Here is a 72,089-nt window from a genome sequence, read left to right on the forward strand (position 1 = left end):
TAGAAACAACAAATGCTGGAGAGGGTGTGGAGAAAAGGGAACCCTCTTGCACTGTTGGTGGGAATGTAAATTGATACAGCCACTATGGAGAACAGTATGGAGGTTCCTTAAAAAACTAAAAATAGAATTACCATATGAGCCAGCAATCCCACTACTGGGCATATACCCAGAGAAAACCATAATTCAAAAAGACACGTGCACCCCAATATTCATTGTGGCACTATTTACAATAGCCAGGTCATGGAAGCAACCTAAATGCCCATCGACAGATGAATGGATAAAGAGGATGTGGTATATATATACAATGGAATATTACTCAGCCATAAAAAGGAACGAAATTGGGTCATTTGTAGAGATGTGGATGGATCTAGAGACTGTCATACAGAGTGAAGTAAGTCAGAAGGATAAAAACAAATATTGTGTATTAATGCATATATGTGCAACCTAGAAAAATGGTACAGATGAACCGGTTTGCAGGGCAGAAATTGAGACACAGATGTAGAGAAGAAACGTATAGGCACCAAGCAGGAGAAAGTGGTGGTGGTGGTGGTGGTGGTGGTGGTGTGATGAATTGGGCTATTCGGATTGACATGTATACCCTGATGTGTATAAAATTGGTGACTAATAAGGACCTGCTGTATAAAAAATAAATAAAATTAAGAAAAAAGAGAACTGGCTCAATCAACATACAAGAAACACAAATGATAAATAGAAAACATAAGATAAATGTAAAATAAGGTGGCAAAAGTACATTAAACATATCAATAATCACATTAAATGTAAGTGGATTAAGTTCCCCTGTTAGAAGAGAGTTACTTTCAGACTTCCTTAAAAAACAAAATCCAGCTACGTACTATTTCTTTTTTCTTTTGTTTCTTCAGCTATGTACTATTTATTAAAAAAACATCAATTAAGAGAAAATGACAAAGAGGTTGAAAACAAGAGACATATCAGACAAATACTAACAACAAGAGCAAGAAGATGTTATGGTAATGTTAGACTAAAATTAAAGGCCAATTTTAAAAAGGGAAGAGGGGGAGATTTTATACTGATATGAGGTTATGTCATCAAAAACTATAATGATAGTAGCCAATATTTATTGAGCACTTATAACATGTCAGGTATTATGATAAGTGTTTTGCATATAGGCATTATATCATCCAATCCTCAGTGCTATCTCATTATTGCCCCCACTCAACAGTTTAGGAAACTTGAGGCACAGAGAAATTAGGTAGGTCACAGGCTGGCTAGTTAAGTATCAAAAACCAGTACTCTTAACCATTGGGCTATGCAACTGATACCATACCTTTGAAAAATATAAAGCAAAATCTGTTAGGAATACTATTCCTATACTTTCATCTAATATCTTAAAGTTCTTTTTTAAGTTTGAGTCAGTCTTCCTGGAATTTATTGTTGTGAATGATGTGAAATGGGGATCTAAGAACTTAATCCTTTAGCCAATTGTCCCACTGCCTCCTTCCCCCATTGATTTGAAATACTACCCCCTAACCCATACTAAAAGTCCATACATGCCTGAGTCTGCTTCTGAGCTATTGTTTCTTTGATCTATTTGTGTATTCCTGTGACAGTAACACACACAAAGAGCTTTAATCTCTAGCCATAACTCATTATTCAGTGTTCCCAGAACATGTATTCCCCCCTTGCCTCTGTGTTTTTGCTCACAATATATCCCCAAGTTGCAACATTTCTCACCCACTGCACTAACCATTCTCCATGACTTGATATTCATCCTTTAAGATCTACTTTCAACCAACTATGCCAGATTTCTTTATTTCTCTTCCACATATCCTTATCAGTTAAAAAAATTATGCTAATACACCACATATGACAATGTGTTGAGTTAGTTTTATTGGAATGGATCAATCTCATCTCTCTCTCCACATCTTCCCTCCAATCCTCCACTTGTAGCACCCTTGCAGGAAAGGGCTTTGTAACCTTAGCATGTAGCAATCAACTGATACTCTGTAGGTTACTTATTGAGAAAAATAATACACGCAGTGCTTGAAATATAAACGATATCAGGGAACTGGTCACAGTGGTTGTTTCTGGGGAGGAAAACTTAGGGATGGAAGGAGATCCCCCATTTGAACTTTTCCTATATGTATGTATTATCTGTACGACATAACAAATACATAATTTTAAAAAGAACAGTCAGATCTATCTATTGTCTTGAATAGAGTTTCACATTTTATTTTTAGTAAGAAAGGCAAATTGTAGAAGAAGTAGAATATATAATCTTATTTTTAGAAGAAATCAGAAATTCTGAACAAAACAATCTTACTTATGGGTATGTTTTTGCAGGGCATTGGGTTAAGGCAAAGGAGAAGGCAGGGCGGGGCAGGGTCGGGGGGAAGGAAGGGGGAGAGGAAAGTAGAACATCAAGCGTGCCAACGAGCCAGCGAGGTCCCGCCTCTATTCCGCCCACCAAGCCCTGGCCCTCTCCCAATCCCCACTCATCGGGCTTCAGCTCTGTCCTTAGCCCCGACCAGTCGGCGTACACTCCGCTCCAACCCCACTCTTTAGGCCCGGTCAGACCCCACCCCAGAGCTTAACCTCGCCCGCAGCCCTGGGGAAGGAAACTAGAATTTTTCCTCCAAGGTTGGATGAAGGAGTCAACCTTTCCGCCAGTGCCCTGAGGTCCTCTGGCCCTGAGGGCTGGTGCCCCGACCACTTCCGCTCCCGGCGGCCCTGACACCGGAAGCAGAAGTGCGCAGCGGCGGCGGATGGTGGCTGCAGTACGGGGCCGCACGGCGCGCTGCGGTGGGAGTGTCTCCGGCCGTTCTGCAGGTGCGGCCAGGCCCCTCGGGAGGGCGGGGAGGGCTCGGCGGGCGCGGGGAGAGGCCGGAGGGCCTAGGACGGCTGCCCGGGCCGAGGTGCTTCCTCCCCGCGGTAACGCCGGGGCCGGGATGGGAGCCCGCACAGCTCGGCTCTGCAGCCGGGCTCCCCCTTTTCGGTCTGTCGCTCTCAGGTACCCCTTGTTCGGGCCAACAGGACTGTCATCCGCCTGTTGAAGGGGAAGTCACGAAGTACAGCCCAGGTCCCGCAGCTAACAAGTGGTGACACCAGCCGGCCCCAGTACTCACCCGTCTTCCCCGATTTGTAGGCCTACCGTATCTCCCATATGCAGGATAACTGTTTATTAATAAATCACGTTTTATTTCATATTACGTTTCAGGTTATCTAGCTCTGCAAATGGAAATTTAGGTCTGAGTCTACATGTGCAAACTGGTTTGAGTGACTTGGCATGTGAATTTAAAAAATGGAATGTACCCTCTGTCGAGGGATGAATTAGTTGGTGACTGACAATTTGCACTTGCTTACCTTAGGACCTGTTAACTTAGCTTTCTTTTCCTTTTCCTTTCCTTTCCCCTCCCTCCCTCCCTCCCTTCTGACTTTTACTTTGTATCAGTTTTCTTAACTGTAAGGGGAGCATGTCCTAATAAAAACTATTTCTCACTTATGTCACAAGTCTTATTAACATCAAAGAAAAGTAAGACTATTCAGTTCTTTCCAAGTTGGCTCCAGCCTGTAAACCGCCGTAAGGCTTAAAAAGATGGGACTCCAGGAAAAAGAACATAAGCTTTGTTAGTACCGGGAATTGAAATTGAGTTGGCAGTAAATGGGATGTCTTTTTTTTTTTTTTTTTTTTCGGTACGCGGGCCTCTCACTGCTGTGGCCTCTCCCGCTGCAGGGCACAGGCTCCGGACGCGCAAGCTCAGCGGCCATGGCTCACGGGCCCAGCTGCTCTGCGGCATGTGGGATCTTCCCGGACCGGGGCACGAACCCGTGTCCCCTGCATCAGCAGGCGGACTCTCAACCACTGTGCCACCAGGGAAGCCCGGGATGTCTTTTTTAAATCATAGGGTTAAGACTCACTTCTAATGAGAAATGGAGAAAAAATTAATTCTGGAGGAAAATTAAGCATCAGATTTCAATTTGATGAGTGTGGTGTTTGTTTTTAGAGAGGATTCGTGTCCCACCTTGTCTTTTTAGAAAGAGTTAACGTTTCTTAAAGACAGCTGAAATCTAGTGTTGTGATTTTTGTTATATGAACAGGCATTTTAAGTCATTTTTATTTTTGACTTGTGGTGTTGTCTTATGTGTTTGTGTGTGTGTGTGTGCGTGTATGTGAGTGTGCATGTGGGCACATGGCCTCTTAGTCTAACTATATTGAATTATTCTTGAGGGGTGTTGATTGTTTGGCAATTTTCATCGGGGGTGCCCTCAATGAGCCAGGCCCTGTACAGGGGAAACAATGTGACTGAAATAGATTTAGTGCTTGCCCCTGTGGAGGTTTTGTTCTAGCTGGGAAGACAGATTTTAAATTAATAATGACAAGGGTGATGTAGAAACACAGAACAGGGGAACTTGAGGAGGAGATCAGCAAAAATATCTTAAATGGGACAAATGTTTGAAATTAAAAGATGAGTTTTATGTAACTAGACAGGGGTCAGGCTGTGGAGTCGGAGTGGGGAGGAGATTTGAAAGAACGGTGTATGCGTAATCCCTCAGGCAGTACAAAGCCTGGTGTATTCCAGGAGCTGAGAAAAGATAGGGAAAGCTAAAACACAGAAGACAAAGTACCGAATGGAAAAGCCGGGAGGAGAGGAGGGCAGGGCCCTGAAGGCCATGGTAAACTTTGGACCTTGTTCTAAGGCCAGTGGGAAGCCACTGAATCAGAGTTTTAAGTAGGGAGTAATATGATTTTGTTTGTGATTTAAACAAACCACCAACTCCTGGGTTGAGCATGGTGTTTAGGATGGACAAGAATGAATGCAAAGTCCACACATATAGCAGCTTGGGTTAGTTCAGGACTCAGACAATTGTGGAGTTGGAAAAGTTGGGGCTTGGTGGTGATCGTGGAATTGAAAAAGTTGGAATGTTTGCGATGCATAAGAGGTAGAACTGAGAGAATTTGGTGCTCGATGTATTCTCTCTACCACATGATATAGAGTAGGGCTTGGCAAACTGTGGCCTGTGGGCAAATCTGCCCCAGTGCTGGTTTCTATTAATAAGGTTTTATTGGAACACGTGTTTATGTGTTCCCTGTGGCTGTTTCTGTGCTATAACCACAGTTAAATAGTTGCCATACATGTGGCCCACAAATTTTAAGATATTTACTGTCTGGCCTTTTACAGAAAGTTTGCCAACCCCTAGTACGTAAAGTACTTAGTACTTATCAAGTGCGGTTCTGGTGGCAGGATTTGGAGTCCTGAAAAAAGTGGACACAGGTCTATACCTCGAGAGTTTACATCGTGGTTGGAGAGAGAGAGGCAAACTTACCTATACAAATACATATTAAAAAATCGCAACTTGATAAGGGCAGTGGAGGAAATGTAGAGGATGTTAGAGGTGTTTTGAGGGAGGATAAGAGGAGAAATGATCCTTGTATTAGGTGACTGGAGCCAGTAGAAATGGTCAGGGCCTGTGGTGTGAAAGGTGGCTCAGGGCCCAATATGTTCCTTATTGAGATAATTTCCGGGTAAGCATGTTTCGCTTGGCCACCCTGCTGGTCCACAGAAATGGAATTATCTGGGCCAAACCCCTGCTTGGTGTTCTGCTTCCACTCTCATTTCTTCTTTTACCTCTGTCTCTCTTATTGCAGGAAGGACACCTACTGAAACTTTAAACCCTGGCGCTGGTGTCATGGTGAGGGGGAAGGAGGTGGTTAGGATGGATGGGGGGGGAATAATTATGTACTCTGGGCCCTGTCTCCTCTCTGCCTGCCTCCCAACTGAGGAAGAAAGAAGAGGGAAGTGTGGAGCATCTTTAGCCCCGTCCCCAGGACCTGGCAACCTCTTTCAGTACATGACCTCCGGAGGGAACTGGTTTGGGTGGAGGGTTCCCAAAGCGACCCTGGGGTTCTGTGCCTAATTCCAGAGTCTGACTGCAGTGCGGGGCTCATTTAGAGCCGGCAGCAGCAGAGCTCCAGGGCCATCCCTGCCATCGCTCGTGAGACCTACCAAAAGCACATGGCTCTATACAGTAAAATTAAAATTGATTAAAATCCAACAAAATTAAAACCTCAGTTACTCAGTCACCCAAAGTACATTTCTCAAATGCTTAGTAGCCACACGTGCCAGTGGCTGCCTTTTTGGAAAGTGCAGACATAGAACATTCCCATTGAGCTTTACCAGTCAGTGCTGTTGTAGAGAATTCTGAGATTAAAAGGCCATCAAGTTTCTCAGATGCAATGAAAGTCCTATTTTAACAAGCATAAAAAATGACTAAATGCTTATCTATGTCTTGGGCGGCGGCCTAGGGACTTCATGAAAACTAAAAGATCAAACCCAAACTTTTGATGTCTTAAATAAGGAGTTTAGGAAAAGCTCTGTAAAGCTGAGAAGAACAGGCTCCGCCATCACTGGTTAGTGGAGTGACAGAGAGCCAAAGTTTATACTTTTGGATCTGTCCAAACGTTAAAAGAAAGTCAGTATTTTCTGCTGGGTCCCAGCAACTCCTCAGTTCTGCCCTTGTAGCACAAAAACTGCCATAGAGATAAACAAAGGGGTGTGGCTGTTTGCCAGTAAAACTTTATTCAGACAAACAGGAGGCAGGCCGGGTTTGCTAAGCCCTGCTTTGGAGAGAACACTCTCTGAATGTTCTTGCATTGGGTCTACCTTCCCCAGGGATAACCCCTCGTCCTGCAGAATGGTGAGGGTGGTCCTTGCTGAGCCGGAATATGTGTACTGTCTTAGGAATCAGTCACCTTGGAGGATGTGGCAGTGGGACTCATCCAGGAGTGGGCGTTGCTGGATGACGCTCGGAGGAATCTGTGCAGATACGCGCTGCTGGACAACTGCAGGACCCTGGCCCCCCAGGGTAAGGCTGGTGCTACTCCGGTCCTTCCTGTATGCAAATGCTTTTTAAGCGCCTGCCACGTGACCATAGTGATGTAGTGTGGGTTTCCAGTTCATGGGCTTCCACAGGATAACAGCTCCATGCATTGCTTTTACTTAATTCTCTCCATAGTCACTCGTGTGGGTCTCACTGACCTTGAGCTTGGGCTTTGGGACTTAGAGAACCTCAGTTCCATGGGGCAGAGAGGGAGCGTTTGTAGTTTGGGCCCTTGTGAAAGAACCTCACTGAGTTCATTAAAAACTGGATGTGATCACTTAGGTACCCCATGTATTTGCTCGGGGTCAGGAGCTGAGGTCCAGGTGGCGGGTGGGCAGGCAGGGGAAGCATTTATTTTCCTCTGCAAGCCCTCCCTTCTCTCAGCATGTATGTTTTTCTCCACCAGCAGGGACTCCATCCTGCAAAACCTGTCTGGTCTCCCAGGTGGGGCCAAGAGAAGAGCTGATGACAGCAGAACGAGGCATTCTCTGTGCCATGGGTGTGGGTGAGTACCAGGGGGCGTAGCACATTGTGACCCATCCAGACCGGGGTTTGAGGGTGGGTGCTGCCGGGAAGTGTCAGTCTGAGGGCATTTTGAAGGTTCTTTATTTTGAGGGGAAATAAGGTTGTTTGGGGTGAGTTCCTTTAGCTCTTCTTTTTTCACTTTTTAACTCTCTTACTTTTTGTTGGTTTCAGAAAAAGATCTGTTCCAATTTCTCTTTTTTTAAAAAAAAATTTGAGATACATACTGTAAAATTCACCCTTTTAAAGTGTACAATTCAGAGGTTTTTAGTATATTCACAGAGTTGTGCAACCATCACCATTATCTATTTCCAGAACATTTCTATCACCTCCAAAAGAAACCCTGTACTTATTAGCAGTCCCCCCCATCCCCCTTCCTGCAGCCCCCAGCAACCACTAACTCACTTTCTGTCTCTGTGGATTTGCCTGTTCTGGACATCTCATATAAATGGAATCATACGTCTGTGTCTGTCTTCTTTCACTCAGCATCATGTTTTTGAGGTTCTTCCATATAGTAGCATGAAATGCTTCATTCCTTTTTAAGGCTGAGGGATATTCCATTGTGTGGATGCACCACATTCTGTTCATCCATTCATCAGATAATGGCCATCTGTCTTGTTTCCACTTTTTGGTGATTGGGAGTAGTACTACTCTGAACATTCATGTATAAGAATTTATGTGGAGCAAACATCATTCTCAATGGTGAAAAACTGAAAGTATTTCCTCTAAGATCAGGAACAAGACAAGGATGTCCACTCTCACCACTATTATTCAACATGGTTTTGGAAGTCCTAGCCATGGCAATCAGAGAAGAAAAAGAAATAAAAGGAATACAAATTGGAAAAGAAGAAGTAAAACGGTCACTGTTTGCAGATGACATGATACTATACATAAAGAATCCTAAAGATGCCACCAGAAAACTACTAGAGCTAATCAATGAATGTGGTAAAGTTGCAGGATACAAAATTAATGCACAGAAATCTCTTGCATTCCTATACACTAATGATGAAAAATCTGAAAGAGAAATTAAGGAAACACTCCCATTTACCACTGCAACAAAAAGAATAAAATACCTAGGAATAAACCTACCTAGGGAGACAAAAGACCTGTATGTAGAAAACTATAAGACACTGATGAAAGAAATTAAAGATCATACCAACAGATGGAGAGATATACCATGTTCTTGGATTGGAAGAATCAATGTTGTGAAAATGACTATACTACCCAAAGCAATCTACAGACTCAATGCAATCCCTATCAAATTACCAATGACATTTTTTACAGAACTAGAACAAAAAATCTTAAAATTTATACGGAGACACAAAAGACCCCGAATAACCAAAGCAGTCATGAGGGAAAAAAATGGAGCTGGAGGAATCAAACTCCCTGACTTCAGACTATACTACAAAGCTATAGTAATCAGAACAATATGGTACTGGCACAAAACAGAAACATAGATCAATGGAACAATATAGAAAGCCCAGAGATAAACCCACAAACCTATGGTCAACTAATCTATGACAAAGGAGGCAAGGATATACAATGGAGAAAAGACAGTCTCTTCAATAAGTGGTGCTGGGAAAACTGGACAGCTACATGTAAAAGAATGAAATCAGAACACTCCCTAACACCATACACAAAAGTAAACTCAAAATGGATTCAAGACCTAAATGTAAGACCGGACACTATAAAACTCTTAGAGGAAAACAGGAAGAACACTCTTTGACATAAATCACAGCAAGATCTTTTTTGATCCACCTCCTAGAGTAATGGAAATAAAAACAAAAATAAACAAATGGGACCTAATGAAACTTCAAAGCTTTTACACAGCAAAGGAAACCATAAACAAGACAAAAAGACAACCCTCAGAATGGGAGAAAATATTTGCAAACAAATCAACAGACAAAGGATTAATCTCCAAAATATATAAACAGCTTATGCAGCTCAATGTTAAAGAAACAAAAAACCCAGTCCAAAAATGGGCAGAAGACCTAAATAGACATTTCTCCAAAGAAGACATACAGATGGTCAAGAAGCACATGAAAAGCTGTGCAACATCACTAATTATTAGAGAAATGAAAATCAAAACTACAATGAGGTATCACCTCACACCAGTTAGAATGGACATCATCAGAAAATCTACGAACAGCAAATGCTGGAGAGGGTGTGGAGAAAAGGGAACCCTCTTGCACTGTTGGTGGGAATGTAAATTGATACAGCCACTATGGAGAACAGTATGGAGGTTCCTTAAAGAACTAAAAATAGAATTACTGTATGATCCAGCAATCCCACTACTGGGCATATACCCAGAGAAAACCATAATTCAAAAAGGCACATGCACCCCAATGTTCATTGAAGCACTATTTACAATAGCCAGGTCATGGTAGCAACCTAAATGCCTGTCGACAGAAGAATGGATAAAGAAGATGTGGTACATATATACAATGGAATATTACTCAGCCATAAAAGGAATGAAATTCAGTCATTTGTTGAGATGTGGATGGATCTAGAGACTGTCATACAGAGTGAAGTAAGTCAGAAAGAGAAAAACAAATACCGTATATTAACTCATGTATGTGGAACCTCGAAAAATGGTACAGATGAACCGGTTTGCAGGGCAGAAGTTGAGACACAGATGTAGAGAGCAAACGTATGGACACCAAGGGGGGAAAGCCACGGAGGGGTGGTGGTGGTGGTGTACTGAATTGGGCGATTGGGATTGACATGTATACCCTGATGTGTATAAAATTGGTGACTAATAAGAACCTGCTGTATGAAAAAATAAAATAAAGTTCAAAAATTAAAAAAAAAACGAATTTATGTGGATATGTTTTCATTTCTCTTGAGTATATACTTAGGTGTGGAATTGCTGGGTCATTTTTTAAACTTTTTGAAGAACCGCCAAACTGCTTTCTAGAATAGTCACACTATTTTACCTTCCAACCAGCGGTGCATGAGGGTTCCAATTTCTCCATATCATACAAACAATTATTGTCCAATTCCTCTTTAAACCAAACATTTCTTTGTGTGTTCCTTTTCTAATTGCTTCTTACTTGTTTGCCTGATAACACTGTCTGATAACGTCACTTTCAATCTCCACGGATTCCTTTGCTGGGAAAAAAGTCTCTCATATCCACCTCATTCCCATCACTACCCAATTCCTACTCTTAGAGCCTCACTTTCTCACTGATAGCTTCTTCCATTTCAGTACTGACCCAAGTTTAGGGTCAATATTAAAAAAAAAAATACATGTTGTGTGTGTCAATATCATGCCACTACTTCTTTCTGAAAGAAGGTAATTTTTTTTTTCCAATTCATTTTAGACTGGGAATCTCAACTTAAACCCAAAGAGTCTACGCCTCTGCAGGATATTTTGGAGGAAAATTCATCCCATGATTTGCAAATGGTAAGATTCACGGGTGATGATTCTTTACTCCCTCTCATAGAAGAAGTTGAGGAATACGTGAGTTGGACACACACACCAGCGCCAGGCAGATATTTGAGCCAGGGCTTTTCCTCAAGGACATGAAGTGTCTGGAGGGAGCATCCATGACCCATGAATTTGGGCAAATCCCACCTATCACTTAAGATTCTTTCTTCTTAGAAAGTTCCCCTGAGTAAACATTTCCATCAGTGAGAGTCAGACATTGATTGTATGCAGTGTGATTTACTCTTCAACAGTGATCAGAAACACGCTGTCTGTTAGAGATGCCCCATGTAAGTTCAGGATGTGAGAAAGCCTAGTGGTGGAACCTGCCACATCCTGGAAGAACTCGACCTGTCTGAACAAGGCGCACCTTTGAAAATGCTGAAAACGTGCCCCTGACAAGGAGCATCCCTGGGTGACCTTTTTGTCATCATCCACCGCTCATCAGGAGCAAACTCCTCCTGGAGAGAAGCCACCTGCTGATTTAACCGTGGTGAGAAAGGCTCCTGGAGGAATTATAACTTGGATCTGAACAAGAGGACCTGCAGGAGAGGGCCACTCTGATTGTAAAGAATGTGGGAAAGTTGTCAGGGGTCCCACACCCCTAGGGAGACAAGTTGAGACCCCACACTGGAAGGAAGCCCTTGTCAAAGAGTGGAAAATCATTCAGAACCAGCTTGCACAGTATGGTGCGTGAGAAAATGCAGAGTCCTGCCATCCCCCCTTTGACCCTGAATTCCTGCCTTCCTAAACTACCGAGCCTCCAAGTTTGAGTTCCCATTCTTGGGGTTTTGAAGGTTAGGGTTAGGGCTAAGATTTGGATAGAGGGACATACAGAGCCCATCTTCACCCCCAGGCCCAGAGCCAATGAGGTATCTAGCTTCCCTTCCTCTCCACCTCTATCACGGATGGTGTCAGCCTCAGAGTGTCAGAGACACTGGCACAGTGCATGGGGTGGTGAGGCCGGGGTAGTAGAGACCCCTTTTCCATTCCTGTGCCCTGAGCACGCGGAGCCTCAACCCTGCACAGCCTCGTGAGGAGTGGGCTGCCAGGCAGCTGAAACTCTCGCCCCTGCATGGCTGGCATCAGACCCCAGGCCAGCCGAGCCCTCTCCTTAGTGCCCAGATCCTCCTTGTCCTTGGTTTACACTCTTGTTTTGGAAGAGAACGTCCTCCACTAGCTGCTTGGGAAAGGGCGCTGGCTTTTGAGACCTTAGGATCTGCAAATGTCTTACTGGAGCTGCTGGATCCCAGGGGCCTCATCTGCTGTTGTTGTTGCAGTAACCCCATTATAGAGTGTTCTGTGCGCCATTATAGAGCTCTCGATTGATGCCTGTTGAATGAAGGAGTGAACAGATGGGTGCTGGTAAAGACGGCTCCAGGCCCCTACCGGCACCATGCCTCAATCAGCAGATGGACTGTGTGAGGGCGGGAGTACGGGCCATGAGGGACGGGTGTCCTCTGTGGTTTCTGTGGGCTCTTTCCTCTCAGTATGGGGTTCCAGCACTTTCCACAGAACTTCACTGCCAGCTCAGTAGTGAGTACTGAGTGTGGGAGAGGAGGGGCTTCTGCTGTATCTGGAAACACAGGCAGTCACAGAATGTTGTGAGTGGGCATAAGTGATCCACTTCCTTCTATATAGAGGAATCGCCCTACAGTTCCTTCTGTGTAGAGGAATCAAGCAGCTCACCCCTGAATATGCCCCTGAGTGGTCCAGCATATGTGAGGTCGGGAGTCCAATCCAGGCCTGTCTCTAGAGACCGCCGTCTTAGCCACCAGGGTCTTCTGCTTGAGGATCGCACATCCTGATACTTGGTCGATGTGGCTGAACCTTTGGTTATCCCTTCTAGGCCATGTGGGTGTCACTGAGCCTTGTCGCAATCACTGGGGCCCCTTATGGCAGCTCTGAGGTCACGTGTGAATAAGTGCTGGTGGCCAGGGACAGACCAAGGCCCTGTAGGCCCAAAGAAGGGCATCTCCAGGCTCAGCCTTCCTACTGTCCCAGGGCCACCCACGCCACCTCTCCTGCACAACACCCAGCTCCTCAAGGCTGTGGTTTCACCTCTTCTGTTTTCTGCTGGATCCACAGTGCCTGTACTAGCAGTGCTCAATAAGTACGTGTTGAGCAAATAGGCGGAACTCCTAAAAACCTTCAAGGAGAGTGATCTGTGTCAGAATTATTCTGATGAAAACATGTGTCTCAAAATGGTACCCCCGGGATTTCAATTTACGGAGGTGACTGAGTGATGACATGGAGAGGCCAGTGACAGTGACTTAACATTTCTTGAGAGGAGGGGGCTGGCCACGCCACACAGGGCTACACGAGGAAGCACCAGCATCAGTCAGGAGGCTGACAGGAGTGAGGGGAGACTCTAGGCCAGAGCCTTCATTGGTTTTCTGTAGGAAAGGCGAGGCAGGGCAGGGTAAACATCTTAGGATTGGTGAGTTTGAGTAATAATTCTGGGGGATCTTGAGGCGCAGGGGCTGTCCCCAGTTGTCTGGTACCTGGCCTTGGTGATTTAGGGCAGGGGGAATGTTGGCTTGGTGCGTGAGAACTAGATAAAGGAGGTGGTTCGGAGTACGAGCTGTGGATCACAGGGGAGATGTAAACAGCTGTGGCCATCAGTTTGGCCCTGTGATTGACGGATGCCAGGGGCATCCTCAAATGTGGAATCTAAGAAAACAGAATGAAGTTCATATTCAGAGCCAAGGGCTCCCAGCCTTTCTATAGCAACCTTTCTAGTAAAATATCTTGTAGCGCCTCCAAGGGCTTGTGGCCTGACCTCCAGACAGGGCCTCTCCAGAACCAGAAAGGGGTCAGGTCTGTCTCCAAGTCTCTGGCATGATCAGTCCTCGTTGGTGGCAGGGACCCACAGTGCAATAGGGGGAGTCACGAGGTCTGAAACTACCAGGCCCACGCTCCCCAAATTCTGATGGCACGAGCCCCAAACTTAGGGTCTCTGAGGGTGAGAACAGCCTCCATACCGCCTCTGTCCTGCTCAGCACCCTCCATGCCTTTTCCCAGGGGCTGGGGCTGGACCTGAGGATGCAGATCAAGCCCATGATGGGAGAGAGGGGGACACCTCTGACTCCAGGGGACCGGTCAGCTCTCCAGGAGTCACCTTGGTCTTCTGAGGACACAGTAAGCCTGGGAAGTGGTTTGCTGGGAGGGCCCCAGCCCCATCCAGGAAAGCCTAGGGTTCAGGAGTTTTGTTAGGTGGGGAGGCAGGAGGGAGGGATGAATCTAGGGCCAACTGCCAACTGTTGGGGGAATTGGGAACATGCTGGAGGCCCAGGCTTACCTCCTGGTAGGAACTGCTGGACATGCCGTGGCATTTCTGCGTTGAATGTAAATATCCCTAGTGTGATGTCAGGCCCAGAGCAGTCCTAGGGGAGGGGCTAGCACCTAGGGTTCAGGCCCTGCCTCTCTTCGTCCAGTCCTTCCACCCTCATTCCCACCCTGTCCATGGCCAGGAAACCTACAGGAATGAGTGGGTCCAAGGGCTGTGTGAAGAGTGTCCAGGCCGGTAACCAAGCACTTGGCTCAGGGCCTTGTGTTTTGGTACTGAGGTGGACAGAGTTACCGAGAAGGACACTTTAAGGTGTGCTATGAGCCCCGCGCTGAGGAGGAGGGGCCTCCTCTCACCTGTCCCTGCCCATCACCTGCCCTGAGGGACCTGCCACATATACTTCCCATCCACCACCAAGTCCTACAAACTTTTCCTCCAAAATATAAACCTACCTCTGACTGCTCCTTCTGTTCCTGGTGCCACCACCCTGCCCAGAGCCACCGTTATTTCTCCTGGACCCCCGGGAACTGCTCCTGACAGGCTCCTGCTGCCACTGGGCATCACCCTGGACACCGAGGCCAGAGGCATCCCTTAGAAATGCAAGTCAGTTCAAGTACCCTTCCCAAGGGAGTGGCTGGCGGTAGAGGAGAGTTCAGGTCCTTTCTCCCACAGCAGGGCTTCCCCTCCGGAATAGTTTACTAATGTCCCCTCATTTGCAGGGATCCACCTCTGCATCCTCCCTCTACCCCTCAATCTGCTGGCCATCCACTGCCCCTCTCTGCTCCAGCATTTCCCCCACTACCAGAGGCTGCTCAGAGGAGGCCTCCCTTACCCAGGCCCCCTCTCTCTATCCCATCTTGGAGTTGAAATTCCACGACAGTGGCTAACTTTATACTGAAGAATTGTAAACCTGGACAAGGGAACAGGGCCTGTCCCTGTATGTTCAGTGTGTTTCCCCAAAGCAGGGCCAGTCATGCCAATTCAGTCTGGGTGAGCAGGTGTGAGTGGATCCCACCGACTGTGTGACTAATATGTTCCTGTCACTCTGTCCAGGGGCTGAAGGTGGCTGTGCAGATTCAGAGGGTGGCCACGCCGGAGCCTGCGCTGCGCCTCCTCAACCTGTTGGGGGCTGGGGATTCTGGTGAGTGAGAGCTGGGTGGAATTGACAGCCAGAGGGCCCCGCTTTGCTGCGTTGTGTCTGGGAACTTGCATCCGCCGCCTTTTCCTCTGACTGCAGTCGTTGCCACAGGGAGAGAATGTATGAAGCAATCTCTCATTATTTACATACGCAAGGGGAAAGGCACTTTCTAGGGATTGTGGGCTGGGATTCTTTTTTTGTTTTTTTTGGTCTCAGATCTTTCTGTTATGGAAGAGCAGTCCCCACTCAACTATGGCAAAGGCCAGACCTCTTTTGGGGCACGGTTAACTTCTCCACTGCGCAAGCATGTCGATGCTGAAGGTTACAGTTGAATTTACTATAAGTGGCACATGTTTGAACTGAGCTTTTAAAAAATGAGGCTAAAAAAAAAAAAAAAAAAAAAAAAATGAGGCTAAAAGCCACATCTCCTGAGAAGTGGGGGAAAAAATTAATTCTGGAGGACAAATAACATTGTAGCTTGTACTGCAAGGCGTTTGTTTCCTTCCATCTTAATTTATTGTAAGAATAATAAATTTTGATTATTAATCATATCATCCGGTCTTGCATTTGGAATCTGTATTATGCCACTGACAGGAAGTAACGCTTAGATTTGGGTTATATGTTGTTGTTCTATATATTTTTGGTACGCCTTCTGGGCCAGGCTCTGCCATAATGTACTCGTTTTATTTATTTATTTTTTAAATTTTTATTAGCGTATAGTTGATTTACAATGTTGTGTTACTTTTTGCTGTACAGAAAAGTGAATCAGTTACATATATCCATATATCCACTTTTTTTTAGATTCTTTTCCCTTTTAGGTCATTACAGAGTATTGAATAGAGTTCCCTGTGCTATACAGTAGGTCCTTATTAGTTATCTGTTTTATATATAGTAGTGTGTATATGTCAATCCCAGTCTCCCAATTTATCCCTCCTCCCCTTTCCCTCCTGGTAACCATAAGATTGTTTTCTACATCTGTGACTCTATTTCTGTTTTGTCAATAACTTCATTTGTACCGTCTTTTTAGATTCCACATATAAGTGATATCATATGATATTTGTCCTTCTCTGTCTGACTTATTTCACTCAGTATGACAATCCCTAGGTCCATCCATGTTGCTGCAAATGGCATTATTTCATTCTTTTTTATGGCCGAGTAATATTCCATTGTATACGTGTACCACATCTTCTTTATCCGTTCCTCTGTTGATGGATATTTAGATTGCTTCCATGTCCTGGCTATTGTAAATAGTGCTGCAGTGAACATTGGGGTGCATGTATCTTTTCAAATTATAGTTTTCTTCGGGTATATGCCCAGGAGCAGGATTGCAGGATCATATGGTAGCTCTATTTTTAGCTTTTTAAGGAACCTCCGTACTGTTCTCCATAGCGGCTGTACCAATTTACATTCTCACCAGCAGTGTACGAGGGTTCCCTTTTCTCCACACCCTTTCCAGCGTTTATCGTTTGTAGACATTTTAATGATGGCCATTCTGACCTGTGTGAAGTGATACCTCATTGTAGTTTTGATTTACATTTCTCTAATAATTAGTGATGTTGAGCATCTTTTCATGTGCTTTTTGGCCATCTGTGCCATAAAGTACTGTTGAAGTACTTGGTGTGCTCTGTGCTTTTGAAGTACTCTGGAAGGTACTCTTGAAGTACTCACCGCTGTCATCCTGTGGTGAGATGGGCACTGGGAAACAATTGCAGACCAAACCCTGAGGCCCTCCCCCATGGAGTTCACAGTCTGGCTTGGTGGTCAGATTTTTCAATGGAGACTGGAATGCAGTGGAAGCATGTAACAGGAGGGCTTTATCTTGGGGGGCAGGGAGGAGCTCTGGGAAATTTAAGTTTAGACCAAGTTTCTGAACTGCAGCACTGCTGATACAGGGGCTGGATCTCTGTGGTGGGGGCCGTCCTGCATGTTGTAGGATGTTTAGCAGCATCCCTGGCCACCACTCCCTAGCTGGCAGTACCACCTCCCCCTGTATTAGTTTGCTAGGGCTCCCATAACAAAGTACCACAGGCTGGGTGGCTTAAACAACAGAACTTTGTTTTCTCACAGTTTTGGAGGACAGAGGTCCAAGATCAAGAGGGCCGTGATCTGTTCTTTGGCTTGTTGATGTCCATCTTCTTCCTGCATTTTCCCTCTGTATGTGTCCGTGTCCAAATTTCCACCAATTACATTGGATTAGGACCCATCCTACTGACCTCATTTTAATTTAATGACCTCTGAAAAGACCCTATGTCCAAATACAGTTATAGTCGGAGATTCTAGGGGTTAGGACTTCAACATATGAATCTTTGGAGGGACATAGTTCAGCCCATAACACCCTAGTCATGACGACCAAAGACATCTTCAGGTGCTCTGGATTGTCCCCCTCTAATGCATATGTTGATGCTGTAACCTCCCATGTGGCTGTATCGGAGACAGGCCCTTTAAGGAGGTTGTTAGGGTTAAATGAGGTCTTAAGGGTGGAGCCCTGATCCCATAGAATTGGTGTCCTTATAAGAACAGGAAGAGAAAAAGCAGAGTTCTCCACCATGTGAGGACACAGTGAGAAGGCAGATGTCTGCTAGCCAGGAAGAGCATTCTCACCAGAGCCGGACCATGCTGGCACCCTGGTCGCAGACTTCCAGCCTCCAGAACTGTGAGAAAATAAGTTTCTGTTGTTTAAGCCACCCAGTCTGTGGTATTTCGTTACAGCTGCCCGAGCTAAGATACTAGACACTGCCACCTGACCTCTGGGGACAGGGGTGGCTTAAGACCGTAATAATTACTGTATCGTTTAAGTGTTGGTCTGTTTGGAGGTTTGGGGAGAGGAGTTCAGGCCTAGGAATGGCATCTGTAAAATCCACTGGGCACCGGGGAAGAAGAGCCTGGCCTTTCAGCACCTGGGAGGAGGATGGGCCTCGGGAGGGTATGAGTGGTGGGTGGAGGCAGTTAGGAAAAGGATGGTGGTGGCCTAGACTTGGGGGTGAGTGTGGAGTAGGTGTGTCAGGGGTCCCTAAGACCACTCCCAGGTTTGACGATTTGCTAGGAGGACTCAGGACTTAGCTTACAGTTGTACTCATGGCTATGATTTATTCCATTGAAGGGATGCAAAGCAAAGTCAGCAAAGGGAAAAGCCTCATGGGGTGAAGTCTGGAGGAATTCAGGCACAAGTTTCTGGAGTCCTCTCCCAAGGGAGTCGCATGGGACACGCTTAATTCCCCCAGCGACAAGCTGTGACAACACGTGTGCAGTATTATCTACAGGGAAGTCCATTAGAGACTCAGAGCCCAGGGTTTTCCCTGGGGGCTGGTCATGTAGGCACCCTCTGCCCAGCACATACCTAAATTCCAGACTTCCAGAAGGAAAACAGGCATTCAGCATAAACCACACTGTTTGTACAAACAGTTTAAGCAGAGAGTGAGCCCCTCTTATCAGTTAGGGTGGTGGGAACCCTCTCGAAATCCAAGTTCCCAGAGGCCAGCTAAGGGTCAACCTTGCTGGCAGGCCTTGCTGAGGAGAGCAGTCAGGCCTGCTGTGTTAACTCTTGTCTGCACACCAGGTAAGCTAGGAACCATGTAAGATGTACACAGGAGGTCGAGTTGAGATGTTTGGTGAGTCATGTGTGCATTCGTTTACCAGACATTCCAGGGCTTTTTTTTTTTTTTACATCTTTATTGCAGTATAATTGCTTTACAATGGTGTGTTAGTTTCTGCTTTACAACAAAATGAATCAGTTATACATATACATATGTTCCCATATCTCTTCCCTCTTGCGTCTCCCTCCCTCCCACCCTCGCTATCCCACCCCTCCAGGCACCGATCTGATCTCCGTGTGCTACGCGACTGCTTCCCACTAGCTATCTACCTTACGTTTGGTAGTGTATATATGTCCATGCCACTCTTGCTTTGTCACAGCTTACCCTTCCCCCTCCCCAGGGCATTTTTATATGCCAAGCACGGTTGGGGGGTGAGGGTGTAGCAAAAGGAAAAGGACCCCAGGCTTGTTCTTCCGAAGCTGCCAGTCCATTGGGGGAGATGGAAGATAATCACCTAAGGAAGCAAAAAAAAAAAAAAAAAGTAGCTGGTTATAGATAGGTAAGGGCTGTGAAGAAAGGAGAGGGTCTTTTTAGAGAAAAGAAGGGTATTGGGGAGGAGAGACTCTCCAAAGGAGTGACATTTAAGTGGGTCCAAATGAGAAGGTATGATATAGGCATTCCCCATAGCAGGGACAGGGTGGGAGGAAGGGGAATGGGGTGGGTGGAGGTGGGGAGGTGGGTGTAGAAATGTCATCACTGATTTTTTTTTTTTTGACTGATCGTTGGGGTCAGAGGGGGAGGGATTGCTCATCTGAGATCAGGGACACTGGAAGAAGGACAGGCTTTGAGAAGAAGGTGATAAGTGTATTTGTTGTTTTTTTTTTTTTGGATGGAGTGGGTGAAACAACAGAAATTTCTATCTCAGTTAGAGGTCAGAAGTCTGAAATCAAGGTGTCGGCAAGGCCATGCTTCCTGTGAAACCTGTAGGGAAATAATCTTTCTTGCCTCTTCCTAGCTTCTGGTGGTTGCTGTAAGCCTCAGTATTCCTTGGCTTGTGGATGCATCGTTCCCATCTCTGCCTGCCTTGCCACGTGGCTTTCTCCCCTCATTCGGTATCTCTTCTCCTCTTACAAGGACACCATTTGTATTGGATTAAGGGCCCTCTACTCCACCATAACTTTATCTTAACATCTGCAAAAACCCTATTTCCAAGCAAGGTCATATTCTGAGGTGCTGGGGGTTAGGACTTGTTATTTTTTGGGGGGACACAGTTCAACTCATAATGTCTGCTCTCTGGACCCCCCAAATTCATATCCTCCTTACATGCAAAATACAGTCACATGATCCCAACATCCCCAAAGTTTTTACCCATTCCAGCATCAACTCTGTCTAAAATCTCATCTAGATATTGACCCAGAATATCCCAGATCTTGTCATCTAAATAATCTAAATCAGGTATGGTGAGACTGGGGGTGTGATCCATCCTGGGGGCGTAATTCCTCTCCATTTGTAAATTGGTAGAACCAGAAAACAGGTTCTCTGCTTCCAAAATACAATGATGGGGCAGGCATTGGATAGACATTCCCATTCCCAAAGGGAGAGGAAACAAGGGTCCCGGGTCTCACGTACGTTTGAAACCCAGCAGGGCAAGTTCAAAGCCTGAGAATGATCCTCTGTGGCTTGAATCTCTGTCCTCCGCCTCCTGGGGCAACAGCTCACCCCATATAGCTCATTTTGGGTGTTTCATTCGTATTCCCCCAGGTAGATGAGTGGAGATATCGGAGCCAATGGTTGTGTATATGGGTCTGGAGTGCAGATGTGAGAGTCAGCCTGGAGATTTGGGCCTTGTCAGGTAGTTGGGAATTGACGCCCAGAGCCGGGGACGGTGCCTTCCGAGGCAGAGACTACAAGGTGAGAAGAGGAAGGTGTGCACCTTGGGGACACCAGCAAGTGATGGAGGAGGAGCCTATACAGGAAACCGGGAGGGAGGCTGCGGGGTAGGGGTGGGCACTGAAGCCCAGGGGGGTGGGTTTTAAGATGGAGGGATTGGATGACTGAACATGTCAACTAGATCCCCACTCTGGATGGAAGTCACAGGTCATCCTAGTGAGGTGCTGGTCCTTGGAATGGTGATGTTGGGAAGTGAGTAGGAGGTGAGGAAATGGATACAGAGATTGCCCACGATGGGGAACAGAGAGATAGAACAGTAGCTAGAGGGAAGTGTGGAGTATTACAGCTTGAATTGTGACCACCCCCAAAAAAGCTATATTGAAGTCCTAACCCTCAGTACCTGTGAATGTGACCTTATTTGGAAATAGGGTCTTTGTAGATGCCATCAAGTTAAGATGAGGTCATGATGGTGGGCCCTAATCTAATATGAATGGTGCCCTCGTAAGAAGGGGAAAATGCCATGTGAAGACAGGAACACACGGGGGGAGGGCAGCCATGTGATGACAGAGGCAGAGATTGGAGGGACACGCAGTTACAAGCCCAGGATTGACCTTCACCACCAGAAGCCAAGAAGAGGCAAGGAAGGACTCTACCCAGAGTCTCAGAGAGAGTGTGACCCTGCCCACACCTTGATTTTGGGCTTCTGGCCTCCAGAACTCTGAGAGAATACATTTCTGTTGCTTTAAGCCACCCAGTTGTGGTACTTTTTTACAGCAGCCCCAGGAAACTAATGACATGGGGGTCAGGGATTGGATGTGATTCAGGTTTAATTACCAAGGGGAAAGGTCCCATCGAGAGGGGAGGTGAGGGTGCAGGGAGACAAGGGTTGGCTGGGGAATCACTTGCTCCTCTGTAACAGGCCAGAGTGAGGAGGCCTGGTGCGGATGAGGGATGTTATTGATTTGAAGGCAGGAAAGGAAGGATGCTTCCTTCTCAGGCACACTCACAGGGAGGTGGTGGTTTCTCTGTCCCCTACTTGTGGTAAGTCCTGGGGTGCTATCGGCCCTGCAGAGTTGGGGCAGAGGAAGGGGCCCAGCAGCTAAGGCAGGACAGCTGACCCAGGGCTGAATCAAGGGGGAGAAAGGGGTGCCCCAGAAACTTCAGAGTCTGTTGGTGAATTGAGACTGTGGCTCCAGAGATTTGGAACAGAGGAAGCGTGTGTGTGTGTGTGCATGCGTGTGTGCATGCATGTGTGTCTGTGTGTATGTCTGTATATTTCTCTGTGTTTGTGCTTGTCAGTGTGGGTATGCGCATACTGTGTATGCGTGGTGTGGATGTAAACATTTGTGTGAGTGTACGCATGCGTGTGTACTGGTGTGTGTGAGCGTACGTGTGTGCCCAAGCAGCTGGGAGTGTGTGCAAGCATATGTGCGTGCATCTCTCTGTGTACATTACATATGTGTGTCCCTGGGAGTGTGTGCATATGTGTGTGCACATGCGGTCATTCACAGGGTGGGCAGCCCTTGGCCCTGCAAGTGGGGTCACTGGGCCAGGCCCAGACCCTAACGGCTCCCCTCTTCTCCTCCAGCAGTGCCTGCTCAGGACCCCACCTGGCTCCGGGAGGAGAGCACAGAGGAAGAAGCCGTGGCTCCTGGGACACTGAACACTTGTCTGCAGGTAAGTAACAAATACTTGTTCTTCTTGCTTTGCCTCCTTGTCCCCTTCCCCTGTCTGGGAGTTTCTTGACCCCAGAGGACTGGTCTCCAGGCTTCCAGGCACTGGGCCTCTAGTGGTGGGTGGGCAGTGACCCCACTCCCTCATTCAGGCCTTCCCCCGGTTATCAAGGGCCATGTTCAGCTGAATGTCAGGAGGGAAAGCAGGGCGAGGACGTGGGCTGTCCTTGTCTTATAGTCATCATGGTCTCCCAAGAGCAAACAGTTGTCATTTACCAAACATTTTTCTCTTGCCTGTAACGCGATCAGGTCTGCTGGACCCTGGGGCTAGAGGGGAAGGACTTCCCAGCTAGTTGTTAATAACTAAGTCCTGTCATGAAGTTTAGGTCCTTTTCTGCCACCCCTTGGGATGCTGTCATTTAGGGAGGGAAGAGTAGATGGAGAAGAGTTCTAGTTCTGAGGCCTGAGCAGAGAGACCTCAGAACTGTGTCTGAACATCTTCTACAGGTAAGTGTCCCTTTCCCAGGCCTGCAAGCCCCACACTGTCCTCTTGAGTATTGGTCGGGGTGGCCCCTGGCTGAGCAGGGACGGGTGTGCGTTTTAGGAACCAGTCACCTTTGCGGATGTGGCCGTGCTGTTCACACCGGAAGAATGGCTGTTTCTAGACTCTGCTCAGAGAAGCCTGTACAGAGACGTGATGCTGGAGAACTATAGGAACCTGACCTCTGTGGGTAAGGCTGGCCTCGCTGCTTCATCCACACACTTGCGCAGCTACTATGGTTTCCCGGAACTGTGCTGGTTTCGGAAATCGAGAGGTGAAGAGACAGGAAGGTCCTGCCTTCATTGTGCTTATAGTCTAGTGGTTTCTTCTTGGAAATGAAGATCTGTCCATTGTTTCTGGTCTTCTCAAGTTTGTCCCTGAGCCAGGCACCGGGTTTTGGGGACTGGAGAGTCCCACTGTCCTTTGGGACCCAGTGAGGGAGCTTGTACTTTGGTTCCTTAGTGAAAGAGCTCAGCGGTGCCATCAGAATATAGGTGTGTCCATTTTGCTATTCCTATCTCCAGTGACCCTAAAGACTTCAGAATATCGGCTCCCGTTGCATGGCAGGCACAGTTGCTCATACCCTGCATCTTTTCCCATGAGCAGGAGATCAACTCTGCAAAGCCAGTACATTTTCCCATTTGGAGCAAAGAGAAGAGCTGTGTGTCACTGAGAGAGGGATCTTCCCAGGAACCCACTTAGGTGAGCACCAGGCAGATTAGGGGTGCTCAGTGCCCTTGATGGGGAAGGCTGTTGGGTTGAGCTCCCTCAGTAAATTCCACTTTCTTTCCTCTTTCTCTTCCCTTTTTATCTCTAATGCTTTACTTTGGCTTCATAGAAAGATTTATCCTACCTCCTTTTCACATTTAGCACGTCCATGTGTATATTTCATCCAGTTCCTCCCCACTGTATGTTCTTACTAATACTTCCTCTCAACATCAGTCCCAATCTTCATAGAATCCCTTCTTAGTAAATTATCTACTATTTCCATTCCTTGTTCCTATGATTACGTGACTCCTCACGTAGCCAAACACCTTAAAATTTTCCTTTACCCTCTGATACATTCCTCTTATTCATAGTTTCTTCCCATATTTAGGATCAGTATTAAAAAAAAATCTGCACATGCCTAGCTTTTTTTGTCATCTTGATCCCACAGTTTCCTTCTCTGTGCGCTTAATATTTCTTCCCCTTAATTCATTCCAGAACCTCAACTTCAACCACAAGACTCAATTCCTAACCAAGATATTTTTGCAGAGATTTCATCCATTGGCACAAAAAGGGTAAGGCATAAAGGGGTTATTCTTGTTCCTCTACAGTAGGAAATGTCTGGGATTGCTGTAGGTTAGAAACACAAGAAACCCAGAGAGAGATTCAAGGCAAGTGATACTCACCTAGGAGAAAGCAGTTTCTTGGGAGAGAGTCTGTGAATGTCATGAATTGGGGGAAAACTCTAAATGTAGATCAAGTTGTGGCTTTACAGAGTTCCCAAAGCTAACCATTTTCGTAAATTTGACACAGATGTAGAGCATTTAAAACTTAATTTAGCCTTACATAATACAGAAAAAGTCTACATCTAAGAAGTCCCATGCAAGTAATGAAAATGATAGCTCTTTGTGGCAGAGTATCTGCTTGAAGGAACTCAGGGTAGAAATGGTATAGATACGCTAAAATGGTAAAATCTTCAGCTATAGGAATGTCTCTTTCCTACACTCAGTTCACTTGGGGGAGAATATCTGTGAATGCAATAAAGCCTCTGGTCTTCCCATTTTCCTCAATTGACAGGAGCGACCTCAGACTGGAGAAAAACTCTATAAATGCAATGTACTAGGGAAACCTATTAACAGCATCAAACCACTTTTTCAGTACCAGAGAATTCCTGCAGGAGGGAACCCCTGTGAATGCCGAGAGAGTGGAAAACCCTTCTTCCAGACTGCTCACCTAATCGTGTCTGAGAAAATCCATAGCGGGGATAAAACCTATGCATGTAACAAATGTGAAAAATCGTTCAGATACAGCTCCGATCTCATCAGGCACGAGAAGACTCACACTGCGGAGAAGTGCTTCGAGTGTCAGGAGTGCAGGCAGGCCTTCAAGTATTCCTCAAATCTGCGGCGGCACATGAGAACTCACACTGGAGAGAAACCCTTCGAGTGCAGTCAGTGTGGGAAAACCTTCACGAGGAACTTTAACCTGATCTTGCACCAGAGAAACCACACGGGCGAGAAGCCCTACGAATGTAAGGACTGTGGGAAAGCTTTCAACCAGCCGTCCTCTCTGAGGAGCCACGTGAGAACTCACACCGGAGAGAAGCCTTTTGAATGTGGCCAGTGCGGGAAAGCCTTCAGGGAACACTCATCACTGAAGACACACCTGCGGACCCACACCAGAGAGAAACCGTACGAATGTAACCAGTGTGGGAAGCCCTTCCGGACGAGCACTCACCTGAACGTACATAAGAGGATCCACACAGGGGAGAAGCTTTATGAGTGCGCCACCTGCGGGCAGGTCTTGAGTCGTCTCTCGACCCTTAAGAGTCACATGCGGACCCACACGGGAGAGAAGCCCTACGCGTGTCAGGAGTGTGGGCGAGCCTTCAGTGAGCCCTCATCCCTCAGGAAACACTTGAGGACCCACACCGGCAAGAAGCCCTACGCGTGTCAGGAGTGTGGGCGAGCCTTCGGCCAGTCTTCACACCTTATCGTACATGTGAGAACCCACACTGCAGGGAGACCCTACGAATGTAATCAGTGTGAGAAAGCCTTCAGGCACAGCTCTTCACTTACCGTGCATAAAAGGACTCATGCCAGGAGAGAAAACGTCAGGACTGGCGGCCTGCCTTTATCAGTGTCTCTTGCATACGGTGGGCCCCATGCTGATTAACTTCCAATTTGTAAAAACATAAACATCCAAGGCTGTGATCATCTCTCATAGTACTCGTTAAGCGACATCCCATGTTTTGATGTATAATATTTTCATTTCAGTTTAATTCTCCATATTGTCTTAGTTTCTTTTACCACTTTTTCTTTGACACACGAGTTAAATGGAATTAGGTTTTTAAATAAAAGTACATGGGTATATTTTTATAGAGGCATAATTGTAGTGAAATTCATAAATCTTAAGTGTACAGTTGGATGAGTTTGACAGATGTATACTCGTATGTAATCAATACTCCATTCAGGATATAGACTGTTTCTGTCGTCCTGGAAAGTTCCTGCATATATATGGGTGTTTCTTTTTAGTTGCCTTTTTGTTGTTGGTTTCTAATTTAATTACACTCTTAGCAGGGTGTGTGGTCTTTATGTTGTTGAACGTTAAGTATTTGTGGAGATTTGCTTTTAGGTCTAGTGTGGTGCGTCCTGTTAATTGCCTACCAAAATTGCCCCTTCTTGCTTACCAAAGCACTTAGGTTTTTTTTTTGTTCAGATTGGGTCTGTGCACTATTTTTGTGTGTGTGTGTGTGGCTTAAAACAACAGAATTTTATTCTCTCAGAGTTCTGGAGGGCAGAAGTTGAAATCAAGGTGTCTGCAGGACCACACTCCCTCTAAATGCTCTAGGGGAGGTTCCTTCCTTGCCTCTTCCAACTTTTGGTGGCTCCAGGTGCTCCTTGTCTTGTGGCAGCATCTCTCCCATCTCTGCCTCCATTTTCAAATGGACTTCTCCTCTGTGTGTCTGTGTCTTCTCCTCTTCTGTCTCTTATAAGGACACTTGTCATTGGATTTAGGGTCCACCCAGATATCCAGGATGGTCTCATCTCGAGATCTTTAATTACATTTTCCAAATCAGATCACATCCATAGTTTCCAGGTGGACATATCTTTTGTGGGGGCATCATTCAAACCACAACACCATCAGGGAATGTGCACTATTAAAACACCTCCATCTTCCTGTCCTTGCTGCCAGGCGAGGCCACATCCTCCAGTCCTGGCCAGTATGAGACAGCGCTGGGTGTGAGTCCTGGGAAAGATGTTGCAAAGGAGTGGTTTCATTTAGCCAGATCCCTCTCCTTCTTCTGTACAAGCAGACACCGTGTCCAGGGCTAGAGGAGCCATCCTGTGACCATGAGGGTGAAAGCCACAGGCTAAAGAGAGTGTGGCCAGAAGTCACAACCATCCTGGTTCCCCAGTTGGTGTCCTTGTATGGCTGTACCAGCCCTGGATTGTTTATTTCTGGACATTCTGTTACACGAATAAGATGTACCTCTTGCTGGTACATGACATTGTCTTTTTTGGGGGGAGGCTGGGGGAAGGCAGGGATGGGTTTATTATGGCTGAATGCAGTCTCTAACTGGTACACTTAGTATATGGTCAATTTTTATAAATGCTTCGTGGGTAGTTGAAATCAATGTATTCTACATATATTCACTAGATGGAGCATATTATTTGTGTTTAAAAGTCTTTTACACATTTTAAAATATTGGTCTCTGTCTTAGCTCAGGCTGCTATAACAAAAATACTGTTGACTGGGTAACTAATAAACAACAGAAATTTATTTCTCACAGTCCTGGAGGCTGGAAGTCCAAGATCAAGGCTGGTAGATTTGACGTCTGGTGAGGGCCCACTTCCTGGTTCATAGATGGCCACACTCTCGCTGTGTCCTCATGTGGCAGAAGGGGGAGCAAGAGAGCTCTCTGGGGTCTCTATAAAAATAAGGGCACTGATCCCATTCATGAAGGCTACATCCCCATGACCTAGTTACCTCCCAAGGGCCCCACCTCTTAATACCATCCTCTTGGGGCTGAGGCTTCAGCATGTGAATTTTGGGGAGCTCAAACATACAGTCCTTAGCAGTTTCTGATCTATCATATACTGAGAAGCCTCTCAGTATATGATACTCTCCCACCATAAGTATGGATTACTGAATAAGTCTTGTAATTCTGTCAATTTTAAGTTTCATATATTTTGAAGAAATGGAATTAAATGAAAATATTTTTGACATTTTATAAGTTTCCAGATAATTGTTCCTTTTATTCTTATAGTGACCATCTTTCTCCCTAGCAATGAATATTCAACCATTCATCATCATACTAGCAAATAATTATTTAGTGCTTATTATTACTAGATAGTAGCTACTACCCTAAACTTCGTATCTTTTAGGTTATTTAGTCCTCACAGACTTTCAGGAAGGTACTGGTTATTATCCCCAATTCACAGATGAGGAAACTGAGGCCTGGAAAGTTGAGGTGAGTTTACAGAGGTATGTAAGGTAGTAAGTGACAGAGTCTGGCTCTTTCTACAGAGCTTCACCCCAGGGGGCCATTCTCCATTTTAACCTGTACTCACATGATTCTATTTTTGTGTTTTAAAGTTCTTTAATTGAGGCATAAATTAGGTAAAATTTCATAAGTTTTAGTGTATACCTTAATGAATTTTATATATGTCTATACCACCCACATCAAATATAAAATATTTTATCTCCCCAGAAGTTTCCCTTGGGCCCTACCCCAGTCAATAAGCCCCATCATCAGAGGTAACCAGTATTCTGACTTCTGTCACCATAAATCTGTTTTTCCTGTTCAGAGAAATAGAACCACACAGTATGTGGTTCTATTTCTTGTGTCTGGTGCCTGGTGTCTGGTGTTTTCACTTAATATAGTGCCCATGAAATTTATCTTCGTCACATTATCAGCAGTTTATTCTTTTTTTAATTAAATTTTATTTTTTTTACATCTATATTGGAGTATAATTGCTTTACAATGTTGTGTTAGATTCTACTGTATAACAAAGTGAATCAGCTATATGTATACATATATCCCCATATCCCCTCTCGCTTACGTCTCCCTCCCAGCCTCCCTATCCCACCCCTCTAGGTGGTCACAAAGCACCCAGCTGATCTCCCTGTGCTATGCAGCTGCTTCCCACTAGCTATCTATTTAACATTTGGTAGTATATATATGTCAATGCTACGCTCTCACTTCGTCCCAGCTTATGCTTCCCCCTCCCTGTGTCCACAAGTCCATTCTCTACATCTGTGTCTTTATTCCTGTCCTGCTCCTAGGTTCATCAGAACCTTTTTTTTTTTTCTTTTTAGATTCCATATGTATGTGTTACCATACAGTATTTGTTTGCTTTTTCTGACTTACTTCATTCTGTATGACAGACTGTAGATCCATCCCCCTCACTAAAAATAACTCAATTTCATTTCTTTTTACGGCTGAGTAAAATTCCATTGTGCATGTGTGCCACATCTTCTTTATCCATTCATCTGTTAATCAACACTTAGGTTGCTTCCATGTCCTGGCTATTGTAAACAGTACTGCAATGAACATTGTGGTACATGTCTCTTTTTGAATTATGGTTTTCTTGGGGTATATGCCCAGGAGTGGGATTGCTGGGTCGTATAGTAGTTCTATTTATAGTTTTTTAAGGAACCTCCATACTGTTCTCATAGTGGCTGTATCAATTTACATTGCCTCCAACAGAGGGTTCCCTTTTCTTCACACCCTCTCTAGCATTTATTGTTTGTAGATTTTTTGATAATGGCCAGTCTGACCGGTGTGAGGTGATACCTCATTGCAGTTTTGATTTGCATTTCTCTAATGATTAGTGATGTTGAGCATCCTTTCATGTGTTTATTGGCAATCTGTATATCTTCTTGGAGAAATGTCTATTTAGGTTTTCTGCCCATTTTTTGGATTGGGTTGTTTGTTTTTTTGATATTGAGCTGCATGACCTGCTTGTATATTTTGGAGATTAATCCTTTGTCTGTTGCTTCATTTGCAAATATTTTCTCCCATTCTGAGGTTGTCTCTTCGACTTGTTTATGGTTTCCTTTGCTGTGCAAGAGATTTTAAGTTTCATTAGGTCCTATTTGTTTGTTTTTATTTCCATTTCTTTAGGAGGTGGGTCAAAAAGGATCTTGCTGTGATTTATGTCATTGATTGTTCTGCCTATGTTTTCCTCTAAGAGTTTTAGAGTGTCTGCCCTTACATTTCAGGTCTTTAATCCATTTTGAGTTTATTTTTGTATATGGTGTTAGGGAGCGTTCTAATTTCATACTTTTACCTGTAGCTGTCCAGTTTTCCCAGTACCACATATTGAAGAGGCTGTCTTTTCTCCATTGTATATTCTTGCCTCCTTTACCAAAGGTAAGGTGACCATATGTGCGTGGGTTTATCTCTGGGGTTGCTATCCTTTTACACTGATCTATATTTCTGTTTCTGTGCTAGTACCATATTATCTTAATTACTGGGGCTTTGTAGTAGAGTCTGATGTCAGGGCGCTGATTCTGCCAGCTCCGTTTTTTTTTCCTTTCCCTCAAGATTGCTTTGGCTATTTGGGGTCTTTTGTGTCTCCATACAAATTGTGAAGCTTTTTGTTCTAGTTCTGGGGAAAATGCCATTGGTAGTTTGATAGGGATTGCATTGAATCTGTAGATTGCTTTGGGTGTATAGTCATCTTCACAATGTTGATTCTTCCAATCCAAGAACATGGTATATCTCTCCATCTGTTTGTATCATCCTTAATTTCTTTCTTCAGTGTCTTATAGTTTTCTGCATACAGGTCTTTTGCCTCCTTAGGTAGGTTTATCCTTAGGTATTTTATTCTTTTTGTTGCAGTGGTAAATGGAAGTGTTTCCTTAATTTCTCTTTCAGATTTTTCATCATTAGTGTATATGAATGCAAGAGATTTCTGTACATTAATTTTGTATCCTGCTACTTTACCAAATTCATTGATTAGCTCTAGCAGTTTTCTGGTGGCATCTTTAGGATTCTCTGTGTATAGTATCATGTTACTGCAAACAGTGACAGCTTTACTTCTTTTCCAATTTGGATTCCTTTTGTTTCTTTTTCCTCTCTGATTGCTGTGGCTAAAACCTCCAAAACTGTGTTGAATAATAGTAGTGACAGTGGGCAAGCTTGCCTTGTTCCTGATCTTAGAGGAAATGGTTTCAGTCTTTCACCATTGAGAACGATGTTGGCTATGGGTTTGTCATATATGGCTTTTATCTGTTGAGGTAGGTTCCCTCTATGCCTACTTTCTGTAGAGTTTTTATCATAAATGGGTGTTGGATTTTGTCAAAAGCTTTTTCTGCACCTACTGAGATGATCATATGGTTTTTATTCATCAATTTGATAATATGGTGTATCACATAGATTGATTTGCGTATATTGAAGAATCCTTGCATTCCTGGGATAAACCCCACTTGATCATGGTGTACAATCCTTTTAATGTGCTGTTGGATTCTGTTTGCTAGTATTTTGTTGAAGATTTTTGCATCTATGTTCATCAGTGATATTGTCCTGTAGTTTTCTTTTTTTCGTTAAATCTTTATCTGGTTTTGGTATCAGGGTGATGGTGGCCTCATAGAATGAGTTTGGGAATGTTCCTCCCTCTGCTATTTTTGGAAGAGTTTGAGAAGGATAGGTGTTAACTCTTCTCTAAATGTTTGATTGAATTCGCCTGTGAAGCCATATGGTTCTGGGCTTTGGTTTGTTGGAAGATTTTAATCACAGTTTCAATTTTATTACTTGTGATTGGTCTGTTCATATATTCCATTTCTTCCTGGTTCAGTCTTGGAAGGTTATACCTTTCTAAGAATTTGTCCATTTCTTCCAGGTTGTCCATTTTATTGGCATAAAGTTGCTTGTAGTAGTATCTTAGGATGCTTTGTATTTCTGCGGGGTCTGTTGTAACTTCTCCTTTTTCATTTCTAATTTTATTGATTTGAGTCCTCTCCCTCTTTTTCTTGATGAGTCTGGCTAATGGTTTATCAATTTTGTTTATCTTCTCAAAGAACCAGCTTTTAGTTTTATTCATCTTTGCTATTGTTTTCTTTGCTTCTATTTCATTTATTTCTGATCTGATCTTTATGATTTCTTTCCTTCTGCTAACTTTGGGTTTTGTTTGTTCTTCTTTCTCTAGTTCCTTTAGGTGTAAGGTTAGATTGTTTATTTGAGATTTTTCTTGTTTCTTGAGGTAGACTTGTATAGCTATAAACTTCCCTCTTAGAACTGCTTTTGCTGCATCCCATAGGTTTTGGATTGTCGTGTTTTCATTGTCATTTGTCTCTAGGTATTTTTTGATTTCCTCTTTGATTTCTTCAGTGATCTCCTGGTTATTTAGTAACGTATTGTTTAGCTTCCATGTGTTTGTGTTTTTTACGTTTTGTTCCCTGTTACTCATTTCTAATCTCATAGCGTTGTGGACAGAAAAGATGCTTGATATGATTTCAGTTTTCTTAAATTTACTGAGGCTTGATCTGTGACCCAAGATGTGATCTATCTTGGAGAATGTTCTGTGCACACTTGAGAAGAAAGTGTAATCTGCTGTTTTTGGTAGGAATGTCCTATAAACTTTCTTTCTTGATAGATGAATGTCTTGGGTGAGTCTAGATGTAAACCACTGTGAGCTATCATAGGGTATCACCTGCTTTATACCCAATTATTCAGCATGATAAGCATGTGCTGCTCAATGGATCTTTTAGTGAAGTGCTCTGGGAGCAGTACATGATCTTACCACACTGTGTTTAGAGGGATCCGACAAGGTCTTGCTGGAGAGTGTGTACTCCTCAGACTCGGCTTTGGTTTTCTTCATCCTTTTGAACCATGTCCTGTACTGCTCTTTGACCTGTAGATGCAAAACGTGGTCTGGGTCAGAACAGAGAGGAATGAGGATGGGAAGAGTTTTGAGTGGGAGTCAGACAGTGATACCTGATGGCTTAGGAGGCAGTACACCAGGAAGATGAAGACACCCAGCAGGCTGTTGATGATGGTGAAGAGGTAGGCCATGATGTGGGCAGCCGGTCCCACCTGCAGGATTCCCAGACACCATGTGCATCCCAAGAGGAAGAGCTGAGCTGTGGCTTTAAATGTCATCATCCTGGGTAGGAAGCGAAAGGAGGCTCGTGATGCACCCTGAGCAAAACAATCAAAGCCATTTCTTTTCTACACCATGGATGCCTCTGACTGAGTTGTGGCCACTCTGATATTTACTGTCAATGATTCTCGAAAAGAAATGCTTTTTCGATCCTGGATGGCATTTAGACTTGGACTGAAGTTCGTAGTGACACTTCATAATGTGGGTTTCAGTAATATGATGTTGCATGAATATCCCCAGTTTCAATCAACCGATATTACTGTGGATGTTCTGTACACCTGGCTGTGTGTTGGACCCTGTGCATTAAAAATAACAAGGGCAAGATTTTTGTTTTCACAAACCTTACAGTCTACTGGAAAGCCAAATACAAATGGTCAATGATTAATTTGTGAATATTAGGTACCTCTGTCCTTGGTCCCTCCAATGCTGTTCCTATCCTTTTCCTCTCTATGAACTGACCCAGAGCATGCTTTGCCCAGATGATTCATTCTTTGTAAACTTGAGGAAAGCAAAGCACATCCCTAGCCTCTTAGAAGATGTGATATGTGGCTAATGAACCTGATTTCATCAGGTAGCGCAGTGTGGTTGAGGGTAGCAGGAGGAGCTTAAATAAAGGTATGGGCAGGAAAGGGCATCCTGGGTTCTGGGTCAGGTATGTAATTTCCTAAGTGGTTTATAAGGATGTAAATGTTCTCAGGACCTTTCTCATAGAGCCATGGTAGTAATCCCTGTTTTTCAGAACAAAGTGAATTCTCTTTGTAGCTGAGGTAGTTTCATTTTTGGGTTATAGATGAATGGAATGTTTCCGGCTTGGGTGTCAGCAGAAGAACACTGTATCTGAACTTCCAAGGTGTGTGGCTGTACATCTTCCCTCAAGTCTGCTTAGAATTCCTGTGAATGTACATCAGGAGCTTGGAACCGTATGGCCTCACTCCCGGGTCATGCTTTTTATGAGGAGCAATGTGTACCTCTGACCCATCTCACCTAGTGATCCAGAGAGTGGACATCATCAGTGTTGAGAGCTTGTTTTTCACAATCCAGAAGGTTATCAGGAAATTAATCTGCAGAAACACCATAAGGCATATTGAATACATCCACACCTGCTAAATGTTCCTCCTGGCTCATCCAACACCTAAACCAGCAGGTAGGAAGGTTTTTTATTTCACTACAGTCATAGAACACCAGACCCAACACCCAGTAACTCAGTTTGCATGGGAATTTACATCTTTAAACACTGAAAGTCCCGTGTCTAAGGAAACAATCCTTCTTGGTTTTAAAGTGGAAATTTCTGCATCCTGGGCGTCCACTCATTCCTGAACAAACTGGAAAAACTGGTCACTCTGCCTATACTCCTCTTTACACCTCTGCTTTTGATTCATGCTCAACCAGATAGGAAGGATGCTCTGATGTCATCCATTACTCACAGAGAAGATGGTGCAGACAGGGCCAAGAAAGGTCCATATAAATCCTTTGTCTGTGTGGAGCCAGCATCTATGAGAGAGGTGGAAGGAGATTCAAGAATATATTGGCCTTACCAGTCCCCTCCACCAGGAAGTCTACACAAGCCACTGAACCAACATTACCCACTGGGGGCAGACAGCAAAAACAATGGGAACTACAAACCTGCAGCCTGCAAAAAGGAGACGCCAAACACAGTAAGTTAAACAAAATGAGAAGACAGAAATATGCAGCAGATGAAGGGACAGGGTGAAAACCCACCAGAGCAAACAAAAGAAGAGGAAATAGGCAGTCTACCTGAAAAAGAATTCAGAATCATGATACTAAAGATGATCCAAAATCTTGGAAATTGAATGGAGAAAATACAAGAAACGTTTAAAAAGGACTTAGAAGAAGTAAAGAGCAAACAAACAATGGTGAACAACACAATAATTAAACTTCTCTAGAAGGAACGATAGCAGAATAACTGAGGCAGAAGAATGGATAAGTGACCTGGAGATTAAATAGTGGAAATAACTACTGCAGAGCAGAATAAAGAAAAAAGAATGAAAAGAACTGAGGACAGTCTCAGAGACTTCCGGGACAACATTAAACGCACCAACATTCGAATTATAGGGGTCCCAGAAGCAGAAGAGAAAAAGAAAGGGGCTGAGAAAATATTTGAGCAGATTATAGTTGAAAACTTCCCTAACATGGAAAAGAAAAGAGTCAGTCAAGTCCAGGAAGTGCAGAGGGTCCCATACAGGAAAAATCCAAGGAGAAACACACCAAGACACATATTAATCAAACTATCAAAAATTAAATACAAAGAAAAATTATGAAAAGCAGAAAGGGAAAAGCAATAGATAAAAAAACAAGGGAATCCCCATAAGGTTAACAGCTGATCTTTCAGCAGAAACTCTGCAAGCCAGAAGGGAGTGGCAGGACATATTTAAAGTGATGAACGGGAAAAACCTACAACCAAGATTACTCTACCCAGCAAGGAACTCATTCAGATTAGACGGAGATATTAAAACCTTTCCAGACAAGCAAAAGCTAAGAGAATTCAGCATCACCAAAGCAGCTTTACAACAGCTGCTAAAGGAACTTCTCCAGGCAGGAAACACAAGAGAAGGAAAAGACCTACGAAAACAAACCCAAAACAATTAAGAAAATGGTAATAGGAACACACATATCAATAATTACCTTAAACATATATAAAATAAATGCTCCAACCAAAAGACATAGACTGGCTGAATGGTTACAAAAACAAGGCCTGTATATATGCTATCCACAGAGACCTGCTTCAGACTTAGGGACACATACAGACTGAAAGTGAGGGGATGGAAATAGATATTCCATGCAAATGGAAATCAAAAGAAAGCTGGAGTAGCAATTCTCACATCAGACAAAATTGACTTTAAAATAAAAACTATTACAACAGACAAAGATGGACACTACATAATGATCAAGGGATCAGTCCATGAAGAAGATATAACAATTGTAAATATTTATGCACCCAACACCAGAACACGTCAATACATAAGGCAAATGCTCACAGCCATAAAAGGAGAAATCGACAGTAACACAATCATATTAGTGGACTTTAAACCCCACTTTAACCAATAGAGATCATCCAAAATGAAAATAATAAGGAAACACAAGCTTTAAATGACACCTTAAACAAGATGAACTTAATTGATATTTATAGACATTCCACCCCAAAACAGCAGAGTACACTTTCTTCTCAAGTGCTCATGGAACATTCTATAGGACAGATCACATCTTGGGTCACAAATAAACCTTGGTAAATTTAAGAAAATTGAAATCGTTTCAACTATGTTTTCCGACCACAAAGCTATGAGACTAGATATCAATTAGAGGGGGAAAAAATGTAAAAAATCGAAACACAATGGATGCTAAAAAATATGCTGGGGCTTCCCTGGTGGTGCAGTGGTTGAGAGTCCGCCTGCCAATGCAGGGGACACGGGTCTGTGCCCCGGTCCAGGAAGATCCCACATGCCACGGAGTGGCTGGGCCCATGAGGCATGGCCGCTGATCCTGTGCATCTGGAGCCTGTGCTCCGCAACGGGAGAGGCCACAACAGTGAGAGGCCCATGTACCGCAAAAAAAAAAAATAATAATAATATATATATGTATATATATATATATATATACATATATATATGTATATATATATACACATATATATATGTATATATATATATGCTACTAAATAACCAAGATATCACTGAAGAAATCAAACAGGACATCAAAAATACGTAGAAAAAAATGACAATGAAAACATGACGACCCAAAACCTAAAGGATGCAGCAAAAGCAGTTCTAAGAGGGAAGTTTATAGCAATACAATCCTACCTCAAGAAACAAGAAAAATCTCAAATAAACAAACTAAACTTACACCTAAAGCAATTAGAGAAAGAAGAACAAACAAAACCCAAAGTTAGCAGAAGGAAAGAAATCATAAAGATCAGAGCAGAAATAAATGAAATAGAACAAAAAAAAAACCCAAAATAGCAAAGATCAATAAAACTAACAGCTTGTTCTTTAAGAAGATAAAGAAAATTGATCAAGCATTGCCAGACTCATCAAGAAAAAGAGGGAGAGGACTCAAATCAATAAAATTAGAAATGAAAAAGGAGAAGTTACAACAGACCCCGCAGAAATACAAAGCATCCTAAGATACTACTACAAGCAACTTTATGCCAATAAAATGGACAACCTGGAAGAAATGGACAAATTCTTAGAAATGCACAACCCTCCGAGACTGAACCAGGAATAAATAGAAAATATGAACAGACCAATCACAAGCACTGAAATTGAAACTGTGATTTAAAATCTTCCAACAAACAAAAGTCCAAGAACAGAAGGCTTCACAGGCGAATTCTATCAAACATTTAGAGAAGAGCTAACACCTATCTTTCTCAAACTCTTCCAAAATATAGCAGAGGGAGGAACACACCCAAACTCATTCTACGAGGCCACCATCACCCTGATACCAAAACCAGACAAAGGTGTCACAAAGAAAGGACTCTACAGGCCAATATCACTGATGAACATAGATGGAAAAATCCTCAACAAAATACTAGCAAACAGAATCCAACAGCCCATTAAAAGGATTGTACACCATGATCACGTGGGGTTTATCCCAGGAATGCAAGGATTTTTCTATATACGGAAATCAATCAATGTGATACACCATATTAACAAAATTAAGGATAAAAGCATATGGTCATCTCAATAGATGCAGAGAAAGCTTTCGAAAAAATTCAACACCCACTTATGATAAAACCCCTCCAGAAAGTAGGCATAGAGGGGACTTATCTCCACATAATAAAGACCATATATGACAAACCCACAGCCAACATCATCCTCAATGGTGAAAAACTGAAACCATTTCCACTAAGACCAGGAACAAGACAAGGTTGCCCACTCTCACCACTATTATTCAACATAGTTTTGGAAGTTTTAGCCACAGCAATCAAAGAAGAAAAAGAAATAAAAGGAATCCAAACAAGAAAAGAAGAAGTAAAGCTGTCACTGTTTGCAGATGACATGATACTATAGATATAGAATCCTAAAGATGCTACTAGAAAACTACCAGAGCTAATCAATGAATTTGGTAAAGTAGCAGGATACAAAACTAATGCACAGAAACCTCTGGCATTCCTATACACTAATGATGAAAAATATGAAAGTGAAATTAAGAAATCACTCCCTTTTACCATTGCAACAAAAAGAATAAAATACCTAGGAATAAACCTACTGAAGGAGATAAAATACCTGTATACAGAAAATTAAAAGACACTGATGAAAGAAATTAAAGATGATACAAACAGATGGAGAGATATACCATGTTCTTGGATCGGAAGAATCAACATTGTGAAAATGACTCTACTACCCAAAGCAATCTACACATTCAATGCAATCCCTATCAAACTACCACTGGCATTTTTCACAGAACTAGAACAAAAAATTTCACAATTTGTATGGAAACACAAAATACCCCGAATAGCCAAAACAATCTTGAGAAAGCAAAACGGAGCTGGAGGAATCAGGCTCCCTGACTTCAGACTATACTACAAAGCTACAGTAATCAAGACAATATGGTTCTGGCACAAAAACAGAAATATAAATCAATGGAACAGGATAGAAAGCCCAGAGATAAACCCACACACATATGGTCACCTTATCTTTGACAAGGGAGGCAAGAATATACAGTGGAGAAAAGACAGCTTCTTCAATAAGTGGTGCTGTGAAAACTGGACATCTACATGTAAAAGAATGAAATTAGAACACTCCCTAACACCATACACAAACATAAACTCAAAATGGATTAAAGACCTAAATGTAAGATCAGACACTGTCAAACTCTTAGAGGAAAACATAGGCAGAACAGTCTATGACATACATTACAGCAAGATCCTTTTTGACCCACCTCATAGAGAAATGGAAATAAAAACAAAAATAAACAAATGGGACCTAATGAAAGTTAAGAGCTTTGCACAGCAAAGGAAGCCATATACAAGGTGAAAAGACAACCCTCAGAATGGGAGAAAATATTTGCAAATGAAACAAGTGACAAATGATTAATCTCCAAAATTTACAAGCAGCTCATGCAGCTCAATATCAAAAAAACAAACAACCCAATCCAAAAATGGGCAGAAGACCTAAATAGACATTTCTCCAAAGAAGACATACAGATTTCCAACAAGCACATGAAAGACTGTTCAATATCATTAATCATTAGAGAAATGCAAATCAAAACTACATTGAGATATCATCTCACACCGCTCAGAATGGCCATCATCAAAAAATCTACAAACAATAAATGCTGGAGAGGGTGTGGTGAAAAGGGAACCCTCTCGCACTCTTGGTGGGAATGTAAATTGATACAGCCACTATGGAGAACAGTACGGAGGTTCCTTAAAAATCTAAAAATAGAACTACCATACGACCCAGCAATCCCACTCTTGGCCATATACCCTGAGAAAACCATAATTCAAAAAGACTAATGTACCACAATGTTCATTGCAGCTCTATTTACAATAGCCAGGACATGGAAGCAACCTAAGTGTCCATCGACAGATGACAGGATGAAAAAGATGTGGCACATATATACAATGGAATATTACTCAACCATAAAAAGAAACAAAAATGAGTTATTTTTAGTGAGGTGGATGGACCTTGAGTCTGTCATAGAGAGTGAAGTAAGTCAGAAAGAGAAAAACAAATACCATATGCTAACATATATATATGGAATCTAAAGAAGAAAAAATAATGGTTTTGACAAACCTAGGTGCAGGACAGGAATAACGATACAGACGTAGAGAATGGACTTGAGGACATGGGGTGTGGGAAATGTAAGTTGGGAGTAAGTTAGAGAGTAGCGCTGACATATACACACTACCAAATGTAAAATAGATAGCTACTGGGAAGCAGCCGCATAGCATAGGGTGATCAGCTCAGTGCTTTGTGCCCACGGAGAGGGGTGGGATATGGAGGATGGGAGGGAGACCCAAGAGGGAGGGGATATGGGGATATATGTATACATATAGCTGATTCACTTTGTTATACAGCAGAAACTAACACAACATTGTAAAGCAATTTTACTGTAATAAAGATGTTAAAAATAAAAGAATATATTGGCCTTTGTGGGTAAAGAATCGATAAATAAACATATCCCTCATCCTCCAAAGTATTTTTCTGCCTCCGTTATTAATAATAATAATAAATATTATTATTGCTTTTTTTGGTAAGAATATTTCTCATAAGAGCTACACCCTTAGCAATTTAAAATATACAACACAGTATTATTAGCTATAGGCACTATGCTCTGTATTAGAGCTCCTGAAGTTATTATTTTGCAGAATTGAAAGTTTGTGTATGCCCTTTATTTTGGTAAGGGACATGGCTGTATACTTATTCCCAATTTATCAGGCTGTATACATGAATTATGTGCAGCTTTTTACATGTACAGCAAAGTTAAAAAGTGGTTTTAAAAAAAGAAAAATTTTTTTAAAAACGTGTTTTAAGTTTTGGTCTTCAGATACACTGGCAGAAAAATATACATGTTTTAAAGAAAAAATGAATAGAGAAGTTAATTTATGGTTTATTGGAGCAATATTGAGTGTCTCCTCCTATATAAGGATTTGTACTTGGTTTTGAAGGCCCAGTTCTTGTTAAGATAGAGTGATGTCTGTCATCAGGGAGTTCCTAGCTAGGTGGGCACATCAACAATCAGAAAATAGAAACTATCAAAATGATGAAGTTTACAATCAAATATGAGGAGCTGTCTGAACATGTAGCTGGATCTATAACCTAGTCAGGGTTATAGGAGATTCAGATATTGGGAAGGATTCCCTGAGAGAATTGAATTGTGTTTATGCTGAGATATGGATGATGAGTAGGTGTAGATAGGATAAAAAAAATTGGGACAGCCAAGGAGAGAGAGAGTGAGAGAGTATGAGAGACAGAAACAACAGTAAACCTGACACTGCTATGGCAGGGTTCATGTGCATTATGTAATTTCTTCTTCATGACAACATAGGTAATCAAATGATCACAGGTCAGACATCTGAGGCATAAGGATACAGAGTCAGTAACTGAAGTTCACACTGATAGAAATGATCAAGTTGGTGTTTCATCCCAAGTAGGGAATTGTGAATGACTTGGGAGGTGTGAGGACCATGGAGAGGGTTAGCTGGATCCACCAGGAAGAACCTAAGAGAGAGCTGCTAAGGCAGGAGTTAGCAAACTGCAGCCTGTGGTCCACGTTGGGCTGCTGTCTGATTTTGGAAATGTGTTTTACTGAGTCACAGTCACATTCATTTCTTATAGCTTTTCTGTGGCTGCTTTTGAGCTACAAGGATAGAGGTGAGTCGTCACAACAGAGACCATATGACCCACAAAGCCAAAATATATACTATCTTGCCTTTCACAGAGAAAGTTTGCTGACTTTTTTGCTAAGATATCTAGGAAGGCCGGCATGCCAGGGCCCATCTGATGCAGGTTAACATTAATTTTTATCAGCATAGGACTTTGTTGTGGGTGACAGTCTGCACTTGCTCACATCTCTGCTACCGATAACCTGATTTAAAAATGGCAGGAGAGCTGAATAGACGTTTTCCAAAGAAGACATAGAGATGGCCAGCAGGAACATGAAAGAATGTTCAACATCACTAATGTTAGGGAAATGTAAATCAAAACCACAATGAGATGTCCCAGCACAGCTGTCAGAATGGCTCTTATCAAAAAGGCATGAAATAACAGTGAGGATGTGGAGAAAAGGGAACCCTTATATTACTGTTGGTAGGGATGTAAATTGGTGCAGCCACTATGGAAGACAGTATGGAGATCCTCAAAAAAAAAATTAAGAACAGAACTGCCATCTGATCCAGGTATCTCACGTCTAGATACTTATCCAAAGACTACAAAAACACTAACTCAAAATGATATATGGACCTTTATGTTCACTGCAGCATTATTTACAATAGATAAGATATGGAAGCAACCTAAGTGCCCATCAACGGATAAAGAAGGCATTGATACACACACACACACACACACACACACACACACACACACACACACAGCCACACCAGCAAAGGAGTACTACCCAGCCATAAAACTGATGAAATCTTGCCATTTGTGACAACATGGATGGACATTGGGGGTATTGTGCTAAGTGAAATAAGTCAGGTGGAGAAAGACAAATACAGTCTGATTTCGTACATATGTGGAATACAACAAACTATAAACAAACAAAAGAAATGAACAAACCAAACCAAACAAGCCTCCTCCCCCTGTAGATACAGAAAACAGAGTACTGGCTGTCACAGGGGAAGGGGCATGGTTGAGGGGAGGCAAAATGGGTAAAGTGGGTCAACTTTATGGTGATGGATGGAAACTCAATTTCTGGTGGTGAGCAAGTTGTGGGTATACAGAAGTAGAAATATAAAGTCGTATACATGAAACGTATATAGTGTTACAAAACAATGTTACTTCAATAAAAAATATATCTTAAAAAACTAAAGTGCTATGTTGGTTCTATGATGGCCATGGTCATGCTGGAGAAGATAAGTACAGTGGAGATTTGCTTTTTTTTTTTTTAAACATCTTTATTGGAGTATAATTGCTTTACAATGGTGTGTTAGTTTCTGCTTTACAACAAAATGAATCAGTTATACATATACATATGTTCCCATATCTCTTCCCTCTTGCATCTCCCTCCCTCCCACCCTCCCTATCCCACCCCTCCAGGCTGTCACAAAGCACCGAGCTGATCTCCCTGTGCTATGCGGCTGCTTCCCACTAGCTATCTACCTTACGTTTGTTAGTGTATATATGTCCATGCCTCTCTCTCGCTTTGTCACAGCTTACCCTTTCCCCTCCCCATATCCTCAAGTCCATTCTCTAGTAGGTCTGTGTCTTTATTCCTGCCTTACCCCTAGGTTCTTCATGACATTTTTTTTTCTTAAATTCCATATATATGTGTTAGCATACGGTATTTGTCTCTCTCTTTCTGACTTACTTCACTCTGTATGACAGACTCTATGTCTATCCACCTCATTACAAATAGCTCAATTTCGTTTCTTTTTATGGCTGAGTAATATTCCATTGTATATATGTGCCACATCTTCTTTATCCATTCATCCGATGATGGACACTTAGGTTGTTTCCATCTCTGGGCTATTGTAAATAGAGCTGCAATGAACATTTTGGTACATGACTCTTTTTGAATTATGGTTTTCTCAGGGTATATGCCCAGTAGTGGGATTGCTGAGTCATATGGTAGTTCTATTTGTAGTTTTTTAAGGAACCTCCATACTGTTCTCCACAGTGGCTGTATCAATTTACATTCCCACCAACAGTGCAAGAGGGTTCCCTTTTCTCCATACCCTCTCCAGCATTTATTGTTTCTAGATTTTTTGATGATGGCTATTCTGACTGGTGTGAGATGGTATCTCATTGTAGTTTTGATTTGCATTTCTCTAATGATTAATGATGTTGAGCATTCTTTCATGTGTTTGTTGGCAGTTTGTATATCTTCTTTGGAGAAATGTCTATTTAGGTCTTCTGCCCATTTTTGGATTGGGTTGTTTGTTCTTTTGTTCTTGAGCTGCATGAGCTGCTTATAAATTTTGGAGATTAATCCTTTGTCAGTTGCTTCATTTGCAAATATTTTCTCCCATTCTGACAGTTGTCTTTTGGTCTTGTTTATGGTTTCCTTTGCTGTGCAAAAGCTTTGAAGTTTCATTAGGTCCCATTTGTTTATTTTTGTTTTTATTTCCATTTCTCTAGGAGGTGGGTCAAAGAGGATCCTGCTGTCATTTATGTCATAGAGTGTCCTGCCTATGTTTTCCTCTAAGAGTTTGATAGTTTCTGGCCTTACCCGGGTGGGTGTTCCATAAAGATGGGGCCTGGATGCTGCAGAAATGACCACAATCACAGCCGGGACTCCGTAGCCCACTGGGAATGTAAGTTTCTTCATGAACTTGTTGACACTGGAGTAGTTGACCACTGTCAGGTTGTGTGCAGTGAGGAAGAGGTGCAGGCCCTCCAGCAGCATCCAGGTGAAGGAGGCCAGGTAGAGATAGTGCAAGGCACCTGCAATGATGGCACATAGCACCTGGGGAAGGAGGAAGGTGTAACCAGGAGGGAGTGTCAGGGTGTAGCATGACCCCAGGACCTCTTCTATACTTCATCACTGGGGAGAACTCTGACGTATATGGAGGAGTTGTCAATGGAGTGTCTTCTAATTGTGCCAATCAGTGTGAAATTGGCTACTTACATATCTAACTTTACCTGGAATGCCATTTTATTAAGGAGTCCAAGGCAGCATGGCTTCATGAACTCAGCATCCCCTGGGGCAGAGCAGGGGTATTTTGGGACAATTTAAGCACCTTGATCTCGGTTCTGTTGATGGCTATTAGGAAGAGCAGGTGGGCCAGGAAGAGGCAGAGTGAGAGCTGCAGGTGGAGCAAAGTGCTTGTGTTCTGGATGGCTTTGCACAGCAGGAAGGTGAGGGCTGCCAGGAGGAGGCACAGCAGAGAGAGGCTCAGCCCCACGTAGGTGATCACAGTCAGTGTGGGATCCTTCTCCTGGGACACATCAGAGAGGACATCACAGTCACCCTTTCCTGCTCTGGGGTAATGATGCTTCCACCATTTTTGTTTTTATTTTTAGGCATATAAAAACCAGGAATGGAGGAGCCAAGTAGATATGTGATGTTTATGGCTAACTTTCTACAGGTTCAGAATGTTAGAATTTTGTGGGATCTGATATGATTAATTCTGTCTCTGGAAGGATTGAGGGACAGGAGAGTCCTTAGTCAAGACCAAGCCCTGGAACTCACAAGGGTTTATTTTCCTTTAGACTTTTGGGCATGACTAAGCTTATGGGTCACCACAAGAGGTTCACATAGGCATGTAGTTCCATATTGAGCAAGCCTCCATCCCCATCATGTGATGGTGTGTGACATAGTCTGTACCTGGAGTCATGATGTCCAGGTATAAACCCTGACCCTGAACTCCACACACCTCATCCTGTAATAATTGTTCCTGACTCGTCACAAATCCTTACAGATTTAGAATTAAATCCTTGGTTAAAAGAGGAAAACTGATACATTTTGTTGACAGTTGTGGGTTAAAATTCATATTTTTCTGCCACTTTTTGGAATACATCCTAAAATCCCTGAGGACAAGGAAAAAAACCCTCACCAATTCCCTTTTAGTGTAAGTCAGGGAAGGAGAGAGATCGAGAGATGGAGAGAGGTGGAGAGAGAGAGACAAAGAGAGGAAAGGATGAAGGAGAAAATGAAGATTAAAACATTCAAAGTAGGTGCATCTGGATAAAGAGCAATTGAGTATTTTTAGCACAAATTTTATTTTGCAACATATCTCTATGTTTGATTTTGTTTAGGAATAAAATGTTTAAAAATAAATAATGAGGCCACCAGATGATTTTGATGAACTATAAATTTTGAGAATATTTGGTTTATTGAATAAAACTAATTTTCCTACTGTATTAAGAGCTCCCCCAAATCCATAAGAAATTTATCAACAAGACAGTGGAAAAATATACCAAGGATGTGAACAAATTGTTTCCAGAGACAGAAATACTAATAGCTCCTAAATGAAGATGTTACAGTCCATTAATAATAAAAAACACACACAGTTTTTCCTAGATACGATATTTACATCTTAGATGGGTAAACATCCAAAAATTTGCTAGTAAACTTGTGGTAATGGTGTGAGGAATCACAAACTTTTACATAATACCTGTGTCAGTGTCCACAGGTGCGACCTCAAGATGTTGAAATATGGAAATATCTACCAACATGCAATTATGAATTTGACCCAGTATCCATTCTAACTGCATATTCAAACATGAGATCAATGAGGTAAGTGTAAACAGTTGCAACATTATTTGTATTAGTAAGTGATCTAATAAAAACGCCCATTATGAGAGGCCTTGATATAGAATTTACAGCACATTCACACAACAGAATGTATTTGGCCAGAAAATAATGAAGAATCCTTTGACAACTCAAGAGAATAATCTATCAGCTGTGTGAAAAAAGGAGAGCCAAAGAAGAAATACATATACTATATTTATATGTGTAAAATATCTATTGAAATTTGCAGGAGAAATTAACAACTTTGGTTGTGGAAGCAAGAGGAACTAAGTGTCTGGAGCTAAGATTGAGATGGAGAATCTCCAGTGTTTCCTCTCTTGTTCCGTTGGAATTCAAAACTCAACTATCTGAACTCTTCAATAAACAGGAAGCAGTATATAAGTAAAAGTATGAATATTGTGGTATTTAGGGACATGGCTGTAGGAAACATGGACTCGGAGTATCGTTCAAACTTCTGGGGGCTCCTATGAGGTCTGACCATGGTGCTGTGATCATTTCCATGCTTACTTTCATGTGAGTGCCACCTTTATTTCAGTAAATTCCCCATTACTTGAGATCACCAGAGAGTATTTGGTTTTGGTGAACCAGAGAAAGTAAGCAGCTCACCTGGCCAGGTGAGGAGGCAAAGATTTCTCCTGACCCACCTGTACTCACTGGCTCCCTTGGCCCCGTCTGCTATCACCAAATCTTCCTTTATGCAGCCCCTGTGCGTCCCTGGTCTGAAGACCCCTGTGGTAAGCAGAATTCTAATTGGCAATCATATCCCATCCCCTGAGGTACACATAACCACTTCCAGGTTTGAAGTCAAATGCCAGTGTAGGTTCTGCTGTGAAGGGATTTGCAAATGGAATTCATGTCCCACATTAAGTGATGTTAAGAAAGTTTATCCTGCATGGGCTTGCCTTAATCATGTGAGCTTTTATTGGAGAAAAGATCCAAAGTTTGAGAGAGTTTTGATGTGAGGAATCTTCTCTTGCTGGCCTCCAGATAGGAACATTGATACACTGTGAGAGGGCCCAGGAGAGGTCCACATGAGAAGGAATGCAGGTAGCCCCTGAGAGCTAAACCTGGACCCCTGCTGACAGATAGGAGACAAGGAGACCTCAGTCCTACCATCACAAGGAACTGAATTGTACCCAGAATCAGAGGGTTAGAGGAGGACCCCAAGCCTCAGATGAGAATGCAGTCCAGGCTGACAGAATGATTTCAGCCTTGTAAGAACCTGAGCAGACAACCTAGCTATACCATGCCAGATTGCTGACCAGCAATAACTGTGAGATAATAATTTTTTCAGGTTTTACATATGTGGGAATTTGTTACACAGTGGTTGACATTGAATGCAGCCCTTCTCAGGGCTCTCACCTGCACATCGTATTGGGCCATGAGGACAGCAAAGCTGCTGAGGTGGGTGCATTGGAAGATGGTGCTGTTGTCTCTGGTGCTGGCCATCCTGCAGCCTTTGGCGGCCCAATGACCAATTCCATTCTGGCCACACTCCCAGAAAACACAGCATATCTTCTCCCTTGGCCCAGGGATCACTGACTTTAGGAACAGGAAATAGGTGTGAGATGGTGGTTCTGTAACTCAGAAATGCTGACCCAAATCTGGCTCATGAAGGGCTTTCCTGGGGATATTATGCACCCATGGGGGAGCCCCCTGAAGCCCAAGGCTGTGCCCAGGACACAGGGGTCTTCCACCCCACAGGTCCATCCCACCTGGACTCACATGTTGGAAGACAAAGGTGACTGGGGAGCTGAGGTTCTGGGTGTTATTGCTGGTGATAAAGGTGGATACAACATCTGACAGCAGGATGTGGGAGATTTCTTGCAGCAAACCCTTGTGTTTTGCTGCACAACCCATGCAGAACTGCCTGTTCTTCAGTATCCAGGACCAGGGGGACTTTATCCAACAACTTCCCTATCCCTGGGGTGGAGACAAGGCCCACCACAATAGTACCTGCAGGATAAGAGCAAGGTTGACATCTTGGGGGTGCCCAACATGACCCCTCCTTTAGATGGACTCTTTCCTTGTGGCCCCACCATAACCCGCAATTCCCTTTAAAGTTTAGTTTTCTGTTTGTCACTTCTTTGTGTATCTTTTCCCACTGTGAATCCTCAGGGACCGTTTCCCCGCCTCAACCATTACCTGAGTCATTAGATTCGTGCACTGTATCCCAGGTCAGCATCATCTGTGTCTGACTCTGAATCAAGGTGATATTCCTGTCTTCTTCCTCCAACACCTTCAGGGACAGTTCTAAGAGTTGTGGGGGTTATACAAGGAAGTTAGATTAGCAATTGTGCCTACAGTGGTAAACATAATACTATTATTTGTATATATAAGAAAATAAATGTTTTACTATATTATATAAATATGTAAATACTTTATATATTACATAACATATATTATATATAATGGTATTATTTGTTATAAGTAATAACATTTGGTACACATAATAATGGTATATCTGTATATCTTTTGAACCTACAAAGGATTACAATAGAACACTATAAGAAATTTATTCCACAACAAGTTAGGCAACCTAGGTGAAAAGGGGAAATTCCTAGAGACACACAAAATACCAAAAGTGACTTAAGAAAATGGAAAATCAGAATGATCTGGTAACAGGTAAGCAGGTTGAATCAGTATCCAAAACTTCCCCCAAAGAAAAGAACAGAACAGATGGCTTCTATGTTGAATTCTCCCAGCCATTCATGGAAGAATTAACACTAATCCTTTGTAAACCTCTCCATAGAATAGAAAAGAAAGGAACACTACCTAAATATTCTATGAGACCATCATTACCCTATAAATAAAATAAGATAAAGACATCACAAAAACCCCATAGACCAATATCCATTATGAACATGGATACACAAATAGTCAATAAAATATTAGGAAAAATTTTATCCAAGGAAACTCAAGACACATATTGAAAACTACAAAAGATTGTTGAAAGAAATTAGAAACCCTAAATATATCATAAGACATCCTATGTTCATAGACTGGAGAGTTCATATTGTTAAGGTTCATATTGTTAAGATGGCAGTAGTCCCCAAAGTGGTCTACAGATTCAGTGCAAGCCATATCAAAATTCTGACATCATTAAATTAATTTTTTGGGAGAAATGGAAAGCTCATCCTAAAATTCATAGGGAATTACGAGTGGCCTGGCTATGCAAAGCAATCTTGAAAATGAAAAACAAATTCGGAGGAGTTACAATTCCTCACTTCAAAACTTACTACCAACCTATGTTCCAGCCACTCTGGGGTCCATGTGTTTGTGGTCAGCATACAGTTAACTTCTTCCACCTGGTGGGAGTTTTATTATCAGGAAAACAACTCAAAGATACAGCTCAGATTATTATATATACCCTTGAGGAGGAACTCAAGTCCTTGGCTTTGTTTTCTGGCTAAACTATTATTATTTTGTCTTGCTTGACCCTTTTCCTTTCTTTCAGCATTCTCCCCCTTCTCTTATTAAATTTGCTCTTTGGAACTCCGGGAAGGCCTAGGAGGCTAAAGATTTTCTACAATATAAACATCAGGTGGGGGATACAGGGGTCTTTCCCCTGTAAAGTCCCCACAGGTTCTGCTTGGTTTGATATGGACTGAATATTAGATGATACCAAAATAGTCTCAACTTTTGAAGCGTGGTATTGGTATTATGGTTACACGGGACAATGTCCTGATTCTGGATGATTCATGCTGAAATATTTAATGGTGAAGTGTCATGATATTTTCAACTTTCAAATGGTTCAGAAAAAAATTATACATCTACATGCAGTCAGTTCTGCTATAATGCTTGTTTGAAAACATGATATTTTTCTGGGTATTGATAAATTTGGAAACAATTTGAACATAATGTAAATTTCATGTTTGCTTATGTGCAATTTCATCAGCAAGGCACACAAGAGAAACAGGAGTTAACTGCAGAAAACTGCACCCAGGTGAACCTAGCTGCTCAGAAATACACAAAACACATGCGCACAGCTCAAGACACTGCCAGCTCATTCAGTGCCTCTCAGGTGTTATGAAGGATCCCAATATCCATCTGGGTTCTGACTTTCTGTCTAATTTTAGGTAACTCTCCCTCCTCCTCTTCATTATAACTCACAAGTGTCAATCCTTCTGATGATCACTTCTACAAGCAAAGGACAGGCCTCTTTCAAGGTAAAGTGCTCTGTTTCTTGTAGTGCTTTTGTATTTCTTAATCATTCAATATATGTAAGATGCTGTTTTATTAGATTCCTTTTTTTTTAAATGTCAGTGACAAGTTTTGAGAGTTGAACCCCACCCAATCCCATTTTTCCCATAAGCCCTGTGGTTTTCACTGTGTGATTATGCACAATATTGGTTAGGAACACCTACGAAAAAATCTTGTTTAAAAGCAAACTTCCCTGGAGGGGGCAAGTTCCAGCCCACTGGCTGAAACTCATTATGTTCAACCACGTGACCTTCTGCCCTGTTGTCACTCAGGGAAAGGGGGTGGGTTCTCATGAACTGTCCAATCAGGGGCGCAGCACGAGAAGGTGGGTGGGGCAACACTTAGCCGACCACTTAAAGGCTCCTGTAGGTGCTCAGCGTCAAGTTTCATCTGCTCTCGCGGGTGCCAGGTGTGTCTTTGTAGCGTATATGATGCTGTGAACTACAGAGGCGGCAGGAGTGGAACGGAGGACCCCAGGGGGACCCCAGAAGCCAGGAAATGGTGAGTTGAGGGGCCAGGTGTCCCAGGACAGGGAGGAGGGGTTGAGTCGGAACCTGCCACTGTGGGACCCGGACCCTGCTGCGGTCAACTCCGGAGTCTGCAGACCGAAGTCCGCCCGGGGCTCAGCTCAGACCTAAGCCCCCTCCAGCTCTCAGCGCGGGGGCTGGGCCAGCAGCCGAGACTTCGGGCGTCCTGTCCTATCACTCACTGTGCGTGGTGACTTTGGCCCCGGAGCCTCTCTGGGCAGCTCTGCACCCGCAACCCGTCTCTCCTCAGATTGTACATTGACCTCGGGTAGAGTCTTCAGACTCTGTGTCTGGTCTTTAAGTGTGGGTGGAGCTTTTGTCTGTGGGGACCCCCGTGCCAGTTTTCTCCCCAAGAGGACCCGTTTTCTCCTGAGTTTTCCAAATGTTTGGGGAAGCAGAGTCTCAAATCCACGAACCTGTCGCCCCAGCCTAGCTCTTCCTAGGGCTGGCATTAAATCCATAAATTCCAGGTCCCTCCCCGCCTTCCCAAAGCCAACTGCGTCTCTAATTCACAGTATCATTATCAACTATTTGTCCTGCGTGGTGCATGTCAAACAGACGCCGTATTTTTCTTTCCAGGGCAGAAAATTTATGTGTTCATTTATTTAATAATAAAATCAGGGCTTCCCTGGTGGCGCAGTGGTTGGGAGTCCGCCTGCCGATGCAGGGGACGCGGGTTCGTGCCCCGGTCTGGGAAGATCCCCCGTGCCGCGGAGCGGCTGTGCCCGTGAGCCATGGCCGCTGAACCTGCGCGTCCGGAGCCTGTTGCTCCGCAACGGGAGAGGCCACAACAGTGAGAGGCCCGCGTACCGCAAAACAAACAAACAAAACAAAATAATAAAATCAATAGTATTATTAATGGAAATAAAAATTATTTAATGCTCACCATATATCAGGGACTGTGCAAACACCTTACACAGATCTCATTTAATCCTAACATGCAATAAATATTAAGCTCACTTTTTAGAAGCAAACATTGAAGGATCCAAGAAGTTAAATCCTTACACAGGGTCCCACAGCCCCTCTTTGGCAGAGGGGGATGCAGAATTTTGTCATTTTCCCACAGCCAATGAGTGGCTCATGTTTAAAGGTGTAGTTTTTGGTTTTCCTCTCTTTACCATGAGAGGAAAGCAGAGAATAATCACCTGTATCTAGGCTGTGTGAAACCCTTGGGTGTCTCCCCCCAGAGTCTTTCCTGGGCACAGACATCCTGTATCCTATGGGAAGCCCGGGGGTGTAGCTACCCCCTGAGAAATGTTCCTGCTCCTCCATGGGTTTGTCACCCTAAAAAGTTTTATTCACTTTTTAGTCACCGTTTTACAGTAATTGTAAACTAAAGAAAGAGGTGAATTTCAGAAAAGTATAATATAACATTAGTACATTGCCTGTGTTAAAATTTGTTTCCCTTTCTTCCTGCCCTTAGCGGGTGTTTCTGAAGTCTTTTGCTTACTTTTGGGTGCTTTCGAATGTATCAGTAATTCCAGGGCTTAGGCTTGCAGAGCAGAAGTGCTCAAGTATGATTGTTTACAAAAGTTTCTTGTCATGGAAATAATAACCAGCATCATTATTTTCTGGAGTCAATAGATACTCGTGGCTTTTCTTGTTGAGCTGGCAGAATGCCTTACAATCTTCATTTTTTTTTTCCTTCTTCATTTTTCATGAAGTGTTGTGTTGCTGTCTTTGCATTTGAAGAAACAGTCACCTCCTCCAGTTTTTACTGACTGGCTTTGGGAGAGAAACACCCTCACCATTCAACCCAGATGGATATTCTGAGCTTCTCTCAGGCTTTTTCTGTGGATGCCCACTTCATGCCTCTTGTTCCCTCTTTTGGACAGAATTCTTAAGATTCTATGCCTTTCCTTGATCCCTCACATCCAGGCTGGATGCTGTGTTTGCTTCCCCTGAAATGCTCAAGTCTGTGTGTCTTCCCAATCCCACCTAGTCATGTGTGTGCTTATGAGCTACATGTGTGTGCTTACTGTGCAGTCTTGCGCTCCTCACCTGGGGGTCATGTGAGGAGCCAGACATAGGGTGGGGGTTGACGTATATGGAGCATTGGGTGTGCCCATGTCCAGTTGGAAGTGTCTGCAGGCAGAGTATCCCAAGCAGCTGGTGTGCAAGGCTCCTGATGGATTCAGTGAGCAATTAGTAGGGTGTGCAGCCCTTTTTTGGACTTCCAAGCCCTGGTTGGTGTGAGTCCTCATGACTTCCTGGTACCAGCCTTCCAGCCACTCATCCATGCTGACCCCCTTAGTATTCTTATTTATTTATTTATTTATTTTTGGCTGTGTTGGGTCTTCTTTGCTGCATGCGGGCTTTCTCTAGTTGCGGTGAGTGGGGGCTACTCTCAGTTGCAGTGCATGAGCTTCTCATTGCGGTGGCTTCTCTTGCTGCGGAGCACTGGCTCTAGGGCACGTGGACTTCAGCAGTTGTGGCTCACGGGCTCTAGAGCGCAGGCTTAGTAGTTCTGGCGCATGGGCTTAGCTGCTCCATGACTTGTAGGATCTTCCCGGACCAGGGCTCGAACCCATGTCCCCTGCATTGGCAGGCGGATTCTTAACCACTGCGCCACCAGGGAAGCCCAGTTTTGTTTTGTTTTGTTTTTTAATCTACTGTGACAGGTTTTTTTGGTTTCACTTATTGTATTTAGACCACTGATGTTTAAAGTGATTATTGATATAGCTGGATTAATATCTACCATATTTTAACATTTTTTATTTGTTGCCCTTGTTCTTTGTTTCTTTTTTGTCTTCCACTTCTCTTCTGTCTTCTCTACCTTTTAGGGGATATTTTACTTGATTCCATTTTTTCTCTTCTCTTAACATATCATTATAACTTTTTTTTTTTTTTTACATTTTTGGTCATTGCCCTTGAGTTTGTAGTATACATTTACAACTAATCCAACTCCTCTCTGAAGTAACACCATAGCATTTCACTGGATGTGAAAATTCTCTCCCTTGCCCCTTGTAACATTTCTGTCATTCATTTCACTCATCCAAAAGCTATAATTACTGAATATGTTGCTGCTATTATTATTATCAACAAAATGTCAGATTAATTAAGAATAACAAAAACAAATGATTTTATTATTACCTTCATTTTTTCCTTCTCTAACACTTAACCTTTATCATTTACCTTCTTCCTGATGAATTTCTTTTAACTTTTTTTTTGCAAAGCAGGGATATTGGTGACAAATTCCCTCCATTTTTTTGGAAGTCTTTATTTCTCCCTCACTTGAAAGATAATTTGCTTGACACAAAATTCTAGTTGGGTGGTTTCTCTTTCAACTCTGTGTTTCACAAAACTGTCTTTCTGCTTGCATGGTTTCTGAAAAGTCCAATTTACTTCTTATCCTTGTTTCTCTGTAGCTAAGGTTTTTTTTTTCCCTGACTTCTTTCAAGATTTTTTTTGTTTTTGATTTTTCTTGAGTTTGAATATATATTTCTAGGTGTGCATTTTTAGGGTTTTTATCCTGTTTGGTGACCTCTGAGCTGCCTACATCTGTATTTTGGTATCCATTATTAATTTGGGGGAAAATCTCATTATTTTATGTATCCTGTTTATTTCTTCTCCTTCATGTATTCCCATGTTGTATATGTTACACCTTTTTTAATTGTCCCAAAGCTCTTGGATTTCTGTTCTGTCTTTTTACCCTTTTCTTATCTTTGCATTTCAGTTCAGAAGGTTCTAGTGACAGCTCCTCAAGGTTGCCGATTCTTTTTTCTCACACATTTCCACTGTAATGATAAGGTCCCCCCAAAAAGGAATTCTTTACTTTTGTTCTGTTCTTTTGCTTTTTTAAAAAAAATTTCTTTGATTTCCCTTTGGTTCTTTTTTAGAGTTTCCAGCTCTGCACATGTTACCTATCTGTTCTTGCAGGTCATCCATTATTTCCATTAGCGCACTTAGCATATGAATCATGGTTGCTTTAAATTACTGGTCTGATAATTCCAGCATATCTGCTATATCCGAATCAGGTTCTTTTGCTTGTCCTAATCCCAGAGATGTGTTGGGGTGGTTTTTTTTTCTCTCTCCCCACTTTTTGTTATTTTTTTAGGAGATGTGTTTTTTAAGTCTTTTATTGTGCCTTTTAATCTTTTGTTGAATACCAGACATGACGTACCATGAAAAGGAACTGAGGTTTTTAGGCCTGTAGTATGAGATTTTAGGTTTATCTGACTAGGGTTTGGACTTATTATTTGCCGTGGCTGTCAGAGGCTAAAATATCTTCAGGTGTCCTTGCTTTTGTCTCCCATGTCATCTTTAGGAGTACTATAGAGACTTGTAAATGAGTTCTGAAACATACGGTTCTGTCAGTGTTTTATACTGTTACTAGGTGTCTTCTTGATGTGGTGGTATGTTGAGGGTGGAAAGGAAATGTTTTATAGTCGCATGATTGGGTCTCAGTATGTGACCATGGACTGTGACCCTTCTGTGGTATAAGAAGGATATTTGGTCTTTGTCCATGGTTCTTAGCAAAGACCTCCTAAAGCCCTTGGAATTTCCCATGTGATAAGGGTGATAGTAGCATCTTATGTTCTAATGAGGCAACTGTTTCCAGACCCATAGATAATTTCATGATGGGGGATGGTTACCAGGAAGAACAAAGCTATGATTAGAGGCTTAGAACTTTCAGCCCAGCCCACCCTCAAGCCCCCAGTGTTGAAAACTCCATCAAAACCCCTAAACTTCGGGATTCAGAGAAATCTGAGTTGGTGAACACATCACTGTGCTGGGAGGCTGTCATGCCAGGGGACGGCATGGAACCTTCCTGCCCCTGTTCCCCTACTTTGCCCTGTGCACCCTTTCCATTCGGCTGTTCCTGACTTGTATCTTTTCAAATAAACTGATAATAATAAGTAAAGCATTTTTCTTAGTTCTAATATTCTATCAAATTAACAGACATGAGGGGTTATAGGGAACTTCCGAATTTGTAGTCAGCCATCCAGAAACATGTGTGGCCTGGGCCTTGCATTTTCAGCTGGCATCTGACACGGGGGCCGTCTTGTGGTGTTGCAGGAAGGGGAACCCCTTCCTGGGCCTGAGAATGGGCTCTTGTCTAACACTCAGAAATGAATTGTCCAAGGAGACACACATGCTGACAAAGCGAGAGATTTCACTGGGAAGGGGCGCCCGGGTGGAGAGCAGCAGGGTAGGGGAACCCAGAAGAACTGCTCTGCCACATGGCTCAAAGTCTCACGTTTTATAGTAATGGGGTTCGTTTCTGGGTTGTCTCTGGCCAATTATTCTGACTCAGGGTCCTTCCTGGTGGCACGCCCATCGCTCAGCCAAGATGGATTCCAGTGAGAAGGATTCTGGGAGGTTGGTAAGATACACGGACTGGCATCTCTTCTCTCCTTTTGACCTTTCCCGAATTCTTACGGTTGGTGGTAGCTGTTAGTTCATTCCTTACCAGAACCTCCTGTTGTAAGATAACTCATTGCAAGCGGTTACTATCGTGTCTGGCCAGGGTGGGCAGTTACGGTCAGAGGTTCCCCCAACAACAGGACTTGGCCCTTCAACTATGGAATCTGATGTTAACTTTGGTTAGTGTTAGAATTGAGTTGTAAGACACCCAGTTGGAACTGGAGAGCTGGTGAAGTGGTTTCGGAAAACACACCACGTATTTGCTGTTGGGGTTTAAACAAAACAAAACAAAACTCTCAACCTCACAAGTCTTTCTGAGGTCCCCTCAACTTAGGTTAGGCAGAAAGGCTAGAGGAGACTCAAGTTAGCAATTTTCCCTGTTGCCAGAAAAACTTGGCTCTCTGTGCACTGATATTGAACAGGAATATGGAGACAGGGTTTTTGGAGGAAAAGAAAGATAGCTTTTAATTCTTTGCCAGGCAAAGGGGAAAACACAGCAGGCTAGCACCTCAAGAACTGTGCCCTCACTTCCTGAGGAGTCAGAGGAGATCTTATAGGTGGGGCTCGAAGTCCGGGGGTGTATGATAAGGATCAAATCATGAAGGTCTTGCATTTTTCTTCTTCTTGCATTATTTCAAAACAGTCACAGCTGGAGTCAGGCAGCCCATCCCTGTAACTGGGCCTGTTGGTCTCTGGTTTATTGGCCTGTGACCTTCTTTCTGAAATGCAAAAAGCGACAAGGGGTGACTTGTAACAAGGGAGTGCAGGGAGCTTAAACACCAGGTGCAGGATGTAATTTACATCACACAGAGTTAGGGAGTGATAGGTGTAGGATGTAATTCACATAGTGTCAGGTAGTGATAGGTTAGCTTTGTGAAGGACTAATCTAGTTACAGACACTACAGATTAGTACCAGTTAAAATATAGCTAGAAGTGATTAACTCTTTCAGACCTGTTGGTTTCTTCACTAGCCTGATCACTGTTCCCTTAACTTTCCTTGTTCTCAGGAGAGGAAAAACTTCATTTCTATTTTTGCTGCAACAAACTCCCCACTGCTGGTTCATTCCCTCCATATCAGTGGAGGAAGGGAAACGGGCATCATTCTTGTCTGGCTGAGGACAAAACTTCAGTTTTGCTCCACTTGACAAACACCAGCTGTCTGGCCGAGGGGCCCATCCATCTCCTACTTCACCCTCCCACCACGTCAGTTAGGCACTGGCTAAACAGACTCTTTTGAGGACAGGCATTGTTAAGAGCAGAATATTGTGGGCGTATTTCAAATTTTCTATTTTACTGTCTCTCCAATTTTGGAGACAGCAGTCGGCCCTGTGATTAATGGTTTGATAGATCCGAGTCGTTAATTTGAGGTTTGTTTGCTTTTTTCTGGTGAGGATTATAGGACTGTCCCCTTCCATGCTCTTCACATGCCAGATGAGAATCTAGAAGTCTGACTCCATTTTTTTGTGTTTGACTGCTGACAACTTTTAAAGTCTCATCCTTCCTTCTCCTGGTGCCCCACATCTGTACAAGATGACAAGAAGCCCTGGGTGCTTACTTCTTTGGTGCTGGTAAGAGATGAAATCCTTGGTAGCCTCTGCCTTTATGTGCAAAATCTCACACTAGTCCACCTCCTAATCTCAATTCAAACAAACAAACAAACAAAAACCTCAGGCCAAAATTTGCAGCAACATGGATGGACCTAGAGATTCTCATACTGAGTGAAGTAAGTTGGACAGAGAAAGACAAATATCATATTATATTGCTTATATGTGGAATCTAAAAAAAATGGCACAAATGAACTTATTTGCAAAACAGAAATAGAGTCACAGATGTGAAAAATAAACATGGTTACTGGGGGGAAAAGGGGGTGGGGAAGGTTAAATTGGGAGATTGGGATTGACATATACACACTAACATATATACAATAGAGGGATTTCCCTGGTGGTCCAGTGGTTAAGACTCTCCACTTCCAATGCAGGAGGCACAGGTTCAATCCCTGGTCTGGAAACTAGACCCATGTGCTGCATGGTGTGGCCAAAAATTTTTTTTTAATTAAAATAAATAAAATAGATAACTAATAGGGACCTACTGTATAGCACAGGGAGCCCTACTCAGGACTCTGTAATGACCTCTATGGGAAAAGAAGCTAAAAAAGAGTGGATATATGTTTATGTATAATTGATTCACTTTGCTGTACAGCAGAAACTAACACAACATTGTAAATCAACTATATTCCAAAAAAAATTAAAAAAACAAAAAACTCAGGCCAGGCTCCTTGCCTTGTTCTGTCAAGGCACTTCCCACCTGCTTAAGAGGCCTTCCCTGCCCTCCCCAGACACTTCCATTATGGAAGTAATAAACTCTTTCATACGTTCCTGGCAGTAATGTGTTGTCAATCAAACCTAGGGTACGGACCCCCCTAACACAGTAGGTTACCATAACAGTTATAGAAGGGGTAAGGTATTGTCAACTGAAAAAAAATATTCACAACCTGAAAGTTGAGAGTTGTGTTTTCTTCAGTGGACATACTGAGGAGTTCAAGTCCGGAGGCAGCATTTCAAGTAACCCTGAGAAAACTGCTCTGAGGAGGCGAGAGGGGAGCTAGGATATATAGGAGTTTTGCAAAAAAGGGCAGGTAGTAGGAACAAAAGGTTACTGTTAATAAAAGAAAACTAGGTACAGTAAGTCCCCTACATAAGAATGAGTTCTGATTCTGAGAGCACTCTCATCAGTCCGATTTGTTTGTAAGTCCAACAAAGTTAGTCTAGGTACCCAGCTAACACCATCGGCTATATGGTACTGTACTGTAATAGGTTTATAATACTTTTCACACAAATAATACATAAAAAACAAAGAATAAATAAAACATTTTAAATCTTACAGTACAGTCCCTTGAAAAGTACAGTAGTACAGTACAACAGCTGGCATACAGGGGCTGGCATCGAGTGAACAGGCAAGAAGAGTGACTGACTGGAGGAGAGGGAGGAGGTGGGAGATGGTAGAGCTGAAGGATCTTCAGCCATAGGAGACGGAGGGCAAGCTGCAGTTTCACTCAAGCCTAACGTTGATGGAACGCTCATTTGCATCTTTGAAAGTTCGCAACTTGAAGGGTCGTTTGCAGGGACTTACTGTATCTCAAGTTAAGGAATTTAGCGCTTTTCTATGTTTGGGAAGATGCAAGAGTCTGGGCTCACTGAAATCATTCTTTTGGTATGCACCTCAGCTATCTGGGGCCAGTATCCTGTGTTTTCACATCCTGAGCTTCCTCCTGGCTCACCAGCTCACCTTTTCAGCGCTGCAATCGCTGATGACATCCTTTGCTTACTGATATGGCAGGCAATATTTTATTTCTCAGTATCTTTATCAGTACACTTTGCTTAATTGTTCTATTGATAAAAACTCCAGATTTTTACGTATCAGTGCACGCCACCCTTTATTTTTAAAAGGTACAAATGATGATGAATTTATGTAATCCATTTTTTCTAAATATTGGGTTGGCCAAAATGTTCGTTTGGGTTTTTCCGTAAGGTGGACCATAATGCGGAAAAACCCAAACGAACTTTTTGACCAACCCGATAGATACATGGCTTGTTACTGTGGATGAAAAATGCTGCCTGCCATATTGATAAACAAAGGATGTTGCAGCCATTAAGTCATCAGCCATCAAGCCATCCCCAACTGTGCACCCTGAGGGGATTCAGGGTAGAAAAAAGGATACTGGCCCTAGATAGTGAAAGTGCATATCAAAAGAATGTTTTCAGTGAGCCCAGACTCTCACATCTTCCCACAGGTAGAAAAGCGCTAATTCATTAACTTGAGATATCTGGTTTTCTTTAATTAACAGTAATCTTTTGATGTTCCACTACCTATGGCAAAACTCCTGTATATCCTGGCTTCTCCCTTTTGTCTTTGGAGCAGTCCCTCAGAGCTACCTGAGAGACGGCCTCCCAAGCTTGAGTCCTCAGAAAGTCTGCCAAATAAAACATAATTCTCAACTTTTATCTTGTGCATTTTTTCAGTCGATATTACTAATTTTTGCTGCCAAAACCATGAATGAAAACTCAGATTGCCACCTGACAGGGCAAACAAACATATACAAATTATGTTACTTTCCAAACTGAATTTCTTCTTAAAATTTTTTATCATAAAATATATTCAGGGAAAAATGTACAAAATGTTTTGTGGTAAGATTTAGTAATAATATACACATCCTTGGAATCATCATGAAGATTCTTAAATGGCCTGTGGGCAGTGGTGAGAGTGTCCTGATGTTCCCATCCCTGACTTATCTCCATCCTGCCCCATTCATGACCACTGTCCTGATTTTTTGTTTATCTACATACCCTTACCATCTAAATATTATTTTTCACTCAGTAGTGTTCTTTCAGTTTTACCTGCTTTGACCTTTCGACAATCGAGTATTAATGGAATTCCACTGAAAAGGTTTTCCGGTGGTTTCTCTGCCTGTGTTTCACACATGCTAGTGTTTGAGGCTTCAGGGCTGGTCTAGGACTGTGGGATTCATCCTCCCACCGGAGCCAAGTGCCCCTGAGGCCAGGGGACTTAAAGTACCAAATGAGTGGGGATGGGGAGGGAGGGACAGAATTCTCCTAAAGGAAATGGTGAAAGATGAAAGTAGAACGGAACAGTCTTTTTTTTTTTGGAGGAGGGGGGAGTGGGAGAGCTGCTCTGCGGGGCTTGTGGGACCTTGGTTTCCAGACCAGGGATCCAACCCGTGCCCCCTGCAGTGGAAGCACGGAGCCCTAACCACTGGACGGCCAGGGAATTCCTGGAACAGCCTCATTATTAGTGAATAGTGAGGGTACAAAAGTGTCCATGTTTGTGAAGGGTCACAGTTCTGTGCCAGGCCTTAGTGGCCTTACGGTTTGACGATGTGTCCTTGGAGAGAACATTTCCCACCCACTGGCAGGACAAGGTCGGCTCAAAGACGCGACCTCCGACCTCCTGTCACTCAGGCACGGGAGGGCGGGGCCCTGTGAACTGTCCAAACAGGGGAGTTACCAATTATTTTATGGGGCGGTGCTGTTCCGATGGCGGCGGAGGCGTGGATTGCGTGCTCAGTGCCACTTGTTCTGACAGTGGCCGTATCAGCTCCTGCTGCCCTTAAAGGCTCCAGGTGGTTATGCCGCATTCTGTGTCGCTGTGACCGGCACTTGCCGCGACGGTCATGGGGTGGACAACCGGAAACTCCAGAAACCGAAAAATGGTGAGTGTGCGGGGTCGGGTGTTGGGAGAGGGAGGCGGTGGGACTGATGGAACCGGGCCTCCTGCGCGGCCAACTCCAGAGTCTGTGGACCCGAGTCAGCCGGTGGCACGCCACACAGCCTAGGGGCTGGGTCGACAGCCGGGACCCCCGGGTGTCCTGTCCTGTCCCTGCGAACCCGAGTCTCCCCCACACGGCGCGGTGGCCATAGGGAGGGACTCGGGGCAATCGTGACTCGGTCTCTGGGGTACACGTGTGGGAGCAGCTATGGTCTGGGGGTGTCCGGTTCCCCCTTTCTCTCCAGGGGAATCATTTTACTCTCACTTTTTAAAATGTTTGAGGAACAGGATCTCAAATCCACGACCCTGTCCCCCCAGCCTAGCTCTTCCTAGGGCTGGCAATAAATCCCTAAATTTACAGATGTTTCCTCGCATTCCCAAATGCCATCTTCCCCTCGGCAGTTCATAGTATCACTATTAACTGTTTTTCTCCGTGGTGCGTTTCAAACCGATGCAGTATTTTAATTGTTTAATCATTTATCAACAGAGCCATAGATGGCTCTTTAATTTAAAGATTTATTTTTATGCCTATTTTACTTGAGAGGAAAGCAGAGAACCACCACCTGGAATATGTTATATGGAATGCTTGCGCCTCTCCTCTCAAAATCTTCCTTGGTCACGGACATCCTATGGGAAGACCTTTGGGTGGAGTGTCCTCTTGAGAAACTTTCCTGGGTGATCTTTTTTCAGCACTGCCTCCGTTCCTGAGTTTCTCTCTTTGAAAAGATTTATTCACTTATTTGAGACTCAGTTTTTCAATAAATGTAAATTTTATTTATTCAGTAGACCTGGGGAGACAGTATAAATTTTTTCCAAAGAGGCAAGAAAGGTGAATTTTGGAAAAATATTTCATTATTACATTCTGTGTATGAAAAGTTTTGTTTCCCCCTTTTTTTCCCCACCCTGAGCGGATGTAGTAATATTCTGAGGTCCTTTGGGTGATTTCCAATAGCATATCAGGACTTAGACTTGCAAAATCTAGAAGTGTTCCAATATGATTGTTTACAAATCAGTTTCTCTTTTTGGAAATAAGTCATTGACATCTTCATTTTCCGACAGGAATAGATGTTTTGGGATTTTCCTGTTTAAAAAATAAAATTGCCTTACAGTCTTCTCTCTTCCTTGACACATAAACACTGGGTTGAGTGATTTTTCTGGATTATTGAAACACTGGGTTTATGTCATTTAAATTATCAGTGGTGATCCAAAGTATTGTGACTGGAGCAGAAGCCTGAGGCCAGTGACTCCAAACTAAAGTTCCCATCTGGAGCTGGCAGTGAGCGGGGGGCGGTTTCTTTGGCCTAGATGTTTTATGTTTGAGTTCTGCATCCATGATATAGGTGCACCCGGAGTGTATTTTGTGTATTAAAAAAAAGCCTGTGGTCAGGAGTTCTGTCTCCTGGACAAAAAGTTTATGAATTTGGGAGTTTGAGTCGGATATTAAACTGAATCTGCCTGAGAGTTTCCTCACGTGAGAATGTGAGGAGAGCTCTCTCCAGTGACTGCTCAGGTGTCCCTACCCTCCTTCACCAGGGACTGACCCACCTTAGGGGCTGTATCTCAACCTGGTATCTAGACCCCAAGCTTGGGAATGTGTTTAACTTTCTGAATGTGTGTTTTCGGTCTTAACTGTGGGTAAGCAGGCTTCTTACCTGAGCTGATTTGAATATTTGTGTTTCTTTTCTTTAGATGCCTTTATCTATTGGATATTTCAGTCCTTTAACTCTAGTTTCCCTTAGCAGTTTGAAATTTTATTTCCTTGGTGAGTATATGATTTTTGATTTCTTAGACTTTGAAAAATATAAGTTGATTGAAAAATATGTGTGTAAGACAAGAAAATCCTGGAACCAAACAGAATTTCTGCTCCTTTTAGGCAACAGAATCTTAAGCTGTGAGATGGGTATGTTTAGGTTCTCAGGCACATTTTTCATTTTTAGATCAGTTTTTGTATGTGCTTGTCCCTAGAGAACTTTGATATTTAAAAGGCCGTACAATTCTTAAGGCAAGTGAATTTCTACTTGTATTGATGAGTGAGAAAAACTATTGAATTTCTGTTTTAATTGATATGATAAAAACTACTCAAACTAGGGGAATCTCTGAAAATCCTAGTATGTTTCTTCATGGATTAAATGCAAACCCCTAATGCATTATAATACGATACTCATTCCTGACCATATCCTGAGTGTGAAATATAGTGGAGGGACAAACTATGATGTCATTTGTCCTTTTAGTTAGAAAGACATTTGAAGTCTTTCACTTTCTACAGTTTGCAGTTTTATACCCAATAGTGTTTAAAGAATTAAATTTAGAATGATTTCCTTTGTAGAAAAGTTAAAATTAATTTAAAAATAAATTTAAAGTAGCAGAAGTTAATTAAAAACAGACTACTAGGTAGGAAAGTATGGTGTATATAAATTTCTCTCAATTTTAAATAATGCTTATAAAGGATTTATAAAATTGTAAGATATGAAACAGTGAGATTTCCGGTTTTTAGAACATTTTAGGCTTACAGAAAAATTGATCAGAAAGTACAGAGAGTTCCCACTTGACCCCTCTGCATCCACACAGTTTGTACTATGTTTTTACATCTCATATTATTATGGTATATTTGTTACAATCGATGGATCAATATCGATGCTATAAAGTCCACTGTTTATATTAGCCTTGACTCTTTGTGTTATACAATGTAGGGATTTTGGCAAATGTATAATGACATGTGTCCATCATTTCTATAGAATAGTTTAACTTTGCTAAGGATACCCTGTGCTTCACCTATCCATTCGTCCCTCCCTCAAACCCCCAAATCCTTCCCAAGCAAAGATCTTTTTACTGGCTCATAGTTTTATCTCTTCCAGAATGTCCTAAACAGTAGGAATCATACAGTATGTAGCCTTGTCAGAGTGTCTTCTTTCACTTAGCGGTGTGCTTCTAAGTTTCCTGTTTCATTCAGGCAAATTATGCTCAGAGACTGAGACTGTCTTTGCCAGTAATTTATTTAACACAGGTTCACTGCAGGAATTATAATTTATAATATTTCACAAGCCAATAGCAAATAGGATAATGTCTCTTAATAAGCCAGTAAAGACATAACGTACCCCAAACCAATGATAGTTTAATTACACTGTTGTTCCAGCCAAAGGGAAGATGAAAGAAATAAAGTCCAAATTTAGTTGAGTTGCACCTTTATATGAATTGGTTCTTGATAGCGTCAGTCCTTCCAACTAAAAGCTGGGTATCAGATGCCCGCTTAGATCCCTCCCTGCTGGGCAAAGGCACTAGTGTTGGTAGGCAAGGTAGGCTGCTTGGTCCAGGGACCATTTCATGGCTTGCACCATTGCCTATGAGGAGTAGGCTCGCCAAGGCAGAAACAAATATGTCCCTTCTCTTCCTGAGACTGCTGCTTGGTTTAACTCCACTGCTATCCAAGAGTAACCTGGCCACAGCAGGAGCAAGTGTCTCGTGATCCTCTGAGAGCTTTTTAGATTAACAAAGGGTAGCCTTGCCCAGACTGAACACCCAAATTAAGTCCTCACAAATTCCTGGTATTTAAAGTTTAAATGTCTGTCACATGATTGTCACTCCTCCACATGTTCATAATGATAAGCACAATTTTGATGGCATCATCCTGACATGGCCTCCCAAAGTAAACAAATTCACTCTTGGACCAAAACATCTTTACTTGAGCCATAAACAAGTAGATCAAAACAACTTCACTTAAGCCATAAATGCGTAAATTTAAAATTATAACAAACCAATACACTGCAGTTTCCTCGTCTGTTCATGGCTTGATAGCTCATTTCTTTTTATCACTGAAAAATATTTTATCATGTGGATATACCACTGGTTGTTTATTCATTCTACTATTGAAGGATATCTTGCTTAACTGTAAGTCTTGGCAATTATGCATAAAACACCTGTAAACACTAATTTGCATATTTCTGTGTGAAGACAAGTTTTCAACTCATTTGGGTAAATATAAATATATAAGGAGTATAATCTAGGAGCTAGATCCTGTGATAAGGGTATATTTAGTTTTGTGAAAAAACTGCCTGTCTTCCAAAGTAGGCATACCATTTTCCATTCCCATCAGCAATGAGTAAGGATTCCTGTAGCTTTATATCTTCATCAATATTTGATATTCTGAGTGTTTTGTATTTTACCTGTTGTAATAAGCGTTTAGTGGTATCTATTTGTTTTATTTGCAATTTCCTAATGACATTTGATGTTGAGTTTCTTTTCATATGCTTATTTAACATCTGTATATCTTCTTTATTGATGTGTGTGCAAATCTTCTGCCCATTTTATCCCCCATGTTTGGGACTTTATTTTTTCCCCCCAGGGACTCTTGTTTTATTTTCAATTTTGCCCCCATTTTTTTTTTGGCTGTGCCACACGGCATGTGGAATCTTAGTTCCCCAACCAGGGATCAAACCCGCGCCCCCTGCATTGGAAGCGTGGAGTCTTAGCCACTGGACCACCAGGGAAGTGTCCCGAATTTTGCCCATTTTTTAACTGGGTTGTTTGTCATCTTACTGTTGCATTTTAAGAGTTTTTTAGACATGTTGGATACCAGTCCTTTGTCAGATAAGTGTTCTGAAAAGATATTTTTCCCAATCTGTGACTGTCTTTGTATTCTCTTACCACTGTCTTTTGTAGCACAGGGGATTTTAATGAAGTAAAGCTTATTTTCTTTCTTGGATCTTGCTTTTGGTGTTGTATCTTAAAATTCATCAATTAAGGTAACCTTGATTTTCTCCTACGTTATCTTCTAGAAGTTTTTTACTTTTGCATTTTACATTTAGAGCTATGGTCTATTTTAAGTTTTGTGTAAGGTCTGTGTCTAGGTTTACTTATTTGTTTTTTGCATGTGGATATCCACTATTTCCAGCACTGTTTGTTGAAAAGACTTTTTTCCCATTGAATTGCCTTTTAGTCCTTTATCAAAGATCAGTTGGCTATATTTCTCTGGGTCTATAAGAAAGCAGTTGACTTCTGTATTCTCAGTCTTTCTATACTCTCATTAATTCCTGGAGTGATCTCTGGTGTTACGGTTTCTTTCAGATATTTTACATAGAAAATCATGTCATATACAAAAAAGACAGTTTTATTTCTTTCTTCCCAATCTGTATACATTTTATTTCCTTTTCTTGCCTTATTGCATTAGGTAGGTCTTCCAGCACAGTGTTGAATAGGAGTGGTGAGAGGAGACTTCCTTACCTAGTTTCTTATCTTACAAAAAAAAAAGCATCTACTTTCTCACTATTGTGATGTTGCCTACAAGTTTCATGAAGATGTTGTATCTCAAGAGCCTGAACTCCCCTCTATTCCTAGTGTGTTATCATAAGTGGATGTTAGATTCTATCAAATGCTTTTCCATTTTACTTACCCTCCTTTCATTCCTGATATTACTAACTTCTGTCTACCCTCTTTTCTCAGTTAGCTTGACTAGACCTTTATCAATTTTACTGATTATTTCAAAGCGCACCAGCTTTTGGTTTTGTTGATAGTCTGTATTCCTGCAATTTTTATGTCTTCCCTAATTATTTCTGTTTTTGGTCATTTTACTTATTTTTATTGAGATATAATTGACATATAACATTGCTTTTAAGTGTACAACATAACGACTTGATATTTGTATACATTGTGAAGTATTACCACAATAAGTCTAGTTAACTAGACTAACATCATCACACATAGTTTTTTTTTCTTGTGATGAGAATTTTTGAAATTTCCTCTTTTCAACTTTCCAATATGCAATAAAGTATTATTAATTATAGTCACAATGCTGCACATTATATCCCCTGACTTATTTTATAACTGAAAGTTTGTAACTTTTGATCTGCCTTCACCTGTTTCACCCACGCCTTGACACACACACACGCACACACACCTTCACGTCCCACCTCTGGCAACCACCAATCTGTTCTCCATTTCTGTGAACTTGGGGTTTTTGGTTTATTTGTTTGTTTTGCTGCGTGGCTTGCAGGATCTTAGTTCCCTGAACAGGGATTGAACCCAGGCCCATGGCCATGAAAGCACCACGTCCTAATCACTGGACTGCCAGGGAATTCCCAGGGTTTTCTTTCTTTGTTTCAGATCCCATATATAGGTGAGATCATATGGTATTTTTCTCTCTGACTTATTTCACTTAGCATAATACCCTTAAGGTCTATCCATGTCACAAATGGCAAGATTTCCTTTTTTATGACTAATATTCCATTATGTGTGTGTGTGTGTGTACATTTTTTAAATCCATTCATCCATCATTGGGCACTTAGGTTGTTTCCATGTCTTGGCAATTGTAAATAGTGTTGTAGAGAACATGGGGGGTGCAAATATTGGGTTGGCCAAAAAGTTTGTTTGGATTTTTTGATTTTTTTGAGGAAACTCCACACTGGTTTCCATAGTGTCTTCATCAATTTACATTCCCACCAACAATGCGCAAGAGTTGCCTTCTCTGCACTTCCTCACCAACACTTGTCAGTTTTTGTCTTTTTGATAATAGTCATTCTAACAGGTGTGAGGTGATACCTCATTGTGGCAGTAATGTTGAGCACATTTCGTGTACCTACTGGCCAACTGTATGTCTTTGGATAAGTATCAGTTCAGATCCTCTGTTCACTTTTCTTAATCATATTGTTTATGTGCAGTTGAGTTGTATGAGTTCTTTATATATTTTGGATAGTAATTCCTTATCAGATATGATTGCAAGTATTTTCTCCCACTCAGTAGTTTGCTTTTTCATTTCATTGATGGTTTCCACTGCCGTGCAGAAGCTTTGTAGTTTGATGTAGTCCCACTTGTTCACTTTTGCTTTTCTTGCCTTTGTTTTTGGTGTCAAAACCAAAAAAATCATCTTCAAGACTGATGTCAGAGAAGTTACCGCCTGTGTTTTCTTCTAGGATTCTTATGGTATCGAGGCTTATGTTCAAGTCTGCCATTTAAAAAAAATTTTTTATTGGAGTGTAGTTGATTTACAATGTTGTGTTAGTTTCAGGTGTATAGCAAAGTAAATCAGTTATAAACATATCCACTCTTCTTTAGATTCTTTTCCCATATAGGTCATTTCAGAGTATTGAGTAGAGTTGCCTGTGCTATACAGTAGGTCCTTATTATCTTTTTTTAAAAATAAATTTATTTTTGGCTGTGCTGAGTCTTCGTTGCTGCATGTAGGCTTTCTCTAGTTGCAGCGAGCGGGGGCTACTCTTCATTGTGGTGCACAGGCTTCTCATTGCAGTAGCTTCTCCTGTTGCGGAGCATGGGCTCTAGGTGTGCAGGCTTCAGTGTTTGTGGCACATGGGCTCAGTAGTTGTGGCACATGGGCTCAGTAGTTGTGGCTCGTGGGCTCTAGAGAGCAGGCTCAGTAGTTGTGGTGCACAGGCTTAGTTGCTCTGTGGCATGTGGGATCTTCCCGGACCAGGGATGGAACCTGTGTCCCCTGCATTGGCAGGTGGATTCTTATCCACTGCACCACCAGGGAAGTCCTCTATTTTTTATATATTAGTGTGTGTATGTCTATCCCAGTCTTCCAATTTAGTTAATCCATTTTGAGTTGATTTTTGTGTATGGTGTAAGATAGTGGTCCAGTTTTGTTCTTCTGCATGTAGCTGTCCAGTTTTCCCAGTCTGTTTATTGAAGAAACTCTCCTTTCCCCATTGTAAATTCTGGGATCCTTTGCCAAAAGTTAATTGACCGTATAAGCATGGGGTTTTTTCCTTAGACTCTTTATTCTGTTCCACTGATCTATATATGTCTGTTTTATGCCAATGCCGTACTGTTTTGATTACTTTAGCTTTGTAATGTAGTTTGAAATCACGAAGCATTATGCTACCAGATTTGTTCTTTCTCAAGATTGCTTTGGCTATTCAGGGCCTTTGTGGTTCCATACAAGTTTTAGTATTGTTCTATTTTATGGAAGGTGCCATTGAAATTTTGATAGGGATTGCATTGAATTGTTCATTGCTTTGGGTAGTGTGGATATTTTTCCAATCCATGAGGGCAAAATATCTTATTTGTATCTTCAATTTCTTTCATCAACACCTTATAAATTTCAGTATACAAATCTTTCATGTCCTTGGTTAAATTTATTCTCAGGTATTTTATTCTTTTTAATGCAGTTGTAAATAGAATTGTTTTCTTTCTTTTTTTGTCATTGAAGTAGAGAAATTTTGGGGTTTTTTTGCAAAAGATAAAATTTAAATTTATACTGATGTTTCCACAGGACTACAGGATATTAGTGTCTCTACTAAATGTGTATCTCTTTTCTCTCAGACTGAAATTCCTGGTTTTCAAGAGTTTGATCTAATCAGAATCTTATCTGATTTGCTAATTACTAATTTGCTTTTTCTAAAAAATTGAAGTATACTTGATTTACAATGTTGTGTTTCAGGTATACAGCAAAAGTGACTCATTATATATAATCCTTTTTCAGATTATTTCCCATCATAGGTTATTATAAGATATTGAATATAGCTCCTTGTGCTAAATAATAGGTCCTTATTTATCTATTTTCTGTATAGTAGTGTGTATCTGTTAATACCAAACTCCTAATTAGTATTGTTTTCTTAATTTCTCTTTTTGATTATTCATTGTTAGTGCATAGAGATAGATTTTTGTATACTGATATTGTATCCTACAGCTTTACTGAATTCGTTTATTGGTTCCAACAGATATGATGGAGTCTTTAGGGCTTTCTATATATAATGTCATGTCATCTTCAAATAGTGACAATTTTACTTCTTTCCAATTTGGATGCCTTTTGTTTCTTTTTCTTGCCTAATTGTTGTAGCTTATCATCCAATACTATGTGGTGGGCATCTTTGTCTTGTTCCTGATCTTAGAGGGAAAACTTTCAGCTTTTCTGTATATTAATTTTGTATCCTGAAACTGTACCGAATTCATTAATGAGCCCTAGTAGTTTTTTGGTGATGTCTCTGGGATTTTCTATGTATAGTGTAATGTCATCTGCAAAAAGTGACAATTTTACTTCTTCCTTTCCAATTTGGATTCTCTCTCTCTCTCTCTCTCTCTGATTGCTGTGGCTAGGACTTCCAATACTTTGTTGAATAAAAGTGGCAAGAGTGGGCATCCTTGCCTTGTTCCTGATCTTAGAGGGAATACTTTCAGCTTTTCACTGATGAGTATGATGTTAACTGTGGGCTTGTAATATATGGTCTTTACTATGTTGAGGTACATTACCTCTATACCCACTTTATTGAGAATTTTTATCATAAATAGATGTTGGATTTTGTCAAACACTTTTTCTGCATCTATTGAGATGACCATGTGATTATTATCCTTCATTTTGTTAATGTGGTGTATCACATTGATTGATACATAGCTGTTGAACCATCCTTGCATCCCTGGAATAAACCCCACGTGAACATGGTGTGTGATCCCTTTAATTTGCTGTTGAACTTCGTATAATAATAGTTTCTTCAGGACTTTTATATCTATGTTCTTCCTGACCTGTAATTTTCTCATGGAGTCCTTGTCTGGTTTTGGCCTTGTAAAATGAGTTTGGAAGTGTTCTGTCCTGTTTTTTTGGAAGAGTTTGCAAAGGATTGATCATAGTTTTTCTCTAAATGTTTGTTAGAATTCACAAGTGAAGCCAGCTGGCCCTAGACTTTTCTTTGATGGGAGGTTTTAGATTACTGATTGAATCACCTTACTAGTAATTGGCCTCTTCAGATTTTCTATTTCTTCATGATTCAGCCTTGGTAGATTTTATGTTTCTAGGAATTTCTTCTAAGCTGTCCAATTTTGGGGGAGTGTAATTGTTCATAGAAGTATCTTCTGATCCTTTGTATTTCTGTGGTACCTATTGTAACGTCTCTCATTTCTGATTTTATTTATTTGGATTTTCTCTTTTTTGAATTTGTGAGTCTAGCTAAAGGTTTTTCAGTTTATTTTATATTTTATTTTTTTAACATCTTTATTGGAGTATAATTGCTTTACAATGTTATGTTAGTTGCTACTGTATAACAGTGAATCAGCTATATGTATACATATATTCCATAGCCCCTCCCTCTTGCAGCTCCCTCCCACTCTCCCTATCCCACCACTCTAGGTGGACACAAAGCATGGAGCTGATCTCCCTGTGCTATGTGGTTGCTTCCCACTAGCTATCTGTTTTACATTTGGTAGTGTATATATGTCAATGCCACTCTCTCACTTCATCCCAGCTTACCGTGCCCCCTCCCCATGTTCTCAAGACCATTCTCTACGTCTGCTCTTTTATTCCTGTTCTGCCCCTAGGTGCATCAGAACCTTTTTTTTTTTTTCGATTCCATACATGTGTGTTAGCATACGGTATTTGTTTTTCTCTTTCTGACTTACTTCACTCTGTATGACAAACTCTAGGTCCATCCACCTCACGACAAATAACTCAATTTCATTACTTTTTATGGCTGAGTAATATTCCATTGTTATATATGTGCCACATCTTCTTTTTCTATTCATCTATCAATGACACTTAGGTTGCTTCCACATCCTGGCTTTTGTAAATAGTGCGGCAGTAAACATTGTGGTACATGACTTCTTTTGAATTATGTTTTTCTCAGGGTATATGCCCAGTAGTGGGATTGCTGGGTCATATGGTAGCTCTAGTTTTAGTTTTTTAAGGAACCTCCATACTGTTCTCCATAGGGACTGTATCAATTTACATTCCCACCAACAGTGCAAGAGTGTTCCCTTTTCTCCACACCCTCTCCGGCATTTATTGTTTCCAGATTTTTTGATGATGGCTATTCTGAATGGTGTGAGGTGATACCTCGTTGTAGTTTTGATATGCATTTCTCTAATGATTAGTGATGTTGAGCATCCTTTCATATGTTTGTTGCCAATCTGTATATGTTCTTTGGAGAAATGTCTATTTAGGTCTTCTGCCCATTTTTGGATTGGGTTGTTTTTTATTGGGATATTGAGCTTCATGAGCTGCTTGTATATTTTGGAGATAAATCCTTTGTCCATTGCTTTGTTTGCAAATATTTTCTCCCATTCTCAAGGTTTGTCTTTTGGTCTTGTTAATGGTTCCCTTTGCTGTGCAAAGGCTTTTAAGTTTCATTAGGTCCCATTTGTTTATTTTTGTTTATATTTCCATTTCTCTAGGAGGTGGGTCAAAAAGGATCTTGTTGTGAGTTTTGTCA

The 72,089-nt window shown here is 42.2% G+C and overlaps 2 protein-coding genes across 12 annotated transcripts; one reads left to right on the forward strand and one right to left on the reverse strand.

Moving 5' to 3' along the window:
* The first annotated feature begins 2,548 nt into the window (after nucleotides 1–2,548).
* On the forward strand, nucleotides 2,549–25,948 carry ZNF333 (zinc finger protein 333). 11 transcript variants are annotated; one of them, XM_073803214.1, is made up of 12 exons: nucleotides 2,554–2,808; nucleotides 5,627–5,670; nucleotides 6,720–6,843; nucleotides 7,265–7,363; nucleotides 10,704–10,786; nucleotides 13,832–13,948; nucleotides 15,150–15,237; nucleotides 22,249–22,334; nucleotides 22,935–23,061; nucleotides 23,478–23,573; nucleotides 24,075–24,151; nucleotides 24,654–25,948. In XM_073803214.1, the coding sequence occupies exons 1-12, from the start codon at nucleotides 2,745–2,747 to the stop codon at nucleotides 25,749–25,751; spliced, it is 2,103 nt and encodes a 700-aa protein (XP_073659315.1). In that variant the 5' UTR covers nucleotides 2,554–2,744; the 3' UTR covers nucleotides 25,752–25,948. The 11 variants fall into 11 exon arrangements, with proteins under 11 accessions (XP_073659317.1, XP_073659318.1, XP_073659315.1 ...); XM_033854215.2 differs by having other exon boundaries at nucleotides 2,555–2,808; nucleotides 22,246–22,334; XM_004323299.4 differs by having other exon boundaries at nucleotides 2,555–2,808; nucleotides 7,268–7,363; nucleotides 22,246–22,334.
* A 959-nt stretch (nucleotides 25,949–26,907) lies between these two features.
* On the reverse strand, nucleotides 26,908–54,213 carry LOC101333055 (adhesion G protein-coupled receptor E2-like). Its single transcript, XM_073801967.1, is given in 12 exon segments — nucleotides 26,908–26,949; nucleotides 32,327–32,437; nucleotides 32,521–32,689; nucleotides 33,671–33,747; nucleotides 34,111–34,177; nucleotides 43,533–43,774; nucleotides 44,049–44,246; nucleotides 46,925–47,100; nucleotides 47,278–47,410; nucleotides 47,412–47,518; nucleotides 47,708–47,815; nucleotides 54,156–54,213. Coding segments are annotated over 12 exon segments (1,488 nt in total).
* Nucleotides 54,214–72,089: the final 17,876 nt, after the last annotated feature.

This window comes from Tursiops truncatus, chromosome 3, assembly GCF_011762595.2.
Source record: "Tursiops truncatus isolate mTurTru1 chromosome 3, mTurTru1.mat.Y, whole genome shotgun sequence".
Lineage (NCBI taxonomy): Eukaryota > Metazoa > Chordata > Mammalia > Artiodactyla > Delphinidae > Tursiops > Tursiops truncatus.

Excerpts from the sequence above, each read along its gene's own strand:
- ZNF333 (XM_033854215.2), top strand. The coding sequence starts at position 2,745 with ATGGTGGCTGCAGTACGGGGCCGCACGGCGCGCTGCGGTGGGAGTGTC. Across the intron at positions 2,809-5,626 it reads TGTCTCCGGCCGTTCTGCAG|GAAGGACACCTACTGAAACT; the intron begins GTGCGGCCAGGC and ends CTCTTATTGCAG. Across the intron at positions 22,335-22,934 it reads CACTGAACACTTGTCTGCAG|GAACCAGTCACCTTTGCGGA; the intron begins GTAAGTAACAAA and ends TGTGCGTTTTAG.